This window comes from Microtus oregoni, unplaced genomic scaffold (genome assembly GCF_018167655.1).
Source record: "Microtus oregoni isolate MIOR12 unplaced genomic scaffold, Mior012 000016F_ref0000370, whole genome shotgun sequence".
NCBI classification, from domain to species: Eukaryota; Metazoa; Chordata; class Mammalia; order Rodentia; family Cricetidae; genus Microtus; species Microtus oregoni.
Window position 1 is genome coordinate 37,127,934 of NW_024543075.1, and position 72,089 is coordinate 37,200,022.

Sequence of the window (72,089 nt, forward strand, 5' to 3'; positions counted from 1 at the left end):
CTTCGGGCGCTGGGACCAAATCCGGATAGGGAGGGCAACCAGGAGGGGGGTAGTTCCTTTGTCTAAATAGCCTGCCTGCACCAAGCAAGGTAGGCTCTTTGTTTACGAGCTACCCAAGCAGCACAGAGATCTGATCTAGGCACCAGGAGAGCCATCACTGGGGAGTGACATCACTGGGAAGGTACATCAGTGGGCAAGGAGACCTGATCCTGTAAAAGAAGATCCATAGGGGAGCATTTGGAGGAAGAGATGGGCAGGTGCCAATGCAAGAATTCACCCGACAATCTGAAAAACAACATGAAATGACCAGAACCCAGCGACCTCACAACAGGAGGACATGAACACCTTAATCAAGAAGAAGTAGAAAAAATTGACTTTATGAAAGTGATAGAGGCCCTTAAACAGCATGTAAAAAAACACCCTTATAGAAATGGATGTATAACAGAAAGTTTGAAGAATTGAGTAAATCAGTGAATGATACCCTAGAAAACTAAGGAAAAACATCAAACAGATAATGGAAACAGTTCAAGACTTGAAAACCGAAATGGAGGGAAGGAAGAAAACAGAAACAGAGGGATGGCTGGACATGGAAAATCTTGGTAAATGAATAGAGACTACAGAAACAAGCATAACGAACCGAATACAAGAGATAGAAGAAAGAACCTCAGATTCTGAAGATACCATACAGAAAATAAACACACTGATCAAAGAAAACAGCAAGTCCAACAAACTCTCATCACAAAACATTCAGGAAATAGGGGACACAATAAAAAGACCAAACCGAAGAATAATAGGAGTAGAAGAAGGAGAAGAAGTGCAGCACAAAGGTCCAAAAAATATATTTAATAAAATTATAGAAGAAAACTTTCCCAACCTAAAGAAAGATATACCTATGAAGGTTGAAGAAGCATACAGAACACCGAATAGACTGGATCAAAAAAAATAAAACATCGCCTCACCATATAATAATCAAAACACAAAGCATACAGAATAAAAAAAGAATATTAAGAGCTGCAAAGGAAAAAGGCCAAGTTACTTATAAAGGTAAACCTATCAGACTTACACCTGATTTCTCTATGGAAACCATGAAAGCCAGAAAGTCCTGGATAGAGGTACTTGAGAAACTAAGAGACCATGGATGCAAGCCCAGATTACTATACCCAGCTAAGCTTTCATTCACTATAAATGGAGAAAACAAAATTGTCCAGGATAAAAACAAATTTAAACAATACATAGCCACAAATCCAGCCTTACAGAAAGTAATAGAAGAAAAATCACTAACCAAGGATTTCAACAATGACCACAATAACTCAGGCATCTAGAGACCCTTCACCAGCACAACCCAAAGAAGGGATACACACAAAGTCTACTGCCAAAAAAGTGACCGGAGTTAACAACCACTGGTCATTAATATCACTTAATGTCAATGGGTTCAACTCACCTATAAAAAGGCACAGGCTAAGAGATTGGATAAGAAAACAGGATCCAACATTCTGCTGTTTACAAGAAACACACCTCAACCACAAAGACAGGCACCTACTCAGAGTAAAGGGCTGGGAAAAGGCTTATCAAGCAAATGGACCTAAGAAACAAGCAGGTGTGGCCATACTAATTTCTAACAAAGTTGACTTCAAACTTAAATCAATCAGAAGAGATGGAGAGGGACATTTTATACTCATATCAGGAACAATTCATCAGGATGAAGTCTCAATCCTGAATATCTATGCCCCTAATATAACAGAACCCACTTACGTAAAAGAAGCATTGCTACAACTCAAGCCAGTCATCAAACCGCACACACTAATAGTAGGAGACTTCAACACTCCTCTCTCACCAATGGACAGCTCAATCAGAAAGAAACCTAACAGAGAAATAAGAGAATTAATAGAGGTAATGAATCAAAGGGACTTAACAGATATCCATAGAACATTCCACCCAAATAGGAAAGAATATATCTTCTTCTCTGTAGCTCATGGAACCTTCTCGAAAATTGACCACATACTCAGTAACAAACCAAACTTCCAGAGATACAAAAAAATATTAGTAACTACCTGCATCTTATCGGATCACCATGGATTAAAGTTAGAATTCAACAACAATGCTACCCCCAGAAAGCCTACAAACTCATGGAAACTAAACAGTCAACTGCCGAACCACACCTGGATCAAGGAAGAAATAAAGAAAGAAATTAAAGCCTTCCTTGAATTTAATGAAAATAAAGAAACAACATACTCGAACTTATGGGATACTATGAAAGCAGTCCTAAGAGGAAAGTTCATAGCACTAGGTGCCCACCTAAAGAAAACAGAGAAAGCACATATTGGAGACTTAACAGCCCCCCTGAAAGCTCTAGGAAAAAAAAGAAGCAGACTCACCTAGGAGGAGTAGAAGACTGGAAATAATCAAACTGAGGGCTGAAATCAACAAAATAGTATCACAGAAAACAATCCAAATAATCAAGGAAACAAAAAGCTGGTTCCTGGAGAAAATAAACAAGATTGATAAACCCCTATCCAAACTAATCAAATGGCAGAGAGAGAATATGCAAATTAAAGAGATCAGAAATGAAAAGGGGGACATAACCACAGACACAGAGGAAATTAAGAGAATCATTAGATCTTACTACGAAAACATGCATGCCACAAAACTGGAAAATGTAAAAGAAATGGACACTTTTTTAGATAAATGTTATACACCAAAGTTAAACCAGGACCACGTGAACAACCTAAATAGACCTGTTAGTAGCGAAGAATTAGAAACCGGAATAAGCTCCCAAGGTCCCAATGAGGAGCAGAAGGAAGGGGAACATGAGCAAGGATGTCAGGACCGTGAGGGGTGCACCAACCCATTGAGACAGAGGGACTGATCTATTGGGAGCTCACCAAGGCCAGCTGGACTGGAACTGAAAAAGCATGGGATAAAACCGGACTCTCTGAACAATGAGGACTGATGAGCAGACAAAGACAATGGCACTGGGGTTTGATCCTACTTCATGTTCTGACTTTGTGGGAGCCTAGCCAGTTTGGATGCTCACTTTCCTAGACCTTGATGGAGGGGGGAAGACCTTGGACTTTCCACAGGGCAGGGAACCCTGACTGCTCTTCTGACTGCAGAGGGATGGGGAAAGGAGTGGGGGGAGAGGGAGTGCTGTGGGAGGAAGGGGAGGGAAATGGGAGGGTGGGAGGAGGCGGAATTTTTTTTTATTTTTCAATAAACAAAAAAGAAAGAAAAAAAATGTTTTCCTGATTCAGTGGTAGCAGAAAAAAAGCTGTGCTATTTGAAACTGCAGTTTTCTGGGCCTTGCTGCAAACATGAAGACTTACTCTTTCAAGAGATCTGGCTATGGAGCATTTAAATGGGGTTTATAAACAGCCTCCTACAACTTTCTTAATGGCAACATAGACTGGTTGTGAGCCTAAAAACAGGACTGTGAGCATGGAACCTAGAGGCAGAAAACAGATCTGCCATGCTATACTGTGTGGGGCAAGTAAGCATTGCCATATTTTCCCTTAAAAAGGCACTGCTTAAGTTCATAAGAAGGGCTTAGTATTTTAAGAATCAGTGCTGGTCAGAAAATAATTATAGACACACAATAAAGAAAACTTTAGATGAAAAAGACCTCTAAATGAGTCACAGTGTTGGATAAATGTTCATAGCCTTTGGAGAAAGAAGAAAAGAGTATAGAGAGTTACAAAAAAGTAAATTGTTTTAAAACAAAATAATAAAACTAAGTATTTAAAAAGACAGAGTACAGACAGTCAAAGATTAAAGGAGTAAAGAAAATAAATATTAAAAAGTAATAGAGTAAAAACAAGCCAAGATGAAATACACACAGAGAGTCTGGATTATGTATATTAAGTGTTTTCTTTGAATTTTTTTTTTTTACTACAAAGAGACATTTAATTCTGGGAACTGCTAAATTAAACCAACATATATATTTTAAAGGTATCTTGAATTCAAAATATGAGTCTAAAAAGAGGTTGCTTTGGAAAAGAGGTTTTTCTGTGGTTTCCACAGAGGATGAGGAACTGTAGTTTGCTTCCAGATTAATACGGTTTGATGGACCAAGAGCCCCTGAAAGATCACCTTCAACACTGCTCAAAAATTATTTCTCCCAATAAGCAGCAGAAAGCAGCTTGGCAAGAACTATGTCCATATTCCCAAATATTATTTATAAATGTTTGTTTACATTTAAGGGGGGATATGCTATAGAGATCTGCATTGGTATGGATTTTGGTTTATTGATACAAATTTAAGGTCAATTTTGTTATATGTATATATATTTCTGATCTAGACTAAGATGTTGTGTTTGTGTAGCTCATTTAAAAATGCAATCTATGATTAAATAAATAGTCATCTACAGACAGAGGCACAGCGGCGGCAGCGCCAGACGCACAGAGGCCGCAGCGGCGGCGGCGCCAGACGCGGCGCAGTGGCGGTGGCGCCAGACACGGCACAGCAGCGGCAGCGCCAGACGCGGTGCAGCGGCGGCGGCAGCAAGGCGGCGGCACCAGACGCTGCTGAGCGGCGGCCAGACCCAAGCGGCTGGGACAGGCTTGCAATAAGGAGAGCAGATCGCCCTACTACAATTGAATCAAAGAGGTAGGCCTTTGGTTGGCCAGGTCACTGGCACAAGGGGAGCCTGGTCCTGTCCTGAAGATCCTTCGGAGGGGTGAGAGGGTTCTTGGCCTGCAGCAGGAACCACGAAAGAGAGTGAGGGCATTTTGTAAGCGGAGCCCTTGGCCAGCAGGGAAACCTGATCCAGTTTCTAAAGGATCCATTGGATAGGATCAATAGGAGGAGATGGACAGGCGCCAAGGCAAGAACTCACCCAATAATCCGAAAAACAACATGAAAACACCAGAACCCAATGATCTTACAACAGAAGTATTTGAACAACCTAACACAGAAGAAGTGGAAAAAATCGACTTTATGAAGATAATAGAGTCCCTTAAACAACATGTAAAAAATGCCCTTATAGAAATGGATGAGAAGTATAACAAAAAGTTTGAAGAAATGAGTAAATACGTACATGATACCCTGGGAAACCAAGAAAAAACCATCAAACAGGTAATGGAAACAGTTCAAGAATTGAAAACTGAAATGAAGGCAAAGAAGAAAATACAAACTGAGGACCAGCTGGATATGGAAAATCTAGGCCAACGAGCAGAGTCTACAGAAACAAGCATAATCAATAGAATACAAGAGCTAGAAGAAAGACTCTCAGATGCTGAGGACACCATAGAGAAAATAAACGAACAGATCAAAGAAAACAGCAAAGCCAACAAATTCTCAACACAAAACATTCAGGAACTATGGGACACAATAAAAAAACCAAACCTAAGAATAATAGGAATAGAAGAAGGAGAAGAGTCACAGCTCAAAGGCTCAGAAAATATTTTCAACAAAATTATGGAAGAAAACTTTCCCAACTTAAAGAAAGATATTCATTTAAATATTCAAGAAGCATACAGAACACCAAACAGACTGGATCAAAGAAAAACATCTCCTCGCCATATAATAATCAAAACACAAAATATACAGGTTAAAGAAAGAATATTAAGAGCTGCAAAAGAAAAAGGGCAAGTAACTTATAAAGGTAAACCGATCAGACTTACACCTGACTTCTCGATGGAAACTATGAAAGCCAGAAGGTCCTGGATAGAGGTTCTGCAGAAGCTAAGAGACCATGGATGCAAACCCAAACTACTATACCCAGCCAAGCTATCGTTCACTATCAACGGAGAAAACAAGATATTCCAGGATAAGAACAAATTTAAACAATACGTAGCCACAAATCCAGCCCTACAGAAAGTAATAGAAGGAAAATCGCAACCCAAGGAATCCAACACAGCCAACACTGCCTACAATAACCCAGGCATCTAATGACCCTTCACGCGCACATCTCAAAGAAAGGAGACACACAATCTCTACTACCAAAAGCAATAAGAATAACCGGAGTAAACAACCACTTGTCATTAATATCACTTAATATTAATGGGCTCAATTCACCTATAAAAAGGCACAGGCTAAAAGATTGGATACGAAAACAGGATCCAACATTCTGCTGTTTGCAAGAAACACATCTCAACCACAAAGACAGGCACCTACTCAGAGTAAAGGGTTGGGAAAAGGTGTTTCAAGCAAATGGTCCTAAGAAAAAAGCAGGTGTGGCCATACTAATTTCTAACAAAACTGACTTCAAACTAAAATCAATCAGAAGAGACCGAGACGGTCACTTTATACTCATAACAGGAACAATTCATCAGGAGGACGTCTCAATCCTGAATATATACGCCCCCAATATAAAAGCACCTACCTATGTCAAAGAAATATTACTAGAACTCAAGGCAGACATCAAACCACACACACTAGTAGTAGGAGACTTCAACACACCTCTCTCTCCAAGGGACAGGTCAATCAGACAGAAACCTAATAGAGAATTAAGAGAATTATTGGAGGTAATGAAGCAAATGGACTTAACAGACATCTATAGAACATTCCACCCAAATAGGAAAGAATATACCTTCTTCTCTGCAGCTCATGGAACCTTCTCAAAAATTGACCACATACTCGGTAACAAAGGAAACCTCCACAGATACAAAAAAATATCAGTGTCCACCTGTGTCTTATCAGATCATCACGGATTAAAGTTAGAAGGCAACAACCACGCTGCCCCCAAAAAACCGACAAACTCATGGAAACTGAACAGTCAACTACTGAACCACACCTGGGTCAAGGAAGAAATCAAGAAAGAAATTAAAGTCTTCCTTGAATTTAATGAAAATAAAGGGACAACATACTCAAACCTATGGGACACAATGAAAGCAGTGCTAAGAGGAAAGTTCATAGCACTAAGTGCCCACTTAAAGAAAACGGAGAATGCATACATTGGGGACTTAAAAACACACCTGAAAGCTCTAGAAAAAAAAGAAGCAGACGCGCCCAGGAGAAGTAGAAGACTGGAAATAATAAAAGTGAGGGCTGAAATCAACAAAATAGAAACACAGAAAACAGTCCAAAGAATCAATGAAACAAAAAGCTGGTTCCTGGAGAAAATCAACAAGATCGACAAACCCCTATCCAAACTAATTAAACGACAGAGAGAGAACACGCAAATAAATAAGATCAGAAATGAAAAGGGGGACATAACCACAGACACAGAGGAAATTCAGAGAATCATTAGATCTTACTACAAAAGCCTGTATGCCACAAAACTGGAAAATACAAAAGAAATGGACATTTTTTTAAATAAGTATCATATACCAAAGATAAACCAAGACCAGGTGAATGATCTAAATAGACCGGTTTCTCGCGAAGAATTAGAAATGGTTATCAAAAATCTCCCTTCGAAAAAAAGCCCAGGACCAGATGGTTTCAATGCAGAATTCTACCAGAACTTCCAAGAAGAATTAATACCTATACTCCTTAAGGTATTTCACAATATAGAATCAGAAGAGTCATTGCCAAATTCCTTTTATGAAGCTACAGTTACCCTGATACCAAAACCACAAAAAGACCCAACCAAGAAAGAGAATTACAGACCGATCTCACTCATGAACATCGACGCAAAAATCTTCAATAAAATACTGGCAAACCGAATCCAAGAACACATAAGAAAAATTATCCATTATGATCAAGTAGGCTTCATCCCAGAGATGCAGAGCTGGTTCAACATACGCAAATCTATCAATGTAATCCACCATATAAATAAACTGAAAGAAAAAAACCATATGATCATTTCACTAGATGCGGAAAAAGCATTCGACAAAATTCAACACCCCTTTATGATAAAGGTCTTGGAGAGAATAGGGATACAAGGGTCCTACCTAAATATAATAAAAGCTATTTACAGCAAGCCAACAGCTAACATTAAATTAAACAGAGAAAAACTCAAAGCCATCCCACTAAAATCAGGAACACGACAAGGATGTCCACTCTCGCCATAACTCTTCAATATAGTGCTTGAAATTCTAGCAATAGCAATAAGACAACATAAGGAGATCAAGGGGATTCGTATTGGAAAGGAAGAAGTTAAGCTTTCGTTATTTGCAGATGATATGATAGTGTACATAAGCGACCCCAAAAATTCTACCAAAGAACTCCTACAGCTGATAAACAGCTTTAGTAACGTGGCAGGATACAAGATCAACTCCAAAAAATCAGTTGCCTTCCTATACACCAAGGATAAGGAAGCAGAGAGGGAAATCAGAGAAGCATCACCTTTCACGATAGCCACAAATAGCATAAAATACCTTGGGGTAACCCTGACCAAGGAAGTGAAAGATCTACTTGACAAGAACTATAAGTCTTTGAAGAAAGAAATTGAAGAAGACACCAGAAAATGGAAAACCTCCCTTGCTCTTGGATTGGGAGGACCAACATAGTAAAAATGGCAATTCTACCAAAAGCAATCTATAGATTCAATGCAATCCCCATCAAAATCCCATCAAAATTCTTCACAGATCTGGAGAAGACAATAATCAACTTTATATGGAAAAACAAAAAACCCAGGATAGCCAAAACAATCTTATACAATAAAGGTTTGTCTGGAGGCATTACCATCCCTGACTTCAAACTCTATTACAGAGCTACAGTATTGAAAACAGCTTGGTATTGGCATAAAAACAGAGAAGTCGACCAATGGAATCGAATAGAAGACCCTGACATTAACCCACAAACCTATGAACACCTGATCTTCGATAAAGGAGGTAAAAGTATACAATGGAAAAAAGAGAGCATCTTCAACAAATGGTGCTGGCAAAACTGGATGTCAATCTGTAGAAGAATGAAAATAGATCCATATCTATCACCATGCACAAAACTCAAATCCAAATGGATTAAAGACCTCAATATCAGTCCGAACACACTGAACCTGATAGAAGAGAAAGTGGGAAGTACTCTACAGCACATGGGCACAGGAGACCACTTCCTATGTATAACCCCAGCAGCACAGACACTAAGGGCATCATTGAATAAATGGGACTTCCTGAGGCTGAGAAGCTTCTGTAAAGCAAAGGACACTGTCACTAAGACAAAAAGACAACCCACTGACTGGGAGAAGATCTTCACCAACCCTGCAACTGACAAAGGTTTGATCTCCAAAATATATAAAGAACTCAAGAAACTAGACCGTAAAAGGCTAATCAACCCAATTATAAAATGGGGCACTGATCTGAACAGAGAATTCTCAACAGAAGAACTTCAAATGGCCAAAAGACACTTAAGGTCATGCTCAACTTCCTTAGCGATCAGGGAAATGCAAATCAAGACAACTTTAAGATACCACCTTACACCTGTCAGAATGGCTAAAATAAAAAACACCAATGATAGCCTTTGCTGGAGAGGTTGTGGAGAAAGGGGTACACTCACCCATTGCTGGTGGGAATGCAAACTTGTGCAACCACTCTGGAAAGCAGTGTTTCGGTTTCTCAGGAAATTCGGGATCAACCTACCCCTGGATCCAGCAATACCACTCTTGGGAATATACCCAAGAGAGGCCCTATCATACAACAAAAGTATATGCTCAACTATGTTCATGGCATCATTGTTTGTAATAGCCAGAACCTGGAAACAACCTAGATGCCCTTCAACGGAAGAATGGATGATGAAAGTATGGAATATATACATATTAGAGTATTACTCAGCAGTAAAAAAACAAGGACTTCTTGAATTTTGCATACAAATGGATGGAAATAGAAAACACTATCCTGAGTGAGGTAAGCCAGACCCAAAAAGAGGAACATGGGATGTACTCACTCATATTTGGTTTCTAGCCATAAATAAAGGACATTGAGCCTATAATTCATGTTCCTAGAGAAGCTAAATAAGGTGAATCCAAAGACAAACACATAGGCATCCTCAGGAATATTAACCTTCATCAGGCGATGAAAGGAGACAGAGACAGAGACCCACACGGGAGCACCGGACAGAAATCTCAAGGTCCAAATCAGGAGCAGAAGGAGACGGAGCACGAGCAAGGAACTCAGGACCACGAGGGGTGCACCCACACACTAAGACAATGGGGATGTTCTATTGGGATCTCACCAAGGCCAGCTGGCCTAGGTCTGAAAAAGCATGGGATAAATCCGGACTAGCTGAACATAGCGGACAATGAGGAATACTGAGAATTCAAGAACAATTGCAGTGGGTTTTTGATCCTACTGCACGTACTGGCTTTGTGGGAGCCTAGGCAGTTTGAATGCTCACCTTACGAGACCTGGATAGAGGTGGGCAGTCCTTGGGCTTCCCACAGGTCAGGGAACCCTGATTGCTCTTCAAGCAGATGAGGGGGGGGGACTTGATCGGGGGAGGGGGAGGGAAATGGGAAGCGGTTGTGGGGACAAGGCAGAAATCCTTAATAAATAAATAAATTAAAAAAAATTTAAAAAAAAATAGTCATCTACAGTAGTCAAACTTGTAGTAATGTTAGATCTCCTAGATATACAGAGATATATTTCAGAAGGATAGGAATTCTTTAAATCTTTTAGAGACCTTCAGAATATGGCATTTAAAGTGTTTTAATTTTTTAGAAAAAAAGAATTTAGAACATTTCATGACAGTGAGACACATCTGTTCCTGGCAGCACCAAGCTACTTCAAGAGGGAGATGGGCATCGAAGAGCCTCTTTATGGTGTTTGTTAGCCATTTGGGCAACAAAAAAAAAACTGATCTTGCCTAGACTGTTTGATGGCCTGCTATGTGAATTGGTCATGCAGGACCCACAGAGAAATGACTGCTGAACTTGCCTAATGGTGAGACAATTCTTCAGGATTCCTGCTTCATGAAAGAGTCTGCTAGACATTCTTCTGGACAAACTGTCAATATAGGCAAAACTGTCTTCGAAATTTGCTGCTTCATGGAAAAGTCTGCTGGATATTATGGAACTTTAGGCTGAAGATGGATGCCCACATGGTACAAAAGAAATTTGGGTGACTGTACAGGCATCAAGATGTCTTTGTCAATTCTAGAGTTTTAGAAGTTGCTTACAATGTACCTCCTGTTTCCTTAGGTAATATTATATCCTTCTGGAGTCTTTGATTGAGTTGAGTAATTTATAGTTATAGTTTTCCTTAGTTATAATAAAAGATAAATTAGACATTAATATTGTAACTATAATTCTTGCTTGAAATCTGTTTTGTTATATGTAATTTTTCTATGTGAAATTTAAAACTTTTCTTTTAATTTTAACAGAAAATGGGAGGTGATGTGTGATTCTTCTCTGTATGCTGTAAATACCATTTGTTAATAAAGGAACTTCTTTGGGCATATAGCAGAGCTATAGGTGAACAGAGCTAGGCAGGAAAAACTAAGATGAATGCTGGGAGAGAGAAGGCAGAGTCATGGAGAAACCATGTAGCCACACCAGAGATGAATGCCAGACTTTAGCCGGAAAGCCACAGCCACATGGCGATTCACAGATTAATAGAGATAGGTTAGTTTAGGATATGTGTTAGTCTTAGTCAAAAATATGCTTAGGCTATTGGTTAAACAGTATTGCAAATAATATGGTTTCTGTGTGATTATTTTGGGGTTAAGCATCTGGGACCAACTAAGAAGATCCCCTGCAACACACTCACCATTCCTCAAGCAAAATATGATTAAAAGTATTGAGCCACTGTACTTGTTGGCTCTTGTTAATTTGATATAAATCTAGACAGATCTGAGAAATAAGAGTCTTAGTTTAAAAAATGCCTTTATGGGCCTGGCCTGGCGTTAAGTCTATGATGTATTGTTTTGATTAGTGTTTGATGTGGGAGGGTCCAGCTTAGTGTACATCCTGCCATCATTGAGAAGGTTTTCCTTACTTATTTAAAAAATCAGACTGAGCAAGTCACAGAAAGAAAGCTACTTGATCCTTAGCTAATGGACCTGTTTAGAAAGGTTGTAGTTTGGGGGCTAGAGAGATGGCTCAGTGGTTAAGAGCATTGCCTGCTCTTCCAAAGGACCTGAGTTCAATTCCCAGCAACCACATGGTGGCTCACAATCATCTGTAATGAGGTCTGGTGTCCTCTTCTGACATGCAGACATATATGAAAACAGAGTATTGTATCCATAATAAATAAATATTTTTTAAAAAGGAAAGGTTGTAATTCTTTAGGATGTGAAGTCTGGCAGTAATAAATATGCCATCTAGGGAAGTATTCAAGATACATTTTGTTCCCACTTCATTTTAAGGGTCTTTCTTGGTGTGGATGAAATGAGATAAGTCAGTTTTCTGCTCCTACCTCATGCCTACCCTGTCTCCCATTCCTTCCCTGTCAAAATAGATTGTCTCTTTGGAATTTGAAAATCCCTTTCTGAAGAAGATGAAGAAGAAGAAGAAGAAGAAGAAGAAGAAGAAGAAGAAGAAGAAGAAGAAGAAGAAGAAAGAGGAGGAGGGGGAGAGGGTAAAAGAGAAAAGAAGAAGGAGGAGGAGGAGGAGAAGAAGGAGAAGAAGAAGATAATGACAATATATGAAAGAGTCAACGGCAAACTTCACCATACAGTGGAAAAAGCAAGCAACTTTGTGTTTTAACACATTCTTCATGAAAGTTTTGATAGTGTTGCACTGGCAATATGGGCAGGATATGCCTACGTAATACCTCTGTGTCCCTCTGATGTAGTGCATCATGAAATACATCATATATATATTTAGGGTCCCTTCAGGGGTTGTTTGGAGTCATAGAAATCAGTGTGCTAGTGATTATATGACATTATACAGAATGTTGTGTGATATTTCTACTACTGATGCAATGTATCATGAAAGAAAAATTTATTAGATTTATATTAAATTTATAAAGGTATCAGAATGGATAAATGCACTTGCTATCCAGCTTGATAACATATTTTTAGTGCCTGAGATCACATGGTAGAGGGAAAGAATTAACTCCCCCAAGTTTTCCTTGGAATTCTACCTCTGTGCTGTGATGGATCCTGAAGATAATAAAGAAATCAATGTAATAAAAGAATTAGTTTTATTATAAAGCAATGTTCAACATAACAGAGTTTATATATCTATTTATAAAGAATAGAGAAAATGAGTTTTATCCATAGTCAATTTATGTCAGAATATTTAATTAACTCTTAAATTTACCATGAATAATATAGATCATGTGAGACCATTTTTGAACCATCTTTTCTGTTCCATTGATGTACATACATGTCCTCTCACCAATGCCATACTGTCAACATTAATTTAATAATTTGGTATGTCTTAAATTTATAAGAAGCAAATTATTTGATTTTGCTCTTTTATTCATTTTTATCACTAATTCTAATTATTTTGTGCATGATAGCAAAATCACCTTGTTGATTTACACAAAGAGTGAGTGTTGACTTAGAACCCGAGTGTCCTAAAATAGAGCAATTTTAGAAATTGACACTTAGATAATATTGGTACTTAATGTTCAGAAACATAATATATCTCTTTGTACTTAACAAATGGTATTTGTCTTCAAAATTTTGGTAAGTAATTTTATACATTTACATACATTTCTCCTTAAATAGGTTTTGCACCTTTTCTGTGTTAACAATTACACATAAATTATTTACATATATGTTGTATTTTTATCATAATAATATAACATTTTATAATATTTTTGCTACTTACTACATGTAAAGCAGCACAAAAATAGGGAATTTGACTTATTTTTCACATATATTCATTATTCTTTATTATTTTTCATGAATCCTGGAACATACCTTTACTGTTTTGTGAAAACAGCAAGAGTAAGTCATGTACTATTTACCCAAACATTGATGGACATAAATCACCATTTTGCCACTAGACATGATGCTGCTTCTCTTTATAAGTTTTTAAATTTTATTACATTTTATCACTTCTTATGGATTACTTGAATTTTTGAATCTACTCTAATTTTTCTATTGATATTTTAGGTACAAATTTTCACATTACTTTTTAAAATGATTGTTCTTGGTATTACAATATTCATTCATAGATTGTCATACTTATCTCCATTAGTAATGTAGTAGATTACCCAAAATATGAAGATTCCTAAGTTTACTGTCCTAAGACTACATTAATATTTTATTAATCTGTATCTTATAAATAGTAATATACAGGGATCATTAGGAAATTTAATATTTTTATTTAGTGAGATTTATGGATTCCAAAGTGTAGTGAATATGTATATTTATTTTTATTAAATTTCCTTTATGCATTCTTGCAAGTAAGATATTTCCATCAATCCCTTAAAGTCTATTTTTCTGATTGCATAACTCAAGTCACTGATGGAGCAAGATCAAACAAATTATACTGGTACATGTTGGAATCTCAGAAAGCACTTTCTATCTGGTCATTAAGAGACAAATGAGTATGCACAGAATTCTAGCTTCTCTTATTTTAGGCTGCTTCCCTGTGCTTGCATATGAGGTGAGCATATCTGTATTTACTAGGGGACTTTTGTCTTCAGATAATGAGGTCAACATTAATGTAGAAAGTTCAGTGGACAGCACTGGAAGTGGGAAAATCACAGTTCTTTCATGTTTAAAAAAATGAAAATAATGAAAGCATTTATATCGTAAAGTTGTTTTTAAGGTTCAGTATGTATAAAATGCTTTGCATAATTATCATCATAAAGACATATATATATATATATATATATATATATATATATATATATGCGTGTGTGTTCAGATTTCCCACCTGGATTTTTTGGGGGTCTTGTTTCATCAAATCACATCAGCCTGGAAGGAATCCACGAGTTCCCATCCTTTGTGGAAACAAAACTAGAACCTCTTTTCCAAAGTAACATATTCTTAGACTAAAATTTTGAAGTCAAGAAACCTTTAAAATATATGTGTTGGTTTAGCTTGGCAGCCCTACAAAATCCAATATCTCTCTGCAAAAAATTCAAAGAAAACACAATAATATACATAATACAAACTCTCTGTGTATATTCTATGTTTATGTTGCTTAATTTTTTACTCCTTTAGTCTATGACTGTCTGTAATCTGTCTCTTTAAAGACTTTGTTTTGCTTTTTAAAACCATTTAATTCTTTTTATAGCTGTCTAAACTCTTTTTCCTCTCTTTCCAAAGTCTACATATATTTATGCAACACTGTGACACATTCAGAGGTCTTTTTCATTTGAATCTGTCTTTATTGCATATATGTAATCATTTTCTAACCAGGAGCAATTTTTTATTTAGAAAATGCTAAGCGGGAATGGCTAGGACCAACTCTGCAGTCTTGGCCGCTTGCTCTGACCAGTCCAAGATGGTGGAGGTATGTTCACCATCTCCACTAGCCATTCTCATTGCCCAAGCTCCAGGGACCCAGGAAGTAAATGTTGCCATTAAGCAACTTGTAGCACTCTACTCACAAGCCCCATTTAAGTACAGGGTCTCCTGAAAGAATCAAAATTTATTCTGCCAGCTTGAACTATGAAGTCATTTCTTAAAGAAGCAATGAAATTGTTTTGCCATTAACACTGAGTCATGAAGACTTCTCTTAAAGGAGTCATGCCTCTGCTTGCTGCCAGGAAACAGAGTCTATCTGAAAAAAAATGTGGTTACCAAGAATCTGTGCTTAACTCTGTGCTTTTGTATCTAGAATTCTTTCCCAAGCTTTCTCAATTTTTATGTGGATGTAGAGTCCCCACGTTGGTATGCCATTTGTAGGCAGAGACCGTTCATTTGTTTTCTGAGTGCTCAGACCCAAATAATCACATAGAAACTATATTAATTATAAAAAATGTTTGGCCAATGACTCAGGTACATTTGTACTAACTCGTAAATCTTGAATTAACCCATTTTTTTTAATCTGTGTATCATCATGAGATTGTGATCTACTAATAAGGTAAGTTTCCAGTGGGCATCTTTCTCCTTCAGCAGCTGCATGGTTTCTCTTTGACTCTGCCTGCTCTCTCTCTATCTCTATCTATGCTCAGATTTCCCACCTTTCTCTACTCTGCTAAGTCACTGTCCAAAACAGCTTCTTTATTAACTAATGGTAATAAAACATGTGCACAGCATACAGAGGGGAATCCCACATCAACTGCTCATGAGGTGACACTCTCACACTGTTCCACTCATTCAAACCTCTTATAATCTTATTTTTTATTTCATTTTCAAGGTATTCATGTTCTTCCTTCTGATATGATAATGGGAATGATCTTTTTAAAAGTTTTGTTATTTAAAACTCAACTTCCATGCAATTTTTCCAAGATACATAATGGCAATGTTAAAGATGGCAATATAAAATCCTTATCATTAAATACATATTGAAGAGTTGGAACTAGAGTCAAGGTAAATGTGGAGCTTATTTTTGTTATAAAATTTGTTATATCTTGCTGTGGTAAATATTAAACAAGTCCTAGAGAGAGGCCTTAATGAGCCACCTGGTTCCATAAGTCATTTATGTACAACAAACCCATGGACTTTTATCTCAAAGGGACAAATAGCAGTAGCCCCAGAGACTTTGCCATGTTGACATTAACCACCACACAGGCTCCTGCCATCATCCTCACCTCATAAGTATGTTCCTTCATCAAGTGTTGCAGTCATGGTTCCTAGGGTAGACTTTTCAACTATAAGGATAGATGGGATGTGTCTACTTCAAAGACCTTTCTTTGAAATTCAGCATCAACAGTTCTGTTTCTAAAAGGTAAGTATGAGACACATGAACTTTATTAGTTAAAGAAGAATTTGAAAGTAACAGAACTAATTCACTGGTTTTAGTTCTTGATTCCTCCGGAAAGCTTGTTCATGCAAGAGTCACTGTGCAATGATAGGCCTGACTCACCTGGATCATTCTTTCAAGGGTGCCCAAGGTAATATGAATGGTCTGTGACAAAACCCTGGCTACGTTTGAGCACTAAAGACTATGAAAAAGGAATTGAAGGAAAAGAGCAGATGTTTGGTTGGATTTGGTTCACACTCCTGTACTCAATTTATCTACATAGTTGGCTAATGAGTCCAGGGAATGGATACAGGGTCACAGTTGCTGACCTGATTCAAACAGCAAGTTTGCCAATGAGAGCTTTATACTTTCAGTTTCAAATGGAAAGAGAAAGAGGGCAAAACGTAGCAGGGGTTCATGCATATGAATGATTTACTTAGGAACAAAGGAAATATCAGACTTTGTTCTTCCTACTTTTCTTTAGATTTATGGTGAAAATTTTACTAAGTATGAATTAAATAATACATCTCATTAACATAATAAATAGTTAAAAGTCCATCAATATTTTATATCTATATAAATTTAGAAGTTGCTTAATCTTGGCATATGATCAAATACCTCTGGAAATTGTATAGATAGTATTTCTTTTAATTTTATAAAACAATTCTTTTAATTTTACAACAAAATTACACTGTGTGGACAATCATTTAAGGATTTTATATGGAAAAATGAATGATTTGTACCATTAAAATAGTGATGCAAAATTGATAATATTTAAAACAGCTTCATAAATGATAACATATCAAGCAATGTAGGGTGCCTGTTATTAAAATAATTTGAAGATGTCTAAGGAAGGATTATCAGTAAAGAGATGGATTACATTCTTTAATGGACAGCAGCTGTTGATTCACTGCATTTTACAGTTCCCCAGTTCAAGACCCCAGTCCATTTATCAGAGGAACAACATTATTACTAGCTATGAAGAAAACATTTGAAAACATTTAAGGAATTAATACATTCTCATGCTACTTAATAACCATGTTTGATTATTTCTGGTAAATGTTTTTATTTTTTTTATTTTTTTTTTTTTTTGGTTTTTCAAGACAAGGTTTCTCTGTAGCTTTGGAGCCTATCCTGGAACTAGATCTTGTAGATCAGGCTGGCCACAAACTCACAGAGATCTGACAGCCTCTGCCTCCTGAGTGTTGGGAGTAAAGGCATCTGACACCACTGCCCAGCTTGTTTTAAAATTCTTAAGAGCTGCAACAATCCAGTTAGAATGAATTCATATCTTTATTACTGCTGTAACTAAGAGACTTGGGAAGAAACTGGGCATCATAGTAACACAATTCTGTTTGGGTATTTTTTTTTTTTGGTTTTTCGAGACAGGGTTTCTCTGTGACTTTGGAGCCTGTCCTGGAACTAGCTCTGTAGACCAGGCTGGTCTCGAACTCACAGAGATCCACCTGCCTCTGCCTCCCGAGTGCTGGGATTAAAGGCGTGCGCCACCATCGCCCGGCTCTGTTTGGGTTTTTAATTATTCTCTCAATCATTACATCCCCACCAGTTTATCCTTTTGCCACTCCTCACTGTCTCCCCGAATTCCCTGAAATCCACTCCTTTTCCATTTCCCTTTAAAAATAGCAGGTCTCTCTCTCACACACAATTTTTGAAGGAAACAGAACTGTGAGAAAGCATATATAGCAACGTAGCAGGGAGGTGCATTTCAAGATGTAACTGAGGAAGGATTATGGCATTCTCAGTTTATGTGTTTGGTGCAGTATTTCTGCTATGAAGCTGATTCAGAAGATGGGAAGCATTTTATTAGTAATATTAACTTGAGTGTAATAATCTAAATGAAGACACTATTATATATGACCCCAAATTAAAATGACTCAATGAATTGTGATTTGTTTTGAAAATTAAGGATTCAATACTGCATCCACCATCCCTACCTGACCAAATCCTGCACATCAATATCTAAGATTAATTGTGGTGATTCTTCCTGACCTTCCCCATAGAATAAACTTTTCATTAGCTGAAAGAAAACACAAGCTGATAAAATTTGTAATCAATAGATTATACTGAAATGTATAATTATGTAGTTGGACTAACTACCATGAGGTGTGAATAAATTAAGATTCTTGCACTGAAAACTTCCTAATTAAAATACTTTTATTAAAAGTTTAAAGATTTGTGTTTTATGTGCAAGAGTATTTTTTCTGCACATGTGTATGTGCATCACATGAGGTCAGAAGAAGACCTTGGAACCCCTGGAAGAGGAGTTACAGATGTGGTTTCTGGGAATGGAACCCAAGTCTTCTGAAACAGCAGTAAAGTACTTTTAACCCGTAAGCCACATATTTGACTGAAATGGTTTAGAATTATTTTTTATTCTGTGACTTTCACATTAATATTATAACATTTTAATTTTTATTGAGGTTTTAGTATAGCTGTTTTAGCAGTTTGTTTTCTTTTCTGAATAAATTTATTTATTGTTGTTTATGCTGTCTTAGGACTGCTCCAAAACACTAGAATCTTGTGCTTGTCACAATGAAGTGACTAAACAGAGAAGGCATGGAACTCTAATAAAAATGCATCAAAGTACACATACAAAACAATTAATGAGTGATACTTAGCAAATCAGTTTAACATTTTCATTACTTCATGGCAGAAAAATAAACTTAATTTTGAACACACATACTTCTTTTGAATTACTACCTTAAGAAAAGTAAGAGAAAATAATATTAATATTTAAACTGAGGCTTCTTTTATATAATAGTGTTCCTAGTTCTGAGAGAAAGGGCGGAGAGCAAGTGAAGATACAAAAGAAATAGATAACCTTTCATCAAATTGTCACTGTTGAATTGAATAATAATCACAAAATTAATATCTATGTAGTGTTTCATCAGACCATTCTCAAAACTTGTTTGCAATTATTTATGAGGTCACAGAATTTTTATATGAAAATGTACAGTTAAAATACTACTATCAAATTGTTTACTCATAATGTGTTAATGCCATTTTAATTTACATCTGGAAGGAACAGACCTTGGAGAGAAATGTGGCAAATTCCTTATTTTTGATACAGGCCAGAATCTGCCAAATTTCAGATACAACTGGCTGGCTAGATGCAGTATCATTCCCTAAATACATATTACAGGAGGAGTGGTTGTAAAATAGGATGGACGAGAAGAAAGTTAGTGAGGTGTGTCTAGGATTTCAATGTGTCATGGAGCATGATGAGAATTCCAGTATGCCATGGGAAATGGATTTGGAGCATGGGAAACAGTTCTGCCTATTAATAGAAGGATGGCAAAGCACTTTCAAGAGATATCATATGACATATCAGAGAGTGAGGTACAATCTTCTTCATTTATGCAAAGAAATAAAACCCTCAATTATGATAAAAAAAAAACCCTTAGTAAGTGAACGTTGGGATAAAGAAGACCTGGTTGAGTCTAGGGAATAGTCATATGCAACCTGGACTGTATAGAATGAGCATATTAAACAAATGAACATTTTATTTTCCTCAGGGACAATTCACAAAGAAAATGAAGCCTGGAAACTACACAAAAGTGACAGAATTCATCCTTTTGGGGTTAACAGATGATCCTATACTTTGTGTCATCTTCTTTGTGCTTTTTCTTGTAATATACATTGTCACTTTAGTAGGAAATATCAGCATAATTAATTTAGTAAGAAATTGTCCTCAACTCCATACCCCCATGTACCTGTTCCTTAGCCATCTGGCTTTTGTTGACATTGGTTACTCTACATCAGTTACACCTATAATGCTCATAGGATTTATTGTGCATGGAACAGCCCTTCCTGTACATGGCTGTGAAGCCCAACTCTGTTCTGTTGTGACTTTTGGGACAGCTGAGTGTTTCCTGCTGGCTGCCATGGCCTATGATCGATATGTAGCTATCTGCTCACCCCTACTCTACTCTACACATATGTCTCCCCAGATCTGCTTTCTCTTAGTTGGGGCTTCCTATGTGGGTGGCTGTGTGAATGCTTGGACATTTACAGGTTGCTTGCTGAGTATATCTTTCTGTGGAGCAAATCAGATAGATCACTTCTTCTGTGACTTCTCCCCTTTGTTGAAACTGTCCTGTTCAGATGTCTCCATTATTGGAATAATTCCCTCCATCTCTGCTGGATCCATCATTGTAGTGACAGTGTTTGTCATAGCCGTCTCCTACATATACATTCTCATCACCATCCTGAAGATGCGCTCCACTGAGGGCCGCCACAAGGCCTTCTCCACCTGCACCTCCCACCTCACTGCAGTCACTCTCTACTATGGGACCATCACCTTCATTTATGTGATGCCTAAGTCTAGTTACTCAACTAAGCAAAACAGGGTGGTATCTCTGTTCTACACAGTGGTGATCCCCATGTTGAATCCCCTCATCTACAGTTTGAGGAACAGAGATGTAAAGGAGGCCCTGAGGAAGGCAACTGTAAGAATATATTCATAGAATCTATTCATTGAAGAGACATAATTATTTCATTTATACATGTCACTCTCAGCATCCATCACAGGGTATTTAAATTAACATCTTGTTTTTTTTCTAAATCTCACTTTTAATCTTTGTTCATTTAGAGGCTATCTTAAAGTCTTTAAATTTTTTTGTGTTAAGTATGGATTTCCTACAGATGTCAATAAATTTTCCTTTTCAAAATTCATGTACCAAACAACAGTTTGCCTTTGTTGTGTGCCATATTGCTCTAAATTTGTTCTACATACAAAAACAATAACCTAGTGAAATGACATCTTTAGTTTTATTTTACAAATAACTTTTCTAAGGAGGTAGTTAGATTATCACACTTAGGTATATAAGTAGCTACTAGATTAACATTGAGAACCTGCTTCTAAAATCTCTACTTCTACAATTAATTTTTACAATAAGTCTGCTGACCTGACATTAAAATCTTCCCCTAATTCACAGATGAGAAATATCAGTGAGAAACTGGTGTGCAAGAGATCAAATAGTTTATCCAATCAGTGTGTGTTCAAGGCTGTTAATTCTATCTTTTATCAACTGTATTTATACTCTCTCTCCACATTCAGTACAGTGACATGGAAACTGAAAATGATGTGAGGGACTGGATCAAAGATACACTACATCAGTCTTTTAGAGAAATCATGCGCAGAGATATTCTATGTTATACCAACACTGGGGGAAGTGTAAATCTTGGAAAACTCCACTTATTCCCATTATAAATTCATTTTTATGTTTAGATAATTGGATCTTGAAGTCAAATGTCTTTCCACAGTCATATTTTCTTGGGCCTAGATAGAACTGTAAAGTAAAACTTGCGGGCAAAAGAAAGACATTTGTCACAGACCATACTGCATACTTTTTCCTTGTGGAAAGGACTATATTTTGTAGATGTATGATTTTTATTAGGAAAAAGTGGGACAAATTTAATATAATATGGTATTTCAAATTAAATGCTGTAACAACTGATTATGGCACCAGAAAGGCTGATTCAGACTCCAACGATTGTTCCTCAGTGTGATAAGGTAAAAGATGTTAGGGCTTGGAGATACTTTGAAGTAGCCAGTCAAATGGAAATTTTTCATACGTTACTACTGAGTGAAACCCTACAGTACATTTCAATGAAAGATTCTAAGCAAGACGGAAAGGAAACAAGGTAAATTAAATGCAGAAAAATATGAGGTACTGCATAGGAATTTCATGTTTTCATTTTTCATAGTTCAATACCTTATTTAAAATTCAGAAACACTGAAAATAAAGTTAGGCCATGAAAATGGATCACTGAGCAGAAGTGCTTACCACCACGTTTGATGAGCTGAATTCATACACATAGATAAACACAAATAAAGTGAAAAAAATAAACAAACATAAAGAAAATAGAAAATATAGGGAAAGAATTGACACACATTGATGCTCAAATATCACATTTGATCCATCAGGCAATGTACAAAAGTCTGTATTTCCCTTTTAGGTAGTTGGCCTGAAATTCCACTTCTTAGCTATGGAGGAGAGTGCTATAGTCAAATAGAGGTACGTGACCTGGGAATGATAGGCTTTCTCTCTTCAGACAAGCATCTTTCATTTCACTGAGGTACATGTTTTCCTAGTGTTGTTTGAGATAATTCAATTCAGCTTGACTGTTTACTGAGCATTTATTAAGCAACAGGTATTGTGCAGATACCAAAATGCTCAAATCCTCATATGACTCCAAGTTATTACAAAATCATATAAACCCATGTGTTTCCTTTTCTAGAGGAATTTTGATGCTTAAGTTTAAATGTAGAAGGTACATAATCATCATTAAAGTTAATATGTAAAATATGATAATTTACCTGTGAAAATGACTTTTCAGGTAGAGGTTCTTACTACCATTCCTAAATGTGACAGCAAGAGTGTGATTTCTGGAGCTCACATGGTGGGAGAAAATATCCAACTATTGAATGTTATCCTTTGGCATACATATACATATGCCAAAGACATATATGGTATGTCTTCTGCACAATTCTCTTCAAACAAATAAACAAATAAATATTGCCTGGAAAGATGGCTCAGGGATTAAGAGCACTGACTCCTCTTCCAGAGGACCTGGGTTCCATTCCCAACACTCACATGGTGGCTCACAGCTCTCTGTAACTCCAGTTCCAGAGGATCCAATGCCCTCATCTAGACACACATTAAGGTAAAGATAGTTATAGACTAAAAATAAAAAAATAAGCCACATAAAAACAAAAAATTCACAAAAAGTCTGGATTATATATTTTATTGTGTTTTCTTTAAAATTTTTGACTGTGAAGGAGCTAAGTACAGAGAGTTATTTCATTATATGGGCTTCCAAGCTAAACCAGAATGGATATCAAAAGGGTATTATGATTTCGGAATTTGGGTCTAAGGATATGATGCTTTGGAGAGAAGGTCTTCTTTTGTTTTCACAGAGGATGAGACCCTGTGGATTGCTTCTATCCCAATATAGTATGATAGACCACGTCCTCCTGAAAGGTTGCTGTGAACACCCTCACAAAATTACTTCGCTGAACTGCCAACTGAGATGACCCTGGCACACAGGTTACACCATAAAAGATCTGATTAACAGTGCCCCTGTACAGCAGGAAGAAGTTTGGAGAGGAATAACTATGCCCATATAACCAAATATTGTTCATATTTTTACATTTAAAGGAAGATATGCTATAGATATGAATAATTTGCATTGGTATGGATTTTAAGGTCAATTTTGTTATTTGTTTTTTTTTCTTTTTTAAATTTTTTTTTATTGATTTTTATTGAGCTCTACATTTTTCTCTGCTCCACTCCCTACCTCTCCCCTCCCCTTCAGCCCTATTCCATGGTCCCCGTGCTCCTAATTTATTCAGGAGATTTTGTCTTTTTCTACTTCCCATGTAGATTAGATCTATGTAAGTATTTCCTAGGGTCCCCATTGTTGTCTAGGTTCTCTGGGATTGTGATTTGTGGGCTGGTTTTCTTTGCTTTATGTTTAAAAACCACCTATGAGTGAGTACATGTGATAATTGGCTTTCTTGGTCTGGGTTACCTCACTCAATATGATGTTTTCTAGTTCCATCCATTTGCCTGCAAAATTCAAGATGTCATTAATTTTTCTGCTGTGTAGTAGTCCATTATTTCTGATCTTGACTAAGGTATTGTGATTGTGTAGTTCATTTAAAAATATAATGTATAATTAGGGAATATAGGTTGCTAATGGATAATCATTGATAATAGTAAAGCTTGTAGTCATATTAGTTAGATTTTCTAGATATATATATAGACATTTCAGTTAGATAGGTATTCTTCATATCTTTCAAAGACTGCAGAATATGACATTTAAAATGTTTTAATAACAGGGTTTTTCATGACAATGAGACACGTCTGCTCCTGGCAACACCAATCTACTTCAAGAGGAAGATGGGCATTGAAGAGGCTACTTATGGAGTTTGTTAGCCATTTGGGTAAGAAACTGCTCTTGCCTGGACTGTTGCATAAACTGGACACAGAGAACCGGCAGAGAGAGGACTACTAAACTTGCTTAAAGGTGTGATAATCCTTTGGGGTTCTTGCTTCATGAAAGAGTCTGCGAGACGTGCTGCAAGATACAGAGAAAAAGTGACTAAACTGTCTTTGAAATTTCCTGCTTCATGGAAGAGTCTGCTGGATACTATGGGCCTGAAGGCCGAAGATAGATGCCCCAATGCTACAGAGGAACTTTGGGTGACTGTCCAGACAGTGAGATGTCTCTGTCATTTCAAGAGTTTGGAAGTTGCTTATTTCTTGTTTACTTAAGTAGTATTATATTCATATGGAGTTTTTCATGGAGTTGAAGAATATATAGATAGTTACAGTTTTCCTTAGTTATGATAAAAGATAAAGTAGATATAAATATTGTAACTGTAATTCTTGCTTGGTAACTGTTTTGTTCTATGTAATTTTGCTATGCTAAAATTAAAGTCTTCCTTTTTGTTTAAACAGAAAAAGGGCAATTGATGTAGGTGGATCTTCTTTCTATGTGTTACTTTCATGTGTCAAATAAAGAGACTGCCTTGGCCTTTGATAAGACAGCAGCTTAGATAGGTGGAGTAGACAGAAGAGAATGCTGGGAGGAAGAAGGCAGTGAGGCAGACGACATAGCATGCCTCTCTGAGATGGATGCAGGTTAAGATCTTTCCTGGTACCATCTCGTGGTGCTACATAGATTACTAATATGGGTTAAAGCAAGATGTGAGAATTAGCCAATATGAGGCTAAAACTAATGGGCCAGGCAGTGTTTAAATGAATATGGTTTCTGTGTAATTATTTCAGGGCATAAGCTAGCCAGGCAGCCGGGAGCCGGGTGGCAGGAACGCATCCCGCCACTCCTTTCTACATAAGACTAAGGGTAATGTATGATCTCCACAAAGGTTTCAGTTTATATAGGCTACAGACAAGTTAACAATTCCATAGGCTGTAACAATAATATCAAGTATGTATTTTCACAGAGTCACAAGAAATTGGTGGATCTGGTAAGTAGGCACCTTGTGTCTCAGAAGGGATAAAGCTGTGAAGTACCCTGTGACTGGGAACACAGCATTGGGAGCTATACTAACCTGTGGGTTTGATTTACATTAGTGTCTAGCTGGTTGAGTTAAAAGGAATGTCTTCTGAAAATCATGCTTTTGACCCCAGCATGGTGCCCAGATGAGAATTTTTCTCCCTTAAGCTAGTTTTAGCTACCCAAAACTTTTTCCTGTATAAGCAGTTAATTTCCAAGGCTATAATCTTATGTTAGTTGAAACCAAGGTAAATGGTAAATACAGAATACTAGTAGCCTGTTAAATGAGAGCAGAAGACCAGTAAATTACAACTTCCTGAGTCTGCTATTAGAGGAAACATATTACCTCCTGTATAAGGCTCCTTTATTAACAATGACTACTGTCAATAAAGTTTGTGGGAGCCTATTTTTATGTGTATTTTGGCTATGAGAACACAGAACTTGACACACATATACCAGCCTTGAATGTGTTCAGTAATATATAGCATTATATTTTCATTTTGTTTACAAATTATCAGATTATATTTGCTGCATAAAACCATAGGTTTCATGACAGTTATATTCAGGTATCTCATCTACTTTGATCATACTTAACTCAATTACCCTCTCCCATGTATTTATTTTTCTTCATATTAGTCCCATTTCTCCTTCTAACTATTCTATATCCACATAATATATGTATATATTAATCTTACTAACTCTTGTGTGTTTTTTTTTCCGAGACAGGGTTTCTCCGTAGCTTTTTTGGTTCCTGTCCTGGAACTAGCTCTTGTAGACCAGGCTGGTCTCAAACTCACAGAGATCCGCCTGCCTCTGCCTCCTGAGTGCTGGGATTAAAGGTGTGCGCCACCACTACCCGGCTTTACTAACTCTTAATAGTAGCATGTTAATTGACTGAGCAATAATAGCAAGCCACATTGTGAACCATATACATTCATGTTTGAATTCCAATATATTTCTTATCTTGTACATTGATGGGAGAGCTCTAAAATTTAGTAGATAAACTTAACCTTTTGAGATAAATATATGTATGTGACATTATCAAAGCTGAAATGAGAATTATGTCAGATCACAGGCCTGGGATAAGAATATGACTTTGTCACTGACTTTCCAAATAGGACTCCATATTTCTATAAATTAACACCAAAAACTGACAAGTTGAACCTTATAAATCTAAAAAGAATTCTTCACAGCAAATGAAACAATCAGTCAAGTGCAAAGAAAGCCCAGAAAGTAAAAGAAAACTTTGTTGACAATACATATGACAGAGGATTAATAAACAGAATATACAAATATTTTTAAAATAACAATCAAGAAAACAAAGTATTACCCAATCCAAAAGTTTAGAGGCTTAGAAAAAATGTAATATATTTAAATTCATCCTGTGAATGATACACATAGACTGAATTAGGGTTTGAGGAATAGAAATCAAAATCTAGTAGGTTGTGATATGAGGCTTCCCCAGAAAAGTAAGTCTAAACCCATATATAAATACACATATGTGTATGTATATAAATGTATACACAGACACACAATCATGCATACAATCTCTCTCGACAGATTTTTATGACGGCTTCATAAAGTTTCCATACACAAGGAGAAACAGAAGGATGTTGCAGGGATGAGTTGCTTGTTTGTCCTGGCCACCCAGCTCGCTTAGCCCTGAAAAAACCACATGGAAATTATATTAATTAAATCACTGCTTGGCCCATTAGCTCTAACTCCTTATTGGCTAACTCTTATATATTAATATAACCCATCTTCATTATTCTGTATATCACCACAAGGTTGTGGCCTTCCAGCCAAGTTTCAGCATGTCTATCTTTGGCAGTGAGTTCATGGCATCTCTCATTCAGTTCTTCTTTCTCCCAGCATACAGTTCTGTCTTTTCTGCCTACATAAGTTCTACCCTATTAACAGGCCCAAAGCAGTTTCTTTATTAACCAATGAAAGCAACACAAAGACAGAAGGACCTCCTACACCAGAAGGAAAGGGAACTTTTCTTTTGAAATTGCTTAACTTATCAGTTTAAAATCCATGTTGCTGGTGATGAATGTGAATATACCAGCAGGAGATGATGCTGCAGCCTTGAGGGAGTCCAAGGCCATGCTGGAAGCAGACTTTTTCAGTAGTGCTAATACTTAAAGCTTTGAAGTGATCAGATAAATCTGTTCACATTGTAAGATAATATGTATCATCTGTGAGTGGTAGTTGCTAATTGCTTCCCCATCATCCAATGCTTACTTGCATTGGTATTGGATCAAACATCTGAGAACCATAATGACACATAAAATTGCCATCTTACTGGCACTATCTCTTGTGAAAGAGGTCAGCTTGAAGTAGAGACACAATGAACAGTCTCAAATCTACAAACTTTCTGGCAAAGTAGAACCACAGAAGAGGAGAGAGAGAAGATACTCTTATGTTTCTGCGGAAATGAATTGATCCAATGATGCTGTTTCTGAGTGTAAAGAAATAAGTGGGAGAGAAAGGTAAACAAATATGGTCATCCTCAGCATACAAACATTAGCAAAGGTTTTCAGGGGTCACTGGGGCTATGGCTTACAGATAGAGCACATGAATTTTACAAAGGTTCTGGATTTTACTCTCATAATTTAAAATATTTCCTAGGACAGCATATTATCCAGCAATATCTTATTCCTTACACATGAAACAGTCAAAGTCGGCATCAGAGGATTGAAAAACAGATCTAATGTCTATGAAAGTGAAATTTCTATCTGAATAAATGATTCTTCTACAATAAAAATTTCTCCAGCAGTTTTATTGTCTGCTCCAACTTGTCATTTTTCTCTCTACATGCACTAGATTCCAACTATAGTGATTGTACACACTTAAGGGGTAGTTATTATTGAAAATGGATACAGGTTTTAAAAATTACACAATCAATTGTCTCTTCAAAGTAGGCAATTAATTTAAAATATAAATACAACTGAAAAATAATTTTTATTATATGATTATTGTGGAAGAATTTTTTGATTATGCCTGAGAGTTCTTAAGTATAGCTTACTATATGAATACTTAGTATGTATCACTACTCACCTATAAATTTGCTACCACATTTTATATCTGGCTATACCATATATGTATATATCATAAATGAAGTTATTCATTTTTTTGTGATTTGGCTCCATTATTAAAATTATCATGTTCCAATGTCAGTGTCATTGTAGTGGTTTTATCATTCACAGTTGAATTTGTCATAGTGGTGACAGTGCTTGTCATAGCCATCTCCTACACCTACATCCTCATCACCATCCTGAAGATGTGCTCCACTGAGGGCCGCCACAAAGCCTTCTCCACCTGCACCTCCCACCTCACTGCAGTTACTCTGTTCTATGGCACTGTCACATTCATCTGTGTGGTGATCAGCATGTTGAATCCTCTCATATGAAAAACAGGGTCATAGTAAGTTCTTTTTAATAAAATCAAATAAATTTTTTAATTAACAGTATATATTAATTCATATAAAACAATCTGCTGAAAATAGTTTGGAGTCATTGTTATATTTTTTCAAATATTTTATCATTAACTTGTTAGATATTGCATCTTAACTGTCCCCCAAAATCTCATGTGTTTGTTAAATATCTGTCCCTTAGTGCTGTTGAGAAAGATCTAGAATCAGAGAGGTGGAACCTAATGAACCCTCTTTAGTTTAAAAGAGGCATGGCATAAAGGAGACCCTGGTACTCAGAATATTCTTTGTCTCTTCTCTTTATTGATCACAAAGTAAAGGGTTTTGTTAACCATGTGTTCCTTTGGTGATGTAAAAGTACAGATACACATGCACAGAGATACTTCATAAGGGATAGAGATCTCAAAACTATTGAGCTAAGAATAAACCATTAGATTCTGTACCATTGGGTATTTGTTCCAACAATGTGAAAATTACTGACATCTATCACAAGGCTTCAGGATGTGGCAGGTTAAATACCAGCTTATTCTGAGATAAACCTAAAAACTATGGTTATCTCTGTATTCAGTAAGAGAAATGACAGGGTGTAATTAGGGGTTGAATTTGGTGGAAATGTTCTTTTAAACAAAAGTTGCCTCTGATGTATGGGTTTTGTGAACCCATAAGAATCTAAGATATGGTATAAGCATTTGATAATGATGTAATTAGGACATTCATAGAAAAAACAGGGAACTCATCTCTGATTAGTCTGAATTCCTGTTGGGACCAAAAGTTGAATTCCTAGTTTAAATTGAGTCTGATTCCTGAGCTTGCAAAGACCAAGGAAAACAAGTAAACAACAACAGCAACAGAAATAGATTCCTGGAAGATAGTCAAGTTTCTAAGTTTGACAGTAAGGCTTGAAGAAGAAATTCTTAGAAAGACTTCATGGTCATAAACCTCATCCTCATGTGCACATGGGAGCCAACCTGGCTATATTCATTTGAAACTCTAACATCTTTAGAATAGATGCAATCAACTGTCACATGTAGATGATGAACATGTTTACTTCCCATTCCCCATCTACCTTATTGTTTCAGAAACAAATCCCATCTTCTTGCCAATAGATCTGTTTATTCATTCTCTTACATATCCATGCATTCTAGAATGGTGTACAGTGATTCTCATATTTCAGATGTTAGACTAATCCAGGGGATGGGGTTACAAATGAAATCTGGCAAGTGTTGTATCTATCCTGTAATATAGGATCTTGACAATAAAACTAAAGAGAAGTGGCTTAGACTATCAAAAGAACTTGAGTACTGGTGATAAAACAAAAATCAAAAACAAAAACCAAAGTCATGTGTGATGTGCTACAAACAAGCCAACAACACTGGTTTCACTGATAACCTACCACCTGATAAAGAATTGCATGGTGTGAGAACATTCATGTAAAACAAGGCACCATCTATGCTTGTTAGTTATGTGAGTGCAATATTGCACTCATGTGCATGTTTTATACCATTGAGGCTTCTGTTGAAATAATGACAGAGCTGTTTATTTTAATTAGCACTGTGGTGCACTCAACAGGAACAAATGATAAATTGTGTATCTTTAACATTAATGATAGCTGACAGAATAAGCATTTTGTAAGCATTCAAAGAAAGTGTAACAAACCAGGGAAGCTGATCTAAGGATGGGGTTGTCTGTTAAACCATATAAAATGAACTCTGTCACTGCAGTGTAGTTCCCATCCTCCAGGAAAGTAATTGGATAGTATTGCTGCTGCTAGATCAAGGCTGTGATGAAGACATTTAAGAAAAAGTTTTATAAATAAATGCCTTCATTTTCATTAACTCAAACATGAGGATTTAACCGATAAGTATATCATTCAAAAATTGCCAGTTTAATCTGGCAAAGATTTAGTCAAGTTTAGATACATTGATATACAGTCTTGATTTACATATGTTTATATACAGTTAATAAATCCCTCAAAGAAAACCAAGAAAAAGCAAACAGGTGAAGGAAACAGTTCAAGACTTGAAGACTGAAATAGAGGTAATAAAGAAAACACATTTCAAATACACACACGCTGAAAATGGAAGGAAGGAAAGACAAAGAAGGCGAGAGCAAAAGAAGAATAAAATGGGGTTGAAAGAAAAAGAAAAGGGTGAAACTGGATCTGAGGAATGAAGCATATTTGAGGAATTTGATAGCTGTGTCACTCAATCAAAAAACAGAAATTGGGATTTGTAGGTGAAAGATGTGTCAATTGAAAAATAAATAAATATTACAGGATGAAAATTAAGTAGTCCAAGAGCTTTCTAAGAGATGTGAAGTGATCTAACACATAGATACTTGAAGTTCAAAATAGGAGGTCATGAGGGAGAAGGTATGTTTGAAGACAGTCACAAGTAAATCTCCAAATTAATAAAAGAACATGAGGTGAGAAAATTTTTAAAGTCTGAAAAATTCAAACATGGTATGAGAACAGTTTACATTTAGGAAAATTGTAGAAACTACAGGAAACCAAAACAGGAATGTAGGCAGATGTTCAAGTTCAGTAGTAGAATTATCACTTAGCAGCTAAATTTAAATGTCAGTGTTATAAAAAAGCAGTAGGAGAAAGAGACAGAGACAACAAGAGAGACAAAAGCTTGCAGAAGATGAAATATGTACTCTCTATACTAAACAAAAATTTTTAAAAATGATAGGTTGCAATGAAAAGAAATGATAGAAACTAGACTTCAATGAAATTTTGTGTGAAAATATTTTCGCTGCTAACACAGCATTCTAGTTCAAACAAAATGTTCAAAAATTCAAAATACTCCAAATTAAGGGTGCAAACAGGAATTTTTGACAAAAACAAACCTGTTAAAAATTCATTATCAATAAACTTACATTATTGAAAAAACAGTATTTTTAAATAAAAATCAATTAAAGAAAGCAATGGATTGCAAACTCTAGAATTCATATATAGTAAACTCACTGAGGTTTAAGAGAGATTAGGCAGCCATTTTGAGAAATGGTTAGCAGTTTTCCTTGTGTGGATTAGTAGCTGACATCGTTGTAAACAAGCTTGTAGAGTCAATTTAAAATGATAAAAAATATAAACCTTTATGCAAGTCTTTACTGAAATGATCACATGATCACACACATAAACCTGAACACGCAGACTTGTGGTTTTGAGCACTGCATGCCCTGCTATCACTATTGCCCCAATAATAATATACAAGGATTTTGTCAACCCTAGGAATTTATCTCCATCCCTTAAACTTTTAAGCATTAACCCATTGCTATATTTAAAGGAACTTGAGAAATTTTATGTACCATACGTCCCTATCAATTTTAAGGGAGGGAAATTTTACTGAAATTTATATAGGCCAGGAAGTTTTGAAAACAGGGAAAACAAGAAAAGATTTCAAATAATTCCAAATTTGAATCCCTATCTTCTAACTAGAAATCTTACAAATCATAAGAGAGATTTCTCACACAGACAGGCAGACAGACACACACACACACACACACACACACACACACACAATGCGGGAAGTTTTTATTGCTTTCACTGGGAGTAGAGTTATCATCTTTGATTCTTATTTATTGACTCAGTCTGTTCGGGTAAAATTCTTTTCATTGCTGCCGATCGTCTTTTTAGTTTTGCCCTTTATTTTCAAAGAAAGCAACTTTTAAGAATGTGTTCCTGGTACTATTCAAGCCTCCATACCTCTCTCTTCCAGGAGTAAATAGTTGACAGTGAAACTCCAGCATAAACTAAACATGCAACTGTATTTATTTGTTAGGGCTGCTACAGCCAAGTGCCATGAGCTAGGTGTCTTATAATATGCATTCTTGTCTTTCCGGATGCTTGGAGTCCAAGAGTGAAGCATTGTTAGGGCTGGTTCTTTTCAGGGTACTGAGGGAGAATCTGCTCCATGTCTTTCCCCTACCTTTTTGAATTTTAATCTTTGGCATTCATTGGCATACAGCAGCGACATCCAGATCTGTGACTTCTTTTAGCATGGTTTTATCCTTTGGGGTGTTTGCATCCAAAACCAGAACCCTAATCATACTGGATGGAGCATCTAGTTTACAACAGTAGCTATTGTCCTTTAAAAAATTTCTGCAATTAATCTGTTCCCAAATATAGCAACATTCAATATTCCTGAGAATTATAAGTCCTCCATGCATATTTTAGGAACAGTTCATCCCCAACCTGCACCATAATCCATCACTGTCTTTCTCTTGAAAGTATGCACACTTTCGGCACTCTTGGCTGCTTTGGGCCAGATGTTAAGGAAAGGAATAAAGAGATAATTTCTTTTGGAATGCCCAAATGTCTGTACAGTAGTAGAAGGTGAGGATCAAAGTCTATATCTCAGAGAGTAAAAACAGGGTTAGGGATTTGACTTGGTTGTAGAGTGCTTAGGTAGCATCCACAAGACTTTTGGCTGACTCTCCAGCAACAAACCAAAACCAAAACAAAACATATGAAAACAACTGACCATCTACACAAACTGCATTTTGTAGCATCAGTTCTTCTGTTTGCACAGGTAATGTCTTCCTCTTTCACACTTAATCCAAACAAGGAAGAAAAACATGAATCTGCCCACTTCCATAAAGGCCTATCAATGCCAGCTCTATCCACAGCCCTTAGGGCTAGGTTAATTAAAGGTTAAAATCCTTAGAGTTTAAACACATGAGTCATATCTCTGTATAAAACTATAATAATAAGTTGAGACAATTTTAATCTTCCAAACAAAAAAGACTCAGATACCAATGAGATACGTATGTCTCATATCTTTCTTTTGAAGGAAGTAAAAGGATAGAGGTAGATTAGCCATGCAGTAAGATCCATCCATGTCTATAAGAGTACCAGGAATTTTATAGTTTGATGTAAAATGCTATGTTCCATTTCCCCCCACATCCAGAGCTTATGTGTTTGAATACTTATTCCTAGCTGGTGGAACTGTGTTGGAGAGAAGACTATGAAATCCTTGGACTGTGACCTAGCTTTTGTTGGGGGGCACACCTTCAAGGTGATATTAGCTTCTCCTTGTGCCCTAAAATCTCTGCTTCCTGTCTCACCATGACACAATAAGTCATAAGCTCTTGGGACGTCAGACCAGACATTGCAATGGTCCTGCTTTCCCGCTAGCATGGACTAGTGAACCAAAATAACTCCCACTCCTTTCAGTTGTTTCTTTCATGTACTGGGTCACAGCAATGACAAAAGCAAATGTCATTTTACAAAGAGGTGGTATATCTTAAGAACAGAGATGAAAAGGAACATTAGTGAGAGATACAGTCAATTCAGTAAAACACACTGGGTTTGTGAATCTTGCAACAAAGATCAATGAAGAAGTCTGTCTGTTCTCTAAGGAAGATTACATTTGAGAACAGAAATACTATTGCCTCTGAGAGCAAAGTGTGGACAGAAAGATGAGGATAACCAGAAACAGAGAACAAAAATCTTCATCCAGCATAGTTCATATTTCCACCATGATGCTGAAAGTCTTTTCTCAGGCGGAAGTCAACCCTAGAGTGCCACAGGCTATGTATGTTTGTGCAGGCTTCTGCCCTAGAATTACTGCACTGGTGAATGTCGAGGTCCATAATGATATAAGAAGAGAGGTATAAATGAACAAATTTCAGAACAATAAGCAGTGAAATTCCAAGGCAGCTTCCAGGAGATGAGGACATCTATGTACTAGATCTGGCCAGTGAAAAGTCCAAGGACAAGAAGTCAGTTTGTGCTTTAGTGACTCCATACCTTCACAGAATTTGTCCAACACTACAACTGTGTTAATAAAATTGCATTCACCGAAGTGTTAACCAGAAATCACTGTTAGAAGAGCTTCAGGGAGGAACTGTCACAGACAAACTGATCCTGAGTTGGGTAATCGGTGACCATAGATATCTCCTTGAGAGGTTAGAAGAGAATGACAAGGACGTTCTCTAAGCCATGATTTCCTATCTGTTTGCTAGTGTACAAAGACAGTTTCGCCATCCTATTGTCATCATCTAGAACAATGTTTACTTCTAAATTATACTCTAATACCTACGCATGCAGACCTCAGTCAGCAGATCTGGGCGAGATTTATTCAATTTCTTCTATAGCTTGGTTTGTGCCTTGTAATGGCAAAATAGAGGGATCATAATTCTTTTTCATTCTGTACCAAATTAAAGGAAAATAAACATAATTTTTCTGAGACACTATGCTTACTGTTTTCAGAAGTTAGGAGTCATTCATCATATAAGGGGTAAGAGTCATTCACCATTAAAAAGGGGTGACCTTCTGCTCCTCATTGGGACTTTGGGAGCTCAGTCCAGTGCTCCAGTGTGGGTCTCTGTCTCTATCTCCATCCATCACCAGATGAAGGTTCTATGATGATATGCAAGATATTCGTCAGTATTGCTCAAGGATAGGGTCATTTCAGGTTCCCTATTCTCAACTGCCCAAGGAACTAACTGGGGACCTCAGCTTGGGCACCTGGGAGCCCCTCTAGGGTCAGGTCTCTTGCCAACCCTAAAGTGGTTCCCTTAACTAAGAATTGTGGTTCCGTGCTCCCCTGTCCAACCTTCCTTTATCCCAATCCTCCTGTTTTCCCAAGGCCTGACCTCCTTCCTTTCTAACTTTTCTCTCCCCATCTCCCCTTACCCCCAACCCACCCCACCCCAAGATCCCAATTTTCTCCCCGGCAATTTTGTCTACTTCCCTTAGCCAAGAGGATAACTATATGTTTTTCCTTGGGTTCCCCTTCTTACTTAGCTTCTTTAGATTCACCTATTGTAGACTCCGTGACCCTTATTTATGGCTAGAAAACAATTATGAGTGAGTACATCCCATGTTCATCTTTTTGGGTCTGGGATACCTCACTCAGGATAGTGTTTTCTATTTCCATCCATTTGCTTGCAAAATTTGAAAAGTCATTGTTTTTTACCACTGAGTAGTACTCTAATGTGTAGATATTCCATACTTTCTTCAGCCGTTCTTCCATTGAAGGGCATCTAGGTTGTTTCCAGGCAAAGTCCCAATGAGGAGCAGAAGGAGGGAGAAGATGAGCAAAGAAGTCGGGACCACGAGGGATGCACCCACCCACTGAGACAGTGGAGCTGATCTATTGAGAGCTCACCAAGACCAGCTGGACTGTGACTGAAAAAGCAAGGGATAAAACTGGACTCTCTGAACATGGCGAACAATGAGGGCTGATGAGACGCAAAGGACAATGGCACGGGGGTTTGATCCTACGTAATGTGATGGCTTTGTGGGAGCCCAGCCAGTTTGGATGTTCACCTTCCTAGATATGGATGGAGGTGGGAGGTCCTAGGTCTTACCACAGGGCAGAAAACCCTGACTGCTCTTTGGACTGGAGAGGGAGGGGGAAAGGAGTGGGGGGAGGGGGAGAAGGGTGGGAGGAGGGGGAGAAGGGTGGGAGGAGGGGGAGGGAAATGGGAGGCTGGAAGGAGGTGGAAACTTGTTTTTTTTTCTCCTTTTCTCAATAAAAAAAGAAAAAAAAGGGGGGGGTGACCTGAAACCCTAACTGGTCAGAATACCATTTGTTACATATCTACTGGAAATTTCACTCATAAGTGTTATTTTAAATAGGAAAAAATGAAAGTGTTTCACACTTTGAAATATGTCTATACAAAAATACTACAAAATTAGAAAGTAGGAAATATTTAAAGTTAAAAACTATCCTCTGAAGTATTCATACCTTTAAGAAAATCCACATCTCACTTTGATGGCACAGGTGTCTGTGTAAATCACACTTTTTAAATTATTAATGGAAATAAATATCAAATTTCTGTATGTACAGGAGCTTCTAACTATATAAGTGTTCAGGGTATGGATAAAATTATGGAAATATCACTTGCCTATGTTCTTCATGTCATTTATTTTATTATCCATGGAGTTTTTTCTGATTTACTTCAAGGGAACCAATGTGTTCTGGCCATTAATTTTTTCATAGCCTCTTTAACCTCCTTGTTCCTCAGACTGTAGATTAGAGGGTTCAACATGGGGATCACCACTGTGTAGATCACAGAAGCCACTTTGACCTGATCAGCTGAATAGCTTGACTTTGGCATCATATATCCAATTAATACTGTCCCATAAAACAAAGTGACCGCAGTGAGGTGGGAAGTGCAGGTGGAGAATGCCTTGTTCCTTCCCTCAGTAGAGCGCATCCTTATGATTGACAGTAGGATATAAACATAGGACACAATGATGGTAGACAGTGTGCTCACTAGGACAGATGCTGAAGATATGGAGGGAGATATTTCAGCAATATAAGCATGGCCACAAGAGAGTTTCACAAGTGGGAAGAGGTCACAGAAAAAATGGTTGATTTTGTTTGGGCCACAGAAGTTTAGGTTCACAAAACAGCCTGTGAACGATGAGGCATTCATGCATCCACCCAAGTAAGAGGCCCCCAACAGGAAAAAGCAGATTGCTGGGGACATTTGAGTGGAGTAGAGCAGAGGAGAACAGATGGCCACATAACGGTCATAGGCCATGGTAGCCAGCAGGAAGCACTCTGTGGTTCCGAAAGCTACATCAGAGCCAAGCTGGGCTGCACAACCAGAGAGAGGGATAGTAGTCTTTTCTCTTAAGAAACTGACGAGCATGATGGGTGTGACCGATGTGGAGTAGCCAATGTCCACAAAGGCTAGATGGCTGAGGAACAGATACATGGGAGTGTGAAGCTGTGGGCTGCTTCGAATTAAAAGGATTATACTGATATTTCCCAATAAAGTCACTATATAAACTGGTAGAAAAAACACAAATAAGATGGCACGTAGTGTAGGACTATCTGTTAGTCCCAGAATAATGAATTCTGTCACCATGGTGTCATTTTCAGTTTCCATTCATTCACTCAATTGCTGCCTAATGGAACCAGAATCAGAGGAGAGTCATTGGCTGAAATGACCCTGCAATTAACATGTGCACTTAAATATAATCTTATAATTAAAATTTAAAATGGCAATTTTTATAGTCATAGACAGCTTTGCCAATTTTCTTCTTGAATTCCAGAAGATATTTTAGTAGGAGCTTCAATTACATTAGGTTTCAACTATATAGTTACTACTAACACATGACACAACAAATTTATTCCCTGTATATACAGGAGATGTATACACGGGAATCCTTATGATATTTATTTTTAGCACAAACTGTGACTAACATAATATTAATGTCAGTTTTGACTCTAAGTTTTTCCCATGCGCATTGCAAACATGCTTCTACCCCAGTGTTCTCTTCTCTAGTAAATATAGTCTACAGTTGTGTAAGTGACTGGCTAATAACAATAGAGCTAAATTAGACATCTTTTACTTATATGACCTGCTAGAACAATATAAGCCAAATTCTTAGTTTAAAAAAATCAGTACTAAGAGCTGGATGTTTTCTGCATTCAAGATAAAAAGACTCATCAAAATTCTAATTATTTCTGTGGTATAAATATACTACACATTTCGCAAATTGTCTCTAGACTCTCCTCTACCCCTTTATGGGACTGTAGGAAGTGATAAGAGTCTAGATATCGCTATGTCTTAAAAAGGAAATAGAAACATTTGGAGCTTTCGTTAGACACACTTTGATATCCCATGTTCTGAAAAGCAGTGGTCATTAAAAAAGGGGTGCATTTGGCATAAAGTGAGAGACTTGGAGTGGTCAGGATGGAAGTGGGAAGCTATAATAGCTAACAAATTATAATAAAGGCCAATTCACATTTCAGAATTATGGCCCCTTTATTCAAGCAATAAAGCATGAACCAGGACAATGAAAATGTTAGTCCTCTTCATGCATTTTCACAACTCCAAAGCAATTATTCGCTTTTTCTCCAAAAAGTTCTGAGGTCTAAGAAACAGCACATATATAGCAATCAGAAATACATATATAGCTACCAGAAACTGTATTTTTATTCAAATTTATGAATCTGTATTAGAATAAAGTATATACAGTCCTGTGAATCACGATTCCTCATTTACCATGGGTTCTACACAAAGATCCACACCAGAGACAAACTTCCTTAAAGAAAATAAATGCATGAAATACATAAATGCTTTCAAGGTGGGATGTGGCTGCCTGAAAGAAGACAAAGCAATATACAGAAATGGAAGGGAGTGAGGAGCCACACAAAGTGAGGACCTCCTCTAATGCACAGAACCACGGACAAATGACAAGGACTTTAAACTTCCTGTTTCCTACCTGTACAAAGGAGAACATACGTACCACATGTGAGCCCTGTGTTTATTTATAAGTGTGAGTAAAGACACTGAGCACTGTTCGAACCATAAAAATAATAGCAAAATTGTCCCAAACTCTTAAACTTTACTTAAGACTATGAGACACTTAGGAAATTCAAGTATTCCTCTTTCCTTGAAAAGCAAGATGTGTAAGTCAGTGACATATCTATTACAACACCCAGGAGGGCTCAGAGGAATTGTCACTGCACAGCAAACCCACTTTTAAGTGAGTTTTTGATCATTTGGGACACAGACCCAAATAGCTTACTTCCCTTGAAATTACAAATTAATTACTTCTTTTCTTTTGGAAAATTGTACTGAGAATCCTGTGGGATAGAGAACTTACAATTACCCACCTACTGGGAGAGAAAAGAAAATGTGCATGAGTAAGAATTAGATACAAGTGTATGAAGATTTTAATTACCCATGGGTTTAATCTGTTTTTATTTGACTGACTTGCGAAAGTAAATGACAACTTTCGGCTGTAATTTAATTGAGCCACTTAAGAAATATGGTTGCATTTTGTGGCCCAGGTTTCACATTATCTATTCAGAGATGAGCCGGTTTCCTCAGAAGAAATAAGTTTGCAGCTATGTATCCAACAGATCAGAAATATTCCAATAATGAAAACATGTTCATTTCCCACATATTCTAACTTTGTTTTTTTTTTGGTTTTTTTTGTTTTTTAATTTATTTATTTATTAAGGATTTCTGCCTCCTCCCCGCCACCGCCTCCCATTTCCCTCCCCCACCCCCGATCAAGTCCCTCTCCCTCATCAGCTCGAAGAGCAGTCAGGGTTCCCTGACCTGTGGGAAGTCCAAGGACCGCCCATCTCCATCCAGGTTTCCAAGAGAGGCCCTATCATACAACAAAAGTATATGCTCAACTATGTTCATAGCAGCATTGTTTGTAATAGCCAGAACCTGGAAACAACCTAGATGCCCTTCAATGGAAGAATGGATGAAGAAAGTATGGAATATATACATATTAGAGTATTACTCAGCAGTAAAAAACAAGGACTTCTTGAATTTTGCGTACAAATGGATGGAAATAGAAAACACTATCCTGAGTGAGGTAAGCCAGACCCAAAAAGAGGAACATGGGATGTACCCACTCATATTTGGTATCTAGCCATAAATAAAGGACATTGAGCTTATAATTTGCGATCCGAGAGAAGCTAAATAAGAAGGTGAATCCAAAGACAAACATCTATTCTAACTTTGTTATAGAAGACTTGAGATACGAGCTACACCTGTGGGCAGACATTCTCTCCATTCTCTATTGCCTATTAACATTTATGACTTACAATAGAATAATCAAACTTATACTAACATTTTTATGACTCTGCCATGCATAGCGGCACAGTGACTGTCAGATTGTCCTAGCCATGATGATCTTCAGTGATCTTAAATTGAGGCTTCACTTTTCCTAGGTTAAAAGTTGGGGTCTTTTCATCTTGGGTTAAGTAGTCCATTTATTATGCTTCTTTAGTAAAATGCTCAGCCTGAAAACCCATATTCAGAGGATGCAGAACTTTAAGTGGTCCAAGTCCATGTCCAGCTAACTAAGAAACAGCCTACAAAGCTTCATTTAGTCTATAAACATACAGTTCATTTAGCTTGTAAGGAAGTATAGAGGATGAAGGCTGGTATTAGCAGCTTGCCAACAATCCAGTTAAAATATCCCAAACTGCATGGGAGAATTGAATTAATTTCATATCTGTCTTCTCACTAGTATTTTGTTCACACCAGTTGATCTGTGTGTCCAATATCTGTGACTTTTATATGAATATTTAATTTCTAGAATACAGGAAGAGTTAAATAGATGTTTGTTGACTTCATGCTAACTTGCTCAAAAATCTTTCACATATTAGTGTGCCATGGTTAAATAATGATATAAACTTCTACATCTTTATTGTTACCGACCTGTAAGTCATACTGTAAGTACGACCTTCCTCGGTACTTATAGACGACTAACTGTAGTCAACTTATATCTCAGATTTAAATAACTTTTTCATTTATGACTTTCCCGACATCTTGTGCTAAGACATTTTTTACTAATAAGCAGTTTCAGAGAACTTCGAAAAATGTTTTATACTTACCAAACTTGTAGTGTTCTACAGCTATGCTAAGGTAAGCCTCTCGTTTGTTTAATTCTTAGAACACACAGATTGCTATGCACAGAGTACTGTCACTATCAAATGAATTTAGAGTTTTTCTTTTATTATGGTGATCTACCCTTCTAATCAATCTTGAGTGTTTAAGGAAGCATAATAACTACAGATGTAAGGTCATGTAGTAGATCTGTAAAATTCATTAATTGTTCTGAACTGAAACTTTTTACTCATGTATTAGTAATTTAAATATAAATATTTTTCCTCCCCTCCTGCTCATGGTCCATGATTCCACTTTCCGTGTTTGTGAACTTCACTGATTTCCTGCTCTTCTGTAATAGGTTTACTTCACTCAGCGTGGCGTCCTCAGGAACTATGCATGCTGGGACATATTGCAGTTTTCTTCTAAGACTGAATGATACCCTGTTGTATGAACATACCACATTTTCTTCTTCCATTCATCTACTGATTCGCTTTGTGTTTCAAATTGTAATATTATTATAAGTACCGTAACTGACAGGAAATATTAATAATGCTTTGAAATAAATATTTCATTTCTTTTGAATAAATAATGAGAAGAAAGATTATTGGCTCACATGGTAGTTTTATTCTTGATTTTTAAAAACAAACTACATACTATTTTCTGCAGAGGTTGTACTGTTTTACACTCTTATCTATAACATAGAATTCTATATTTCACATTAATGAAGCAACGCTTTCTCTTTTTTGCAAAAGCCATTCTAAAAGGTATAAAAAATATGTAATTGTGGTCTTAACTAACATTTCAGCTATGATTAATCACTCTAAACATCTTTCAATAATATATCCACTGGCCACTTACACATGTGTGCTATTTCTTAGCTCATATTTACTTATTTATTGTATTTTAGCTGGGTGTACATCTGGAGGCCAGAAAAAAAAATGTCATATCCCCCGGAACTAGAGTTACTGGGCAGTTGTGAACTGCCATGTGGGTGCTGTGAATCAAGCCCATGGCTCTTAACTGTTGATTCATCTCTCCAGCCCTAATCCATTTGTAAATCGTGTCTGCTTGAGTTTAAGGAGTTCTTTGCTTAATTTTGCAAAGCAACTCTTTTCATATACATGATATAAACATATTTTCAAGTTCCAAAAGCTACCTCTTCATCCTCTTGAGTCTTCTCTGTACTCTAGACAGCCTTTCAGTTTTGATGGAATTTTCTTATTTGCTTTTATTTTTGTTACTTGTATCTTTAAAGCTCATATGTAAGAAATTACTGCCTATATGAATATCATAGAGTAGCTGCATATGTATGATTCTAGGATATTTAGAGTTACAGATCTGACACTAATCCATTTTGTCAGGTATTTTTATGGTGCAAGATTAAATTTCACCCTTTTGCATTAAGCCTCTTAGTTTTTCCAAACATTTGTTAGTGAAAAATTACATTATCTACTATGTACATCTTCAAAGATCACTCAGAATATAGATGAGAGCTTCAATCTAAGATTATTAACTTATTTTTACTGTTTCTCTGTGTTTGTCTTTAATACAGTACCACAAATGTCTTAATTAATATGTTACTAAAATATATTCTGGAGTGCTAGAAAGATGGCTCAGGCATTAAAGACTCGGATTACAACCAAAACAAAGCATGTTTTAGAAATAACAACTGTGATAAACTTGATGATTTTGAGGGTTCTGTGAGTGAATATAAAAGTTTGAGTTGATATTTCTTCTTTTTTTTAATTTTTTTTTGATATTTCTTCTTATATAGAGAGAGATTTTGCCAGAGCTCAGGTGGCTCTATAATCACTTTGTGTATTGTGGACATTTTAGCAATATTAAGTTTGTTTTATGCATGAAACGAAGAGGCCATACCATATGTTACCTCTTTTTCAGTTTTGTTTATTACCCTCTTGAAGCTGTCAACTTATGAGTGAGTACATACGATATTTGTCTTACTGGGTCTGGGTTACCTCACTCAATATCATGTTGTCTAGCTTCATCCATTTGCTTGCAAATTTCAGGATGTCAGCTTTTTGCTGTGTAATATTCCATTGTATAAATGTACCACATTTTCTTTATCCATTCTTCGGTCAAAGGGCATATAAGTTGTTTTCAGGTTCCGGCTATGACAAACAATGCTTCTATGAACATAGTTGAGCACATGTCCTTGTGGTACAATTAAGCATCCTTTGGGTATATACAGAAAAATGGTATTTCTGAGTCTTGAAGTAGGTTGTTTCCTAGTTTTCTGAGAAGCCACCATACTGATATCCAAAGGCACTGAGCCATTTGCACTTCCATGAGCAATGGAGGACTGTTCCCTTTACCCCACATCCTGTCCGGCATAACTTGTCAACAGGATTTTTGATCTTGGATATTTTTACAGGTGTAAGAGGGAATCTCAGAATTGTTTTTGAGCTAATAATGTTGAGCATTTCCTTAAGTGTCCATTAGCCATTTAGATTCCTCTGTTGAGTGGTCTCTCTTTAGGTCTGTACTATATTTTTAATGTATTATTTGTTCTTTTGATGACCAGTTTCTTAAGTTCTTTGTATAATCTAGAGATCAGTCCTCCATCTGATGTGGGGTTGGTGAAGATCTTTTTCCCATCTTGTAGACTATTGTTTTGTCTTGTTGACCGTGTTCTTTGCTTTACAGAAGCTTTTCAGTTTCAGAAGGACTCGTTATTAATTTTTTTCTCTCAGTGTCTGTGCTGCTAGGATTATATTTAAGAGGTAGTCTCCTGTGCCAGTGCATTCAAGTGTACTTTCCACTTTCTCTTCTATGATGTTCAGTATGGCTAGCTTTATGTTGAGGTCTTTGATCCATTCAGACTTGAGTTTTTGTGCATGGTGATAGATACGAATCTATATTTATTCTTCTACATGTTGAAATCCAGTTATGACAGCACCATTTGTTAAATATGCTTTCTTTTTTCCATTTTATATTTTTGCTTCTTTGACAAATATCAGGTGTTTGTAAGTATGTGGATTAATATCTGGGTCTTCAATCAGTTCCATTGGTCCTCCTGACTGTTTTTATGCCAATATCAGGCTGTTTTCAGTCCTGTAGCTTTGTAGTAGTATTTGAAGTCAGGGCTTGAGATGCCTCCACAAGTTCCTTTATTGTACAAGATTGTTTTAGCTATCCGGGTTTTTGCTTTTCATAAGAATTTGAGTAACTCTCTTTCGAGGTCTGTGAAGAATTTTCCTGGAATTTTGATGGGCATTACATTGAATCTGTAGATTGCTTTGTGTAAGACTGCCATTTTTACTATATTAATTCTACCTACCCAAGAACATGGGAGATCTTTTCACTTTCTAGTGTCTTCTTCAATTTCTTTCTTCAAAGATTTAAAGTTCTTGTCATACAGGACTTCTACTTTTTTGGTTAGAGTTACTCCAAGATATTTTATCTTATTTGTGGCTATTGTGAAGAGTGATTATTTTGGGTTAATCTTGAATCCTGCTACAAAATATAGTATTTTCAGTAGAAAGTGTTTATAAGTTTTAGAAGTTACTTGGTATAATTTTTGAGATCACTTATATAGACTATCATATCATCAGCAAATAATGAGAGTTTGAACTCTTCTTTTCCAATTTGTATCCCCTTGATCTTTGTTGTTGTTGTTGTTGTCTTATTGCTCTAACTAGAACCTCAAGAACTATACTGAATAGATATGGAGAAAGTGGACAACCTTGTCTTATTCCTGATTTCAGTGGGATCACTGCGAGTTTCTCTCCATTTAGCTTGATATTGGCTGTTGACTTGCTGTATATTGCCTTTATTATGTTTAGGTATGTTCTTTATATTCTTGCCCTCTCCAAGAACTTTATCATCAGAGGATGTTGTATTTTGTTGAGAGCTTTTTCATCATCTAATGAGATAATCATGTGGTTTTTATTTTTCAGTTGTTTATATGGTGAATTACATTGACATATTTTCATATGTTGAACTATTCCTGCATCTCAGGGATGAAGCCAACTTGATCATGATGGATGATGGTTCTGATGTTTTCTTGGATTCAATTTGTTAGTATTTTATTTAGTATTTTTGCATCAATATTCATGAGTGAGATTGGTCTGTAATTCTCTTTCTTAAGAATGTCTTTATGTGGTTATGATATTAGGGTAATTTTAGCTTCATAGAAATGGCAATGTTTCTTCTCTTTCTGTTGTGTGGAACAATTTGAAGAGTATTAGTTCTTCTTTGAAATTTTTGTAGAATTCTGAGCTGAAACTATCTGGTCCTGGGCTTTTGTTTGGCTGGGAAATTTTTGATGATGTTTCTATTTCTTTAGCAGTAAAAGGTCTATTTAATTTGTTTATCTGGTCTTGATTTAATTTTGGTAAGTGATATTTATCCAGAAAGTTCTCCATTTCCTTTAAGTTTTCCAATTTTGTGGAGCACAGGTTTTTGAAATATGACCTTATGATTCTCTATATTTCCTCCATGTCTGTTGTTATATCCCCCTTTTCATTTCTAATTTTGTTAATTTGGATATTCTCTCTTCCTTTTGGTTAGTGTGGATAAAGGTTTGTCTATTTTGTTAATTTTCTTGAAGAACCAACTCTTTGTCTCATTGAATCTTTGTATTATTTTCTTTGTTTCTATTTTGTTGATTTCAGCTCTCAATTTGATTATTTCTTGCCATCTAGTTCTCTTGAGAGAGTTTGCTTCTTTTTGTTCTAAAGTTTTCAAATGTTCTGTAAATTCACTAGAGTGAGATTTTTCCAACTTCTTTATGTAGGCATTTAGTGCTGTGATCTTTCCTCTTAACACTGCTTTTTTTGTGTCCCATTAATTTGGGTATGTTTTTGTGGTAATTTTCATTGAATTTTAGGATGTCTTTAATTTTTCCTTTATTTCTTCCTTGACCTATTGATGATTAGGGTGAGTATTGCTTAATTTCCATGTATTTGTGGGCTTTTTAAAATTAGTGTTGCTATTGAATGCTAGTTTTCAGCCATGGTGATCCGACAAGATACATGGGTTATTCCAATTTTTTGCCTGTGTTGAGGTTTGCTTTGTTACCTCATATGTGGGTCATTTTTTGAAAAGGTTCGATGAGGTGCTCAGAAGAAGATATATTCTTTTATGTTTGAATGGAGTATTCTATAGATGTCTGTTAATTCCATTTGAATCAAAGCAGTTGATATTTCCCCTATTTCTCTGATCAATTTTTGTTGACCTACCTGTCCAGTCATGAGAGTGGAGTGTTAAAGTCTCCCACTATTAGTGTGTGGGTTTTAATGTATGATTTAACCTTCAGAAGTGTTTTTTTTGCATATGAGGGTGCCCTTTTATTGGTGGCATAAATGTTCATTATTGAGATTTTCCTCTTGTTGGATTTTTCCATGACTAATATGATGCCCTTCTTTGATTCTTTTGATTGATTTTAGTTTGAAGTCTATTTTGCTAGATATTAGGATAGCTACACCCGCTTGTTTCTTAGGTCAATTTGATTGGAAAAATTATTCCCAACCCTTTACTCTGAGACAATGTCTCTCTTTGAGAGACCATGCTCCTGTAAAGGTAGTTGCCTCAGGCATGTTCCTGTGGAGGCTACTGGCTCAATCCTTCTTTTATGGAGGTCACTGCCTTGGGCCTGCTCTGGGTTTGGTCACTGTCCCTGGCCTGCTCCAGGGGAGGTCACTTGCTCATACCTGTTTCCACAGATGTCCATGGATTGGGCCTGCTCCCACAGAGATCCATGGCTTTGGCTGGGTCCAGTAGAGGTCTCTGACTCAAGCCTGGTCTCTCAGTGGTCACTCCCTTGTACCTGCTACTGTGGAGGTTGCTGCCTCTGGCCTGCTCTGGCAGAAGTGTCTGGGCAGAAGTCTCTGGTTCCAGCTTGAGTTTGGAAATGGTGTTTTACCATAGCCATAGTAACTTAAGTGAAGATAATAATTATATGAATGGTTTACAAAGTTTTTACATCTTTAAGCATATTCTAGCCATAAAATATAATCACTGAATCATCTAAAGCAGTATTTCTCAACTATCCTAATTCTACAAAACTTACATACAATATCTCATGTTGTGGTGACCCCCCAACCATAAAATTATTTTTCTTGCTACTTCATAACTGTAATTTTGATACTGTTATTAATCATAATGTAAATATTTGATATGTCAAATTTTTTATGTGTAAGCCTTGTGAAAGAGTTTGATCTCCAAAAAAGGTCATGACACACAGGTTAATAAAGCACTGTTCTGAAGGTTAAGGTTTCTGAACGCAACAGAGGGACAAATTTGAAATTCCTGTGTTGAAGTCTCATACCTGGCTGAAAAAGATGAAAAGGGGTCCAGGAGTATTTGATGCACATCACAGGAAGGTAATACTTAAAGGTGTTTGCTTTTCAGTTTGGAACACTGCTAACCTGCTTCATAATCCATAAGTCCATTGTTCTCTAAGTATTAGTTACATTAAGACAATGGGCATTCTAATAGGCCTACTGATTCTATTTATTATACAACACTCAAATTTTTAAGCCATAGTAATTAGGTATACATGAATTTCTCTGGATAAATTATTCTTAAAAGAAAGTACTCCTAGTAATCCTTTCACACAAGATCAGAGGAAACTAAGTGCAATGTCCAAAGGGGCATTGTTTCCAGTGGATACAGCTATGAGTGTTTGTTTATTTTCTCCTGCAATTATAAACTATTACATGATGCTTATCTTCTAAAAGTCTGATTCTTCTGCCAACATTCAACTCAAGTAACATAGATTATAGGAATGTGAACACAGAAACAGCTAATTTAAACTACCCAAGTAGTTTAATTTGAATTTGTTATTGTAGTATCTGTCTAGAGTTTAAAATGAACAATCTTTTTGATTTTTTTCTTTTACTAAGTTCTGTTTGGAGGTAGAAGAAGCTCCTGGGTGAAAATGTATTTGTGTGATGTCCTTGACTGTGTGTACAAAGCTTTAGTGTTTCACAATGACCTATGGTGAAACTGCCAATTCATTTTGTGAACTAAATTGTGAAGGTAATGCTAAGCATAGCTCATCAGGGACCTAATGGAATTTTCAGGAGTTATACTACTGGAATGTATGTTTGTATTTACACAAACAATGCATCAAAATCCTCTTTTACTCAGGTGTGGAGATGTGTGCAAGAAATTGCATTATTTTACAGTTTTAGACCCCTGTTTATGACATTTAAATTAAATGTGAGGACCATCATTATATAAAATTTTATGTGGACTCTGAAGAAAGTTATTCTTTCATTAAAATTTGAGCAGTGTGTAATTTCTCTTTTTGGTAAATATTTTTTTATAAATAATGTTGCTATGAACATAGTTGAGCACATGTCCTTGTGGTATGATTGAGCATCCTTTGGGTATATACCCAACAGCAGTATTGCTGAGTCTTGAAGTAGGTTATTTCCTAATTTTCTAAGAAATCACCATGGTGATTTCCAAAATGGCTATACCAGATTGTACTTTCACCAGCAATAGAGGAGTGTGCCTCCTACCACACATTCTCTCCAGCATAAGCTGTCATCAGTGTTTTTAATCTTAGCCAATCTGACAGGTATAAGATGGAATCTCAGAGTTGTTTTGATTTGCATTTCTCTGATGGCTAAGGATGTTGATCATTTCCTTAAGTGTCTTTTAGCCATTTAGATTCCTCTGTTGAGAGTTCTCTGTTTAGATCTGTACCCATTTTTTCTTGGCTTATGTGTTCTTTTGATGACAAATTTATTGAGTTCTTTGTATATTTTGAAGATCAACCCTTCATCCTATGTGGAGTTGAAATATATTTTTGAAAAGTTCCTACATGTATATAGTATTGATATCATTTCCACTCCTCTTCCCCTTTAACTCAGCACTATTTGCATATATATGTAAATATATTTATAATAGATATATATAAATACATATATATTTCTTAGTCCAGTTATTGTGGCTCATAGTTTATATGTTTAAATAGACTACTTTTGATGGATAACCTATCAGGAAGCTCATCCCTGAAACTGATTGTTACTCCCCATTCAGCTGATATTAATTGTCAGTAGTTTATCATTAGTTGTGAAGCCCCTTGAAATTTCTGACATTGGTCTTGTCATTATTTAGGTCTTGTCTAAGCTGTACCTAGAAAATCTGAACAATATAATTTCTTGGCAATCTTTATGCTAAAATGATTCATTTATTATTACCTGTATTGTACAGGTGTATACCAATATATCTTTGTTCTTAGAGTCTTACTAAGTAATTATTTTCCTCTTCATAATAATAAGTAATTATTTTCTTCATTTGTGAAAAACTTTGAGAGAAACACCTTGTTATTTTTCCTAGTTCATTCCTATTGCAAAAGTGGCAGTGCTGTTCACCATCTGGAGAGCCATTATGCAATATGACTTGGAAAGTCTTAAGCCTTCTCACAGGATTCTATGTCCCAGATCACCATGGTTTCACTCAGATTGTAGCTTCAAACAGTACCTTTTATCTCTGTAGGTTTCATGAATTAAGTGTTGCTTACAGTTATGTGTGTAATGACTTAATTTTAGTGACATAAAAATTGTCATGATTTAGTTGTTTGGAATAATGTTATAGTAAAATACATATTTATTTTGGAATCACTTTCATCAGCTTTCTTATTTTTAAAAAAAATCAAACCTCTTCCCTATGCTTGAATAAAATTCAGCAGAATATTTTCTTAAAATTCTTTGCTATTTCTCTGCATTGTGGTTATTTCTTCAAGTCAATTCTAAACATGTGGGCTTGCCATGCTTCTTTTGAATGTAATTTTATTCTTACTTTCCTTCTGTTTGTTTGTTTCTTTCTCTCTATTACTGTTTGTTTAAATATTTTTTCTTGTTAAAAGGCAAATGCTATGAAAACATGGACCTTTTAAACAAGCTTTTAAAAAAATTCATGTTATATGCTCTCTCTATATATATGAATGTAAATATGTAAAAATATTCTAATATTTGAAATTCTAATCTTGTTTCTTAATTGCTCCTTTTATTTTTTGAGATTATAATTACATCATTTCTTGCTACCCTACCCTTCCTCTTAGCTCTTCCATGTATCCTTCATTGCTCTCTTTCAAGTTCATAGCCTCTTTTTACCTTAATTGTTGTTACATACATGAATATTTCTAAATACATAAATCCAATTTGTTCATTTGGATTTGTACTCATATGTATGTTTTCTTTTTTTTTATTGCGAAAAGAAGAAAAAAAACATAAACAAAAAACAAATTTCCACCTCCTCCCAGGCTCCGATTTCCCGTCCCCTCCTCCCACCCTTCTCCCCCTCCTCCCACCCTTCTCCCCCTCCCCCCACTCCTCTCCCCCTCCCTCTCCAGTCTACAGAGCAGTCCGGGTTCCCTGACCTGTGTTAAGTCCTAGGTCCTCCCCCCTCCGTCCATATCTAGGAAGGTGAACATCCAAACTGGCTAGGCTCCCACAAAGCCAGCACATTAAGTAGGATCAAAACCCCCTGCCATTGTCCTTGGTGTCTCATCAGCCCTCATTGTTCGCCATGTTCAGGGAGTCCGGTTTTATCCCATGCTTTTTCGGTCACAGTCCAGCTGGCCTTGGTGAGCTACCCATAGATCAGGTCCACTGTCTCAGTGTGTGGATGCACGCCTCGTGGTCCCGAATTCTTTGCTCATGTTCTCCCTCCTTCTGCTCCTCCTTGGGACCTTGGGAGCTCAGTCCAGTGCTCCTGTGTGGGTCTCTGTCTCTATCTCTATCCATCACCAGATGAAGATTCTATGATGATATGCAAGATATTCGTCAGTATTGCTCTAGGATAGGGTCATTTCAGGTTCCCAATCCTCAGCTGCCCAAGGAACTAACTGGGAACCTCATCTTGGGCACTAGGGAGCCCCTCTAGGGTCAAGTCTCTTGCCCACCCTAAAGTGGCTCCCTTAACTAAGAATTGTGGTTCCGTGCTCCCCTATCCACCTTTCCTTTATCCCAATTCTCCTGTTTCCCCAGGTCCCCCCTCCTTCCCTTCTACCTTTTCTCTCCCCATCTCCCCTTACCCCCATCCCACCCCACCACCAAGATCCCATTTTCTCTCCGGAAATTTGGTCTACTTCCCTTAGCCAAGAGGATAACTATATGTTTTTCCTTGGGTTCACCTTCTTACTTAGCTTCTTTAGGTTCACCTATTGTAGACTCCGTGGTCCTTATTTATGGCTAGAAAACAATTATGAGTAAGTACATCCCATATTCATCTTTTTGGGTCTGGGACACCTCACTCAGGATAGTGTTTTCTATTTCCATCCATTTGCATGCAAAATTCGAGAAGTCATTGTTTTTTACCACAGCGTAGTACTCTAGCGTGTATATATTCCATACTTTCTTCATCCATTCTTCCATTGAAGTGCATCTAGGTTGTTTCCAGGTTCTGGCTATTACAAATAATACTGCTATGAACATAGTTGAACAAATGCTTTTGTCATTTGATAGAGCATCTCTTGGGTATATTCCCAAGAGTGGTATTCCTGGGTCCAGGGGTAAGTTGATCCCGAATTTCCTGAGAAACCGAAACACTGACTTCCACAGTGGTTGCACAAGATTGCATTCCCACCAGCAATGGATGAGGGTACCCATTCCTCCACAGCCTCTCCAGCAAAGGTTATCCTTGGTGTTTTTGACTTTAGCCATTCTGACAGGTGTAAGATGATATCTCAAAGTTGTTTTGATTTGCATTTCCCTGATTGCTAAGGAAGAAAAGTATACAATGGAAGAAAGAAAGCATCTTCAACAAATGGTGCTGGCACAACTGGATGTCAACCTGTAGAAGAATGAAAATAGACCCATATCTCTCACCGTGCACAAAACTCAAGTCCAAATGGATTAAAGACCTCAATATCAGCCCGAACACACTGAACCTGATAGAAGAGAAAGTGGGAAATACCCTACAACAGATGGGCACAGGAGATCGCTTCCTATGTATAACCCCAGAAGCACAGACATTAAGGGCAACATTGAATAAATGGGACCTACTTAAACTGAGAAGCTTCTGTAAAGCAAAGGACATGGTCACTAAGACACAAAGGCAACCTACTGACTGGGAGAAGATCTTCACCAACCCCGCAACAGACAAAGGTCTGATCTCCAAGATATATAGAGAACTCAAGAAACTAGACTTTAAAATGCTAATTAACCCAATTAAAAAATGGGGCACTGAACTGAACAGAGAATTCTCAGCAGAAGAAGTTCAAATGGCCAAAAGACACTTAAGGTCGTGCATATGTATGTTTTCATGGTTGCCTACTGGCTTTGTAGTAAGATAAATATGAGACTAAAATTTATCAGGCAATTGGGCACTTCCATTTCTTTGGGCACTGTTATTATTTTATTGGAAGTACTTCACTTTTTCACATTAATTTTACAAAATCATTTCATCTTTTCAAGTGTTCCGAGCTCTTTTATTTAACATTTGAGGGAAGCCCTTAATTACATGACCCAGTATTTTTCTCAGGGCTGTCTGCATGTCTTTGTTCCTTAAACTGTAAATGATGGGGTTGAGCAGAGGTGTCAGAACAGTGTATGTCACTGCCATCAGTGTGTCATCTCTGAAGGTGTCACCATTCTTGGGTCTCAGATAGACAAAGCAAGCAAACCCATAATGTATGAACACCACGGTGAAGTGGGAGGAGCAAGTTGAAAAGGTCTTATACCTTCCCTTGGCAGAGGGCATCTTCACAACTATGGACACAATGAAGACATAAGAAACCATGATCAAAATAAAGCTGCCCACCAGCACAAACACAGTTAATGCAAAGAGAATCATTTTCTGAAGAAAAGTGCAGTTACAGGCAAGGGCAACCACAGGTGCAATGTCACAAAAAAAGTGCTGAATGATGTTGGAGTTACAAAAAGACAAGTTGAATATTATGATGACAATGCACAGAGAAACTGCAAAGCCAACCACCCCAGAGGCCATGATGAGCTGGAAGCAGATCTTTTGAGTCATCAGGATTGGATAATGCAGGGGATTGTGGATGGCGGTGTAACGGTCATAGGACATGGCAGACAAGATGAAGCAGTTATTGGCTGCCAATCCAAAGAAGAAAAACATCTGTGTGGCACACTCATGGAGAGAAATGTCCTTGTTCTCTGATAGCAAGTCCACCAACAGTCGGGGTAAGATCACCATAGTGGTGCAGGTTTCTGAAAAGGACAGGGCAAAGAGGAAAAAGTACATAGGGGTATGAAGGTTGTGGTTGAGCTTGATGGCCACCATGATGGACGCATTTGCTAGGAGAATGGTCACATGGGAGAGGAGAATCACAATAAAGAGTAGATGCTGCAGTTCTGGAAAACTCGAAAATCCCCACAGAAGGAACATGGTCACTGTGGTGTGATTGCCCATCCTCCTGGTGGTAGCTATTTTGCCCCGGAGGTTAATAAGTACTTGTTGTCAAGGTTGAGATAAATGCCTAAGTGCTCAAATCAGCTGGTCTTCAATCAAGGGTTCCAGTTCACTGGTCAAGGGAGGTTCTAAAGCAAGAGCCTGTAGAGGGTGAATTAAATACCTGTGACTGCATTCAGTGTCAGAAGCTAACATTGCAAGGAGAGTGATTTTACGTCGTGAATTTGTAAATTATGTGTAGTTTTAAACATTGTATGACAGTCCCCTCCACTTTTCCTTACCTTTCCTCTTTCTCCTTGTCAGTCAAAACTTCACATGAGAAGACAGTATTTAGAGAGTGCTCGTGTTCTTATCCACCGAATACAAGAATAACATCTGTGAAGTGTGCTTGTATGATTTGTCTAAACCTGGTAACATGGGACTTTCCAGTACTGACTCTACAATCAAATGAGGTGTAGGAAAATTATCTGCAGATTTATAAATATTTTTTAAAACCATCCTATGTTCCATGTGCTGCCAGAATACAGTGACTGTGTGTTTGAAGTTGTACCAATGAGCAAATCTGATAAATAAATTTACCACATTGAAATATACATGAGTTTTCTCTATATCAGTAAAATACGGCTGAGGGCTTGGAATAACTGTCTCTGAAATAGGTGTATCAGTGGGTTGTAAAGCATCTCTTTCTTTCTAGTGGTTTATTTGTAATATGATCATGATGTCCTGGTCCATTTTTGAGTTTTTAAGAAAATTTGCAAGGTATTTTATGACTTATTTTTTTGTGGTGAAGATTGCTTTAAATGCAGGTGTGATAAAAATTAGCTCGTGTTCTTCAGGCTATTTCCCCTGTTTCCATTAGTTTTTGAAATAGCCACACTACATGAAATGACTGAGCAAAAGTACCAAAAAAGAACATTTTTATACAACATAGGGTTTAATTACAGGAAAGTGTTGGGGAAGAAAAGAAAGGCAATGGGAAAACATGTATGGGGCATGGGGTTAGGATAAAAGAGGTTTACTGGGTGGTCTTCTGAAAGAACCCACAAAGCTGAGAGATCACAAGTAACAATATATTTTTAAGTGGAACATGTTAACATGAAACTGTAATCCAAGTTACTCCAAAACCTGAGATGGGGGAGTTCTTCAGTCTGAAAATTCATGGTCAGCTTGGGCAAATTTATAAAAAGGAAAACAGAAAAGAAAGAAAACAAAAAGGAAAGTATTTTTTAAATATCTGTTATATCCTGAATTTTCAAAAATAAAATTTAAATGAGGCACTCCAATAATCAGTATTTTCTTATCTCTAGAATTAGTGAATTATTCAGACTGTATATTAGATATAATTTCCTCATTTAGCTTCCCCAACCATTGTGTATGATATTTCAACCCTGATAACACAGAAATTGAAACCAAGACATAGGTTGCATACTAAAATATCAAAATTGGGTGCACTGATTCCAACAATAGTTTAATATCTATGAGTTGTCAGTTCTTCATTTGGTGAGAAAAAAATACTATGGAATGCCATTTCAATCAGTTACCCTGCCTATGACAGAGAAAGATACCATTAGATAAATAACTCAAAGTGATGGAAGAATATACTACCATTTACTATGGAGTCAAGCATTCCCTTCTTATGGAGTCCACACTCATATTGTTATGGAATATGGTTAGCTGCTCACTAATTAAAAGCCTGGAAGAAAGTATGCCAGACATTTAAAAAACAGTAAAAATCCTTGTCATTGAAAAGAGCTGCTCATGCTCATATTCAAGGAATACCATGAACTCGATGTAATTGGGTTGTACCCTCTTGAACAGCTTCTGAGAGTAACAGTATTGTGCTCATGCTTGAGGTAAGAGTGCAGTAGTGTAATTTGGGAAGGCAGTATAATTTGTTATGGATGGATATGGTGTTCACACAGAGGTGATGTTCCTCTAGACAGAAAAGATGTCTGCAAATACTAAGGTCATATAGTGACACTCAAGAGAATGCCCCCATAATCTTCTCACAACAACCTTCTTTCTTTGGGGCAATATCCTGATGTCCACCAAACCCGTCTTTTTCTGTTCTTGCTCCTCTTACTTGCCCTACTCTTCCCTCTCCTTATTCTTCATTGGCTCTTAAACCATAGCCTTTTCTTCCAATCTAATTCAAATATTGTCTATTTAAAAAGCATACTAATCACTGTAACCGAGTTAATGAATTTTTCTACATTGACATCTGATTTTATTATGATGACATCATACATGATCAGTTCCTACAAGAATCATGGCAGAGGAAGACTTTATCATTTTGTATCTTCTCCCTGATGTCATCATGACAGCAAGCTAAAATATCCTGAAATTGACAGAAAGAGGGAAGCAGAAAAAGTCACATTTTCTAAGTAAGCATGGAGGTCAGAGAATCAATGAGAAAGCCCAGAGTGTCTGGGAAACAGTTCTTAAGTGGCTGAGCTACAGATATGGGTACATACAGCACAGGCTCCTGTGCTCTGATGACAGGTGGTGTGATAAACACATGGCCAGGATTAAAAAAATGATATTTTGCCTAAGAATAAAGACGTTATAGTCATTCAGCTCATTTCTTCTAATACTGCACATGTGACTTTTTAAAATGTGCCTAAATAAGTACTTATTCTCTTACACAGCAGTCTCCTTTTCAGTTACCTTAATGCAAGTAAATTAATAAATATTATGAAAAAACAAAAGGAAGTGAGCTAGTGATCTGAGGAAAGAATAAGAGTACACAATGCTTTGGAAAGTACCAGAATTCGTTCACAGCACCTATGTGAGTGGCTCACAGCCACCTATAGCTCCAGCTCTAGGAGATCTGACTCCTTCTGGCCTCCACCAGCACCTCTACTCATGTGCACAAATACAAAAATTTTAAAGCTGAAAATCATTATTTAAATCTGAGAGATATTATTTTGGCACAGTTTGTGATAGACCAATTCTGCAGTTGGAAAGGGAAATGATTAATCTTCATTCCCCAAAGCCCTAGCCCCAGTTTTTTTCAGACCCCACTTTTGCAGTGAAATCTAGAAGAGTTGATATGACATATTTACTTGAAACAGCAAGGACATCTACAGGGATTTTACCCTTATTCTTCACTTTAAGTTATTTTGGCCTTCAGCATTTGAAAACTCAAGGGTGCTGTTACCCAGTGGACTGAAAAGCGGTGTTTGAAATCTTGGTCAGGTTAGGACTATTGCCCACCAGAATGTACTGCTGAACATTCCCGGCAGGTACAACTAATTCCTCATTATTGAGTGAATTTCTGTGCTAAAATATAGTGACTATTTGTTATCAATTTTGGGGAAAGAACACTTAGCTTTCTTTAAGCCTAATTTGACTTCAAATGATGCATAACAGTTACTGATATTTTAATAGTCTGGAAAATTGAGGCCATGTTGTATTGAGTTAAAGGTGGTAGAAAATATAACAAAATATAGAGATCCATGGATTTTGTTTTATTATTTTCTATCTGGAGTTGGATTCCAGGTTTCATATATATATATATATAAATGCTTGTTGAGCTTATCAATTATAATCACACAGTGATGAGATAAAAATGATCACAATGAATGAGTAGCGAAATGACAAAGTGAAAAACACAGGGAGACGTCAGCTGCCCGTGATTTATGGTGCAGCTAAACCATAGATGGAACAATGAAAATAGAAGAACCATTTCATTCATAAATATACACAAGTACATTTTCAAATACACATATATCTATATGAACTTCATCATTATATATTTAGGTGTATTTAAAACTGTATTTTCATATTTATATTTAATCATTTCTGCTAATTCTTTTGATACCATGAGATTTGACATTAAACATGCAGTTTCATTAGAATCTATTTGTATGGAATAATGAATTTAGCAAATGCAAAATAGACTTATATTTAAATCCAAGTTCTTCCATTATAAACAAGCAAGTAATTTATATCCCTTAAACTATTTTACTCCTTGAAATTACATATCTTTTTGGCCCAAAGAGGACTGAGACAATAAGTATTAAATGCTTGCTAATTGCATTGACTAGGATATCATATGACCTACAGACAACTTTTCCTTGCCAGTGCTTATATATACTTTCATGCCCACAAAATATTTGTTTTATTGTGCTAGATGCTGCTGATCTGCTCAAGTAGATATTCACAGCTTACTCCCATAAAGTCTGGAGTTTCAAATTTTATTTTTCCTTCTCAGTTTATAATTTTCCAGGATCCTCTCATTATCTATCTGTCAGCTAGATATACCATAAGTAGGAAAACCACAACATCCTTCCTTCCAGCTCAGTTGTACCCTTATTACCCTTAGCATATTCTCCCTATTAACACCCACAATGACCTGGCTCTTAGTGGATGCTGAAAATAAATGTTCATGGCAAATATAAAATCAAATTAAAATCCCACCTCAAACCAAAGAAGGATAACATCCAATCATTTTAAAATAGGAGGGTAGCTATATGTTAGACCTTACAAGTAATGCAGTTTTCTGTAGTCCTTTCTGTAATGTCATTTAGAAAAAAAATTTAAGTCATTTTTCCCTGTGCATGTCTGTGGTGAGATCCCTTCTACGTGAAACTGAATTCTTTTTTGACAGCAGGGCAATGTCTTTTCAGCTCCTGTGGCTGGAGCTAAGGTTGGTGCACCCTTAATGAGATCCACAGGTCACCTGAGACCATTACCCCTTGCATCACTTAGGGCTTTATGTCCCCAGCAGGAGAACTGTACCCTGTGGACCTATAATTCTTTCTGATGTCCAGTTTGAATTCTTTTTTTTTTTTTGCTTTGTTCTGTCAACCAAAAAAAAATAGTAAAATAATTGAAATTCAACTTGTTGAAATAAGATTGAAAATAAGTTAGTTTTTCAGGGGCATTTCACTTCTTATTTAGTACCAGTCTATATGTTTCTGAAAATTCACCAAAGCTCGAGAGTCTTAGGTCTTGTGTAGATGTCTAGGAAAAGTTCTCACCAGGTAAAGTTATAGCCTGATAATTCAGGTAGAAGGAAGCTAGAAAAGAAAAAGAACATACAGAGAGCATGGCTGTCGTGACAGGTCTCTCATGAGGCAACTCTTAGGGAAAGACCTTTTTAAAACAGAAAACCCACTGTCATCAACTATTACTCATTGATTCATAAGTCTTGTAATGAACTATTGTGACAGCTTTTAAGCATAAAGTCACAGTGCAGCAATTACACTGAAGATGTTAGTATATTTACTTCTTATATTTTACTGCATGATGGTGCACAATGTACTACTCCAGTTCTGAATGAATTTAAACAATTATAACATATTCATAGATAATAAGACTCAGAAGAGATAAGAGAGATGTTCACTTTCTTGTATTAGTATTGATGCTAGTTGGTGCTTGAAATCTGAAATGAGTATTTAGCCTTTCTGAAGAGGTATGAGGTGTTGATTCCACAAGTGAACATCCATGAGAGTCTAGTGATGCCATAAAGTTTTCTTATGTTCCTCTTACTTTTACTGGATATCTGTATGTAAAAAAAACACTAGATACACTGAACCTTATAGAAGAGAAATTGGGAGATACCCTTGACCTCATTGGCACAAAAGACGACTTTCTGAACAGAGCATCAAAGACACAGGCACATTATCAACAATAAATGAATGGGACCTCATGAAACTGAAAAGTGTCACAAAGGACACAATGATTTGGACAAATCAGCAAGCCTACAGAATAGTAAAAAATTTTTACCAATTCCACATCCAATAGAGAACAAATCCAGAATATATAAAGAACTAAGATATTACAAAGCCAAATAATCCAGTTTTAAAATGGGGTACAGATCTAAACAGAGAATTCTTAATAAAGGAAACTCAAATGACGTGAAACACTTGACAAAATGTTCAACATCCACAGCCATCAAGGGAATGCAAATCAAAAACACTTTGAGTTTCCATTTTACACCTGTCAGAGAGATAAGTCAATAACATAAGTAATAGCTCATACTGGAGAGGATGTGGATCAAAGTGAGCTCCATTCACTGCTGGTGGGAGTGCAAACTTGTACACCCATTATGGAAATCAATACGGTGATTCCTCAAAATGATGGGAATCAATCTACCTTAAAAGGTAGTGATACGCCGGGCCGTGGTGGCGCATGCCTTTAATCCCAGCACTCGGGAGGCAGAGGCAGGCGGATCTCTGTGAGTTCGAGACCAGCCTGGTCTACAAGAGCTAGTTCCAGGACAGGCTCCAAAACCACAGAGAAACCCTGTCTCGAAAAACCAAAAAAAAAAAAAAAGGTAGTGATACCACTTTCGAGAATATATCCTAAAGACACTTCACTTCATCCTATCACAAGGAAACTTGCTCGAACAAGTTTATTGCTACTTGTGGTGGTTTGAATAGGATATGTGATGCGTTTAACTAATTATTCACTACCAGTAAAAAAATGGGAATCAGATATCAGGTTAAGAACCTGAAAGATCGGGGCTGGAGAGATGGCTCAGTGGTTAAGAGCATTGCCTGCTCTTCCAAAGGTCCTGAGTTCAATTCCCAGCAACCACATGGTGGCTCACAACCATCTGTAAAGAGGTCTGGCGCCCTCTTCTGGCCTTCAGGCATACAGAAAGAATATTGTATACATAATAAATAAATATTTAAAAAAAATAAAAATAATAGCCGGGTGGTGGTGGCGCACGCCTTTAATCCCAGCACTCGGGAGGCAGAGGCAGGCGGATCTCTGTGAGTTCGAGGCCAGCCTGGTCTACAAGAGCTAGTTCCAGGACAGGAACCAAAGGCTACGGAGAAACCCTGTCTCGAAAAATAAAAAAATAAAAATAAAAAAAATAAAAAAAAAGAACCGGAAAGATCAGAGAAGCAACTGATCAACCACCAGTAACTTCTTATTTTTTCTATTCCTTCCTCCAAAAGAAAGGAGATTCTCTCTAAGTTCCACCTTACTACTTCCTCAGTCTATTGTTAATTTTAGTCAGGTAGTGGCTTATTCCACCCTCTGATTCAAAACAATCTTTATTGAGAGAATGCAATCAAAATATCACATATTTCCTCCTATTGTATAAATAAAAAGGAAAGATTTTAACTCTAACATAGTAAAACTATATATAATAAGTCTAATGATTATATACAAATATATACCAGTAAGAATTATATTAACAATTTTCAGTCCATTTGAATTTGGCAAATTCAGAGAAAATACTCTATTATCTATTTTATTTTGATGAATGAGTCCAAAGTGTTATACCTAAATTCACTTTCTATCTTAATTTGTATAACCAACCCAAAACTATCTTTTTATGTCTTCAACTTTATATGATTTACACCTCTTTTGTGAATTCCTTTTCTAAATTTGGTAACAAGGAAATAAACTATAACTATCTATTCTTCAACTCTATCTACACCTGAGAAGGATATACTATTACTTGAGTAAACAGAAAGTTCATAACAATTTCCAAAACAAAAAAAAAAGAGACAGAAACAGCAGGATGCCATGACTTTGAAGTTATCTTGAATGCAGAAGTTATCTTGAGGAAACAGCAGTGGAGGCATTCTGCGAAGCTAGATTATCTGGGTTATTTGTGTTGTGGTCATTGGTGTCTGTTTTTTTTTCTGAAAACATGCAAATTTTTAAAGGTAACATACATATTTGCATACATAAATATTTCATACATACACACATATTTCATACATACACGAGTATGGAATTGCTGTGTGCACAAATAAGCTAAAGATGATTCTCTCTGCTCTTTGTTTGAGCAGGTAATAGGCATCTTTCAATTGTATAAGTTCATTTGTACTACATAACCAACCCACAATATAAATTACCAACCATGCCATATGAAAGAATGGCATATAATGGTAAGTCATGAGGGCTCTGTGGCCAACAAGATATATCAGTCTCATCCAGGCTCAGAGCTGTTCACTTGTAGACGGGTCAACAGATACATCACCTGTCTTGGTAGTTTTTCTTGGCTTCTTCCTTCATGTCTGCATCCAAGATTTTCAGGATATCTCCCATAGAAAATATGAACTTCATTTATTTTGAAGGAATCTATAACTTTTTGTTTCCTGTGGAAACAAAGACCCAACCTCTTTCCCCAACAAACACATTTCCTGACTTCCATTCCAAAGTTAAGGCATCCTTAAAATATATAGGCTGCTTAAATTCAGCAGTTTTATACACAATATCTCTCAGCAGCTATTTTTTGTACATTAGGTTTTTAAAGTTAATAAAGCACTATATAAAGTCCAAGCATGCTGTGTTAGAGTATTTGCCATCATTATGTGGCTTGTTCTTTCTATATTACTTTACTCATGCCTTAAATACTTTATTATTTTTAAACCATTTTTCTATGACTATCTCTACCCATTTTCTTTTCTTCAGAACCTAAGCATATTTCCAAGCATATTGTACCTGTTCAGAGTTTGGTCAGTCTGGACCTGGCTTTCTGTGAATGTACAGTATTTCTCTGACCACATGTAAAGCCTTAAAGGCCATGCCATCTACCACAAGCAACCCAACAGGAAAGAGTGGTCCCACATAGTAAGCACTTGCAAGCCTGCCAGAGACACTGTAACATCTGTGCACAATGGGTCCTGAAAAATGTTCCTTTTGTCCCTCTGTGCATGTGCAGGTACCTACTGTGACTTTACTTAGCACATGGAACTGGCAAGTGGCTCTGCCCCCTTGGATTCATTCAGCAGGCTCCCCCACTGGTTCTGGGCTATAGCTATTGCTTGCCTTTTCATGAGGGTCTAGCCTCATACCTACAATCACAAACTTGTCAGAAAGACTGTACTTCTAAGAAGCCACATCTGGTTCCTCACCCATAACTTTTCTTAGCCATTTCAGACTCTGTATTTGGATATACATGCCGCTCGTTGAGCACCAAATTGGACAACCAGCTTCCAAATAATAACACGGAACAAATTTTTATTCATTATGAAAGCCAGGGTTTCACTTAGGCTTGTTCCCAACTAGATCTTAAAAGTTAAATTAGCCCATTTATACTAATCTACATTCTGCCATGTAGCTCATTACCTCTCCTCAGTACCATATGTCTGACTTCCTCTGTGCAGGGCTGATGAATCCCCTGCCTACAGTTCTTTTCCAGAGTTCTCATCTCTGCCCATAAGCCCCACCTATCTTGTTCCTGCATAACTATTGGTCTTTCAGCTCTTTATTAGACCAATCAGAAGGTGCTTTAGAAAACTGAGGAACAGCAAAGACACATCTTACAGAAAGATTTCCCCAACAGAGGAAAGAGAATACTACTGAGTTATCAGGCTCTAAAGAGTATTAGCAGGCAGTGGGTAGTATCTTACCTGGGGTTCCTAATACTGGAATGGTCTTTGGTACCTAAACTCTTGTTTTTTAATAAAAACAAATCATCCTCTCAAGTTGACTTAAAGTTTTTCAATATTGTGACCATATCTCATTTTCAGATCAGTCTTGAAGTGTTTGTACTTTCTCTTTTGTCAATCAATCACACTTCTATTTTCTACTCACTGTCCTCTTCCCTCCCCAACGCTGCCTCTTCTGTTTCTCTATCTACTTCCCTAAGTTTTTCGGTTTTTCTTGTTTCTGCTTAATTTCTTTTCTTTTATCTTTTCTCACTAATATAACAATTCTTTTCCACCAAAGCAGCCATAGTCATAAAAACAGAGTTCCAAAGAATTCTGATATGTCTACTGAATGTATACATGTTTACATAAATGCCTGAAAACCATGATATAATTGCTTTAGAGTAGTGGTGAGACCAGGACATTCAGGTAGTTATTATATATTATATTCAGGCAAATATTATAATTGCTTTGTACATTAAATAATGTCTTTTTAATGGAAACACACAATTCCCCACTTTTGTTGTCATTGTTCATAGCTGTTCTTAAATGTTCAGGGCCTTTTTACTTGCCAGGCAAGGCAAAATATTGTTAACACTGTGTAGTATACCTTCCTCAAGGCTGTCTGCATTTCTTTGTTTCTTAGGCTATAAACAATGGGGTTGAGCAGAGGTGTCAGTACTGTATATGTGACAGCCATCAGCATGTCTTCACTGAAGGAGTCACTGTTCTTGGGTATCAAGTAGACAAAACAAGCAAATCCGTAGTGCATAGACACAACTGTGAGGTGGGAGGAGCACGTTGAGAAGGCCTTATACCTCCCCAGTGCAGAAGGCATTTTTACAACTAGGGACACTATGAAGATATAGGAAGTCATTATTAAAACAAAGCTGCCCATGAGCACAAATGCAGAAATCGAAAAAATAATCATCGAATGATGAACAGTATAATTGCAGGCAAGATGAACCAACGGTGAAATGTCACAGAAAAAGTGCTGGATATTGTTGGAGTCACAGAAAGACAAGCTGAATATGGTGAAGGTGATACCAAGAGAACAGAGAAACCCGACCACACAAGAAGCCATCACAAGCTGAACACAGACCTTTTGGGTCATAAGGATATGATAATGCAGTGGGCTGTGGATGGCAGTGTAACGGTCATAGGACATGGCAGCCATGATGAAGCAGTTGTTGGCAGCCAGTCCAAAGAAGAAAAACATCTGTGTGGCACACTCCAGGAGAGAAATGGCCTTACTCTCTGACAGCAAGTCCACTAACATTCGGGGTAGGATCACCATAGTGGTGCATGTTTCTGAAAAGGACAACGCAAAGAGGAAAAAGTACATGGGAGTGTGAAGGTTTTGACTGAGTTTGATGGCCACCATGATGGATGCATTTGCTAGGAGGATGGTCACATAAGAGAGGAGAATTAGCTTTTTTGGCGCGTAGCATCGCCCAGCGCAGCCTATCTGGGCGCTGGGTCCGAGTAGCCGGGGCTCCCGGGGGGCAGCAGTTCCTTTGTTTCTGTGGCCTGCCTGCACCAAGCGGGGTAGGCGCTTTGTCTGCGGGCTGCCCAACCAGCACGGAGGCCTGATCTTTCGGCGCCAGGAGACCCAGCATTGGGGTGAGTTTCTGGCCCACGGCGCCAGCCTGGGACGGGGAGCTCGGGGGTTTCTTGGCCCCCTGTCCTGCTTGGGCTCTCTGCTGCCTCTTTCTTCCTGGCCCACCCAGCTTCCGTCCAGACCCCTCCCCACTTCGCCCCCACTGCCCTCTTTTGGCGCGTAGCATCGCCCAGCGCAGCCTATCTGGGCGCTGGGTCTGAGTACCCGGGGCTCCCGGGCGGGCAGCAGTTCCTTTGTTTCTGTGGCCTGCCTGCACCAAGCGGGGTAGGCGCTTTGTCTGCGGGCTGCCCAACCAGCACGGAGGCCTGATCTTTCGGCGCCAGGAGACCCAGCATTGAGGTGAGTTTCTGGCCCACGGCGCCAGCCTGGGACGGGGAGCTCGGGGGTTTCTTGGCCCCCTGTCCTGCTTGGGCTCTCTGCTGCCTCTTTCTTCCTGGCCCACCCAGCTTCCGTCCAGACCCCTCCCCACTTCGCCCCCACTGCCCTCTTTTGGCGCGTAGCATCGCCCAGCGCAGCCTATCTGGGCGCTGGGTCCGAGTAGCCGGGGCTCCCGGGGGGCAGCAGTTCCTTTGTTTCTGTGGCCTGCCTGCACCAAGCGGGGTAGGCGCTTTGTCTGCGGGCTGCCCAACCAGCACGGAGGCCTGATCTTTCGGCGCCAGGAGACCCAGCATTGGGGTGAGTTTCTGGCCCACGGCGCCAGCCTGGGACGGGGAGCTCGGGGGTTTCTTGGCCCCCTGTCCTGCTTGGGCTCTCTGCTGCCTCTTTCTTCCTGGCCCACCCAGCTTCCGTCCAGACCCCTCCCCACTTCGCCCCCACTGCCCTCTTTTGGCGCGTAGCATCGCCCAGCGCAGCCTATCTGGGCGCTGGGTCCGAGTAGCCGGGGCTCCCGGGGGGCAGCAGTTCCTTTGTTTCTGTGGCCTGCCTGCACCAAGCGGGGTAGGCGCTTTGTCTGCGGGCTGCCCAACCAGCACGGAGGCCTGATCTTTCGGCGCCAGGAGACCCAGCATTGGGGTGAGTTTCTGGCCCACGGCGCCAGCCTGGGACGGGGAGCTCGGGGGTTTCTTGGCCCCCTGTCCTGCTTGGGCTCTCTGCTGCCTCTTTCTTCCTGGCCCACCCAGCTTCCGTCCAGACCCCTCCCCACTTCGCCCCCACTGCCCTCTTTTGGCGCGTAGCATCGCCCAGCGCAGCCTATCTGGGCGCTGGGTCTGAGTACCCGGGGCTCCCGGGCGGGCAGCAGTTCCTTTGTTTCTGTGGCCTGCCTGCACCAAGCGGGGTAGGCGCTTTGTCTGCGGGCTGCCCAACCAGCACGGAGGCCTGATCTTTCGGCGCCAGGAGACCCAGCATTGAGGTGAGTTTCTGGCCCACGGCGCCAGCCTGGGACGGGGAGCTCGGGGGTTTCTTGGCCCCCTGTCCTGCTTGGGCTCTCTGCTGCCTCTTTCTTCCTGGCCCACCCAGCTTCCGTCCAGACCCCTCCCCACTTCGCCCCCACTGCCCTCTTTTGGCGCGTAGCATCGCCCAGCGCAGCCTATCTGGGCGCTGGGTCCGAGTAGCCGGGGCTCCCGGGGGGCAGCAGTTCCTTTGTTTCTGTGGCCTGCCTGCACCAAGCGGGGTAGGCGCTTTGTCTGCGGGCTGCCCAACCAGCACGGAGGCCTGATCTTTCGGCGCCAGGAGACCCAGCATTGGGGTGAGTTTCTGGCCCACGGCGCCAGCCTGGGACGGGGAGCTCGGGGGTTTCTTGGCCCCCTGTCCTGCTTGGGCTCTCTGCTGCCTCTTTCTTCCTGGCCCACCCAGCTTCCGTCCAGACCCCTCCCCACTTCGCCCCCACTGCCCTCTTTTGGCGCGTAGCATCGCCCAGCGCAGCCTATCTGGGCGCTGGGTCCGAGTAGCCGGGGCTCCCGGGGGGCAGCAGTTCCTTTGTTTCTGTGGCCTGCCTGCACCAAGCGGGGTAGGCGCTTTGTCTGCGGGCTGCCCAACCAGCACGGAGGCCTGATCTTTCGGCGCCAGGAGACCCAGCATTGGGGTGAGTTTCTGGCCCACGGCGCCAGCCTGGGACGGGGAGCTCGGGGGTTTCTTGGCCCCCTGTCCTGCTTGGGCTCTCTGCTGCCTCTTTCTTCCTGGCCCACCCAGCTTCCGTCCAGACCCCTCCCCACTTCGCCCCCACTGCCCTCTTTTGGCGCGTAGCATCGCCCAGCGCAGCCTATCTGGGCGCTGGGTCTGAGTACCCGGGGCTCCCGGGCGGGCAGCAGTTCCTTTGTTTCTGTGGCCTGCCTGCACCAAGCGGGGTAGGCGCTTTGTCTGCGGGCTGCCCAACCAGCACGGAGGCCTGATCTTTCGGCGCCAGGAGACCCAGCATTGAGGTGAGTTTCTGGCCCACGGCGCCAGCCTGGGACGGGGAGCTCGGGGGTTTCTTGGCCCCCTGTCCTGCTTGGGCTCTCTGCTGCCTCTTTCTTCCTGGCCCACCCAGCTTCCGTCCAGACCCCTCCCCACTTCGCCCCCACTGCCCTCTTTTGGCGCGTAGCATCGCCCAGCGCAGCCTATCTGGGCGCTGGGTCCGAGTAGCCGGGGCTCCCGGGGGGCAGCAGTTCCTTTGTTTCTGTGGCCTGCCTGCACCAAGCGGGGTAGGCGCTTTGTCTGCGGGCTGCCCAACCAGCACGGAGGCCTGATCTTTCGGCGCCAGGAGACCCAGCATTGGGGTGAGTTTCTGGCCCACGGCGCCAGCCTGGGACGGGGAGCTCGGGGGTTTCTTGGCCCCCTGTCCTGCTTGGGCTCTCTGCTGCCTCTTTCTTCCTGGCCCACCCAGCTTCCGTCCAGACCCCTCCCCACTTCGCCCCCACTGCCCTCTTTTGGCGCGTAGCATCGCCCAGCGCAGCCTATCTGGGCGCTGGGTCTGAGTACCCGGGGCTCCCGGGCGGGCAGCAGTTCCTTTGTTTCTGTGGCCTGCCTGCACCAAGCGGGGTAGGCGCTTTGTCTGCGGGCTGCCCAACCAGCACGGAGGCCTGATCTTTCGGCGCCAGGAGACCCAGCATTGGGGAGACCCAGCATTGGGGAGACCCAGCATTGGGAGAGCCAACATTGGGGAGAGACAGCGTTTGGTAGGCAAGGAGACCTAATCCGGTAAAAGAAGATCCATAGGGAGCATTTGGAAGAAGAGATGGGCCGACGTCAAGGCAAGAATTCGCCCAACAAGCTGAAAAGCAACATGAAGCTACCAGAAACCAGCGACCTCACAACGGGAGGACAAGAACCCCTTAATCAAGAGGAAGGAGAAAAGATTGACTTCATGAAAGTGATTGACACCCTTAAACAGCATGTAAAAAACGCCCTTATAGAAATGGATGAGAAATATAACAGAAAGTTTGAAGAATTGAATAAATCAGTGAATGATACCCTAGAAAACCAAGGAAAAACAATCAAACAGATAATGGAAACAGTTCAAGACCTGAAAACTGAAATGGAGGCAAAGAAGAAAACACAAACAGAGGGCCGTCTGGACATGGAAAATCTAGGTAAACGAATAGAGACTACAGAAAGAAGCATAACCAGCAGAATACAAGAGATAGAAGAAAGACTCTCAGATTCTGAAGATACCATAGAGAAAATAAACACACTGATCAAAGAAAACAGCAAGTCCAACAAACTCTCATCACAAAACATTCAGGAAATATGGGACACAATAAAAAGACCAAACCTAAGAATAATAGGAGTAGAAGAAGGAGAAGAAGGGCAGCTCAATGGTCCAGAAAATCTATTTAATAAAATTATAGAAGAAAACTTTCCCAACCTAAGGAAAGATTTTCCTATGAAGGTGCAAGAAGCATACAGAACACCGAATAGGCTGGATCAAAAAAAAACATCCCCTCGCCATATAATTATCAAAACACAAAGCATACAAAATAAGGAAAGAATATTAAGAGCTGCAAAGGAAAAAGGCCAAATTACTTATAAAGGTAAACCTATCAGACTTACACCTGACTTCTCCATGGAAACCATGAAAGCCAGAAGGTCCTGGTTAGATGTACTGCAGAAACTGAGAGACCATGGGTGCAAGCCCAGATTACTATACCCAGCCAAGCTTTCATTCACTATAAATGGAGAAAATAAAATTTTCCAGGATAAAAACAAATTTAAACAATACGCAGCCACAAATCCAGCCTTACAGAAAGTAATTGGAGGAAAATCACTAACCAAGGAGTCCAACAATGACCACAATACCTCAGACATCTAGAGACCCTTCACCAACACAAAACAAAGAAGGGAAACTCACAAACTCTACGACTAAAAAAAAAAATGACCGGAGTTAACAACCACTGGTCATTAATATCACTTAATGTCAATGGACTCAACTCACCTATAAAAAGGCACAGGCTAAGAGATTGGATAAGAAAACAGGATCCAACATTCTGCTGTTTACAAGAAACACACCTCAACCACAAAGACAGGCACCTACTCAGAGTAAAGGGCTGGGAAAAGGCCTTTCAAGCAAATGGTCCTAAGAAACAGGCAGGTGTGGCCATACTAATCTCTAACAAAGTTGACTTTAAACTTAAATCAATCAGAAGAGATGGAGAGGGGCATTTTATACTCATAACAGGAACAGTTCATCAGGATGAAGTCTCAATCCTGAACATCTATGCCCCTAATATAAAAGCACCCACGTACATAAAAGAAACATTGCTAAAATTCAAGGCAGCCATCAAACCGCACACACTAATAGTAGGAGACTTCAACACTCCTCTCTCACCAATGGACAGGTCAATTAGACAGGAACCTAACAGAGAAATAAGAGAATTAGTGAAGGTAATGAATCAAATGGACTTAACAGACATCTATAGAACATTCCATCCAAATAGGAAAGAATATACCTTCTTCTCTGCAGCTCATGGAACCTTCTCGAAAATCGACCACATAGTCGGTAACAAAGCAAACATCCACAGTTACAAAAAAATATTAGTAACCACCTGTGTCTTATCAGATCACCATGGATTAAAGTTAGAATTCAACAATAATGCTACCCCCAGAAAGCATACAAAGTCATGGAAACTGAACAGTCAACTATTGAACCATAGCTGGATTAAGGAAGAAATAAAGAAAGAAATTAAAGTCTTCCTGGAATTCAATGAAAATAAAGAAACAACATACTCAAACTTATGGGACACTATGAAAGCAGTCCTAAGAGGAAAGTTCATAGCACTAAGTGCCCACTTAAAGAAAACAGAGAAAGCTCACATTGGAGACTTAACAGCCCACCTGAAAGCTCTAGAAAAAAAAGAAGCAGACTCACCTAGGAGGAGTAGAAGACTGGAAATAATCAAACTGAGGGCTGAAATCAACAAAATAGAAACACAGAAAACAATACAAAAAATCAATGAAACAAAAAGCTGGTTCCTGGAGAAAATCAACAAGATTGACAAACCACTATCCAAGCTAATCAAACGGCAGAGAGAGAATTTGCAAATTAATAAGATCAGAAATGAAAAGGGGGACATAACCACAGACACAGAGGAAATTCAGAGAATCATTAGATCTTACTACAAAAGCCTATATGCCACAAAATTGGAAAATGTAAAGGAAATGGATACTTTTTTAGATAAATATCATATACCAAAGTTAAATCAGGACCTGGTGAACAATCTAAATAGACCTGTTAGTCGCGAAGAATTAGAAGAGGTTATCAAAAACCTCCCTACCAAAAAAAGCCCAGGACCAGATGGTTTCAATGCGGAATTCTACCAGATCTTCCAAGAAGATCTAATACCTATACTCCTTAATGTATTCCACAAGATAGAAACAGAAGGGTCATTACCAAACTCCTTTTATGAAGCCACAATTACTCTGATACCAAAACCACTCAAAGACTCAACCAGGAAAGAGAACTACAGGCCAATCTCACTCATGAATATCGACGCAAAAATCCTCAACAAAATACTGGCAAATCGAATCCAAGAACACATCCGAAAAATTATCCATTATGATCAAGTAGGCTTCATTCCTGAGATGCAGGGCTGGTTCAACATACGAAAATCTATCAATGTAATCCAGCATATAAATAAACTGAAAGAAAAAAACCATATGATCATTTCATTAGATGCTGAAAAAGCATTTGACAAAATTCAACATCCATTTATGTTAAAAGTCTTGGAGAGATTAGGGATACAAGGGTCATACCTAAATATAATAAAAGCTATATACAGCAAGCCGACAGCTAACATCAAATTAAACGGAGAGAAACTCAAAGCCATCCCACTTAACTCAGGAACACGACAAGGCTGTCCACTCTCCCCATACCTCTTCAATATAGTGCTTGAAGTTCTAGCAATAGCAATAAGACAACATAATGGGATCAAGGGGATTCGAATTGGAAAGGAAGAAGTTAAACTTTCGTTATTTGCAGATGATATGATAGTGTACATAAGCGACCCCAAAAACTCCACCAAAGAACTCCTACAGCTGATAAACAGCTTTAGTAATGTGGCAGGATACAAGATCAACTCCAAAAAATCAGTCGCCCTCTTATACACAAAGGATATGGAAGCAGAGAGGGAAATCAGAGAAGCTTCACCATTCACAATAGCCAAAAACAGCATAAAATATCTTGGGGTACATCTAACCAAGGAAGTGAAAGATCTATTTGACAAGAACTTTAAGACATTGAAGAAAGAAATTGAAGAGGATACCAAAAAATGGATGGACCTCCCTTGCTCTTGGATTGGGAGGATCAACATAGTAAAAATGGCAATTCTACCAAAGGCTATTTATAGATTCAATGCAATCCCCATCAAGATCCCATCAAAATTCTTCACAGATCTGGAGAGGACAATAATCAACTTTATATGGAAAAACAAAAAACCCAGGATAGCCAAAACAATCCTATACAATAAAGGATCTTCTGGAGGCATTACCATCCCTGACTTCAAACTCTATTACAGAGCTACAGTAATGAAAACAGTGTGGTACTGGCATAAAAACAGAGAAGTCGACCAATGGAATCGTATAGAAGACCCGAATTTTATCCCACAAACCTATGAACACCTGATTTTCGATAAAGGAGCTAAAAGTATAAAATGGAAGAAAGAAAGCATCTTCAACAAATGGTGCTGGCACAACTGGATGTCATCTTGTAGAAGAATGAAAATAGACCCTTATCTATCACCGTGCACAAAACTCAAGTCCAAATGGATTAAAGACCTCAATATCAGCCCGAACACACTGAACCTGATAGAAGAGAAAGTGGGAAGTACCCTACAGGAGCTGGGCACAGGAGATCGCTTCCTATGTATAACCCCAGAAGCACAGACATTAAGGGCAACATTGAATAAATGGGACCTACTTAAACTGAGA

At 38.3% G+C, this 72,089-nt stretch overlaps 4 protein-coding genes across 5 annotated transcripts in view; 1 reads left to right on the forward strand and 3 right to left on the reverse strand.

Moving 5' to 3' along the window:
• The first annotated feature begins 18,374 nt into the window (after positions 1 to 18,374).
• LOC121457678 (olfactory receptor 491) lies at positions 18,375 to 21,111 on the forward strand. 2 transcript variants are annotated; one of them, XM_041666598.1, is made up of 2 exons: positions 18,375 to 18,392; positions 20,185 to 21,111. In XM_041666598.1, the coding sequence occupies exons 1-2, from the start codon at positions 18,375 to 18,377 to the stop codon at positions 21,109 to 21,111; spliced, it is 945 nt and encodes a 314-aa protein (XP_041522532.1). The 2 variants fall into 2 exon arrangements, with proteins under 2 accessions (XP_041522532.1, XP_041522533.1); XM_041666599.1 differs by lacking the exon at positions 18,375 to 18,392 and having other exon boundaries at positions 20,179 to 21,111.
• A 15,905-nt stretch (positions 21,112 to 37,016) lies between these two features.
• Positions 37,017 to 37,961, reverse strand: LOC121457713 (olfactory receptor 481). The gene has a single exon (XM_041666657.1). It carries the CDS (start codon positions 37,953 to 37,955, stop codon positions 37,017 to 37,019), a length of 939 nt encoding a protein of 312 aa, XP_041522591.1. The 5' UTR covers positions 37,956 to 37,961.
• A 14,859-nt stretch (positions 37,962 to 52,820) lies between these two features.
• LOC121457362 (olfactory receptor 10T2-like) lies at positions 52,821 to 53,786 on the reverse strand. Its single transcript, XM_041666033.1, has one exon. It carries the CDS (start codon positions 53,784 to 53,786, stop codon positions 52,821 to 52,823), a length of 966 nt encoding a protein of 321 aa, XP_041521967.1.
• A 9,897-nt stretch (positions 53,787 to 63,683) lies between these two features.
• LOC121457455 (olfactory receptor 10T2-like) overlaps positions 63,684 to 72,089 on the reverse strand; it is a 10,304-nt gene continuing 1,898 nt past the window's right edge. Inside the window, exon 2 of the mRNA XM_041666119.1 lies at positions 63,684 to 64,562. Within this exon, the coding sequence (XP_041522053.1) occupies positions 63,684 to 64,562 (879 nt within the window). The remainder of the gene's footprint in view (positions 64,563 to 72,089) is intronic.

Bases quoted from the DNA above. Each gene is read 5' to 3' on its own strand.
- LOC121457713 (XM_041666657.1), bottom strand. From the start codon at position 37,955: ATGGAAACTGAAAATGACACCATGGTGACAGAATTCATTATTCTGGGA.
- LOC121457362 (XM_041666033.1), bottom strand. From the start codon at position 53,786: ATGGGCAATCACACCACAGTGACCATGTTCCTTCTGTGGGGATTTTCG.